The sequence below is a fragment of the Nymphaea colorata genome, chromosome 2 (assembly GCF_008831285.2).
Source record: "Nymphaea colorata isolate Beijing-Zhang1983 chromosome 2, ASM883128v2, whole genome shotgun sequence".
Classification (NCBI taxonomy): domain Eukaryota; kingdom Viridiplantae; phylum Streptophyta; class Magnoliopsida; order Nymphaeales; family Nymphaeaceae; genus Nymphaea; species Nymphaea colorata.
Window position 1 is genome coordinate 25,277,897 of NC_045139.1, and position 71,393 is coordinate 25,349,289.

A 71,393-nucleotide genomic window follows, 5' to 3' on the forward strand; every position below is an offset into this window, starting at 1 on the left:
AGTAACTTGAACTGGAGGAAGTCACTTTCTAGTTATGTCTTTACTTTTGTAGGGGGGTTGTATCATGGCAATTCAAGTTGTAGAAGTGTATTGTTCTTTTCATTATAGAGACACAATATATTGCAACAACTGAAGCTTGTAAAGAGTAATTGTAGATGAAGAATTTTTTTTATGATATCATCTTATTCAGAAGACCTATGTATTGCATTGTGAAAGCTGAAGTGCTATACACTTAACAAAGAATTCAGTTTTCCACTCAACAACCAAACACATTGATGTCAGATATCATTAAATTCCTAATGTACTTGAGCAAAAACTAATGCAGTTAGAGAATATACATACAAAAAAAAAAATCATGTGGACATGATGACGAAGTCTTTACCTAAGGAGATGCATGACGAGTATAGAGACCTAGTTGGGGTAACTGCCTTTAAGGTAATGCACTAAGTTTGTTTATTTTGTAAATGTGATCTCTCACCTGAAGCTGAAGAGAGAGTTTGTTTAGTTGAGTCCAACCTCAAAAGAGGACCTAACCATCACTTTTGGTGAGGGCTCATAAAAAATATGATGGCACGAACAGTTGCCCCCTCTCACTTGACTTTTTTAAACCAAAAGAGGGGAAGTTCCTTCTTGCTTTCTCATGAGAAAATGAAAATGGGCAATGGTTGTGGCAACGTAAGGAGGAAGAAGGTAGGAAGAGAGCAGCAAGGAGGAGAAGAATGTAGCATTGTTGTGTGGGTTTTTTTAACAATTCAGGAAGAAAGAAAGGAAACAATGAAGAAAGAGAGAATGAAGGTAGCCTTCACCAAGTGATCGCTTTCTTATTTTTCTTGAAGTCCTTTCTTCCATTTGTATAAGAGAGTACTATCCATCTTTTCTGGTTTTTTTTTTAAAGGAGAGGTACTGCTGTTGGTATATTTGGTCTCCTTTGATATATATAAAGTCTCCTTCACTGTAGTTTTTTACTTCATTATTGAGGGTTTTCTCAAACAAACTTGGAATGCTTATTTTTTTTTCTTTATTCCTGCAATATGTTGTTTTGTGAATAGTTTTGAACTTGGTATGAATAGTTTTGTGCAGTCCCTCTTATAAAACTAGCTTATTTTGGCTGTTATATTGATGCTAAAGGTTGTTGTTACGTGCGTAAATATTGAATATATATATATATATATATATATATATATATATATATATATATATATATATAAAATTGATGTTAAAGAACTATTATGGCAGCATTAATGTTGAAATAAACTGGTTTTAGTCTCCTTAAGTATGTTTTTGCAGTGATATTCTATTCTTCACATGAATATATCTATTTTGTGAGCGATTTTGTAAATTGTAAAGATTTGTGAGTTGGAACAGCCATAATAGACTTATTCTTAATTATATATTACCAGCCTTTAATAAGGTGAGGCCATTTATTTTTTTAAATTAATAGTAAAATAAATACGAATGTGAGAGACTTTTGAATAGTTTGGCATGTTACTATCTCTCATTTTCTTCTAATACTAAATATTACATGCAAGCATATTAGATATACAGTGTGTGTTTTTTTTATAAGTGAACATTAATTGTATGTGTGCAGGCATGTTAAATCAGTGTCTATTACATGCATGAAAGATTAATTGCTGAATTTGGAAGATAGTATTCTTTGTTGATGGGAGTTCTAGAGAAAGGGAAAAGAAAGATAAAAGAACATATACAACTTTTAAAGAAGGTTTCTTCTTTTCCTTCCCTGTTATTCTTTTGCTGCTCTCTTTGTATTAAAGTTTGTCCATCTTTTTGTATGCTTGAGGGTTTTGATTGTACGTGTTATTGGAAAATGTCAAAAGGAAAATAAAGAAAAGAGAACTCGAGAATAGAAGGAACTAGATATAGCAAACTACCTTGACTAAGCCAGCATGAAATAGCAGAGCCTTCTCTGCCCATTCATGAAAGAGGAAAAGAGGAAAGAAGAAAAGAAGGAAACACAAATGACAAGAAGACAAAAGGGAGATAGAAGAAGATATGTACTTGTTCTTCTGCAAAAGTCATTGTAGTTGACTTGTGTTGTAGTTAAAAAGTTGTAGCTATCATTTTTTCTAATGAGGTTAGCAGGAAAGAAAAAACACCCTCTTTGCTTAAGTCATTCTTTGTTTGTAGGGGTCTGCTTACTGTTTTGACCAACTTTTTTTGTTTCTTCACATCGTTGTGGTGCCACCAGTGGCTGGAATCTCACTCGTTGCTCTTGTTCCTCTAAGAAATCCTTAAAAATCTCCAAGAAATCTCTATAAAAGCATTTCTCTTGCTATTCATGGATAAGAGGGATCAAGGCTTCTGTCTGTTGGCTCTCCAGCATTGGTCAATGGATGGAATCATCCCAATCCCCTCTACAATATAGTAAGCCCTCAAAATTCAAAGGAGAAAATGAAGAAAAATGGAAACATAATGTTTTTTATAAAGAGGAGAGAAAAAGCAAAGTAAAAATGTTGGCAGTCATTTTATTACATTTTACTTATCAAAATATCAAAGAGGTTTGCAAGCCTTTTTCAGCAAAAGTTATTTATTTCGGCAAGCTGTTTTTAGTAAAATATATGGACAAACTTATGATACCCAAAGGGGCATAGCACAACTTGGTGGCAAGGAAGCACGGACAAAAGGGAAGGTTTGAATCATGTGGTTTCCATGACATTCCAATGTGTTAGTCCTTTAGACTGCAAATGGTAGGTACACTCTACTGTAGTTGATGGGTGGCCCATTTTCCACCCCGGGCTCAAAGCGACCTTGGACCATGGGGGTGAGGGAGAAGGAGGGGAGGTTTTGGCCACTCATGCTAGTGGCATAAACAGAATTCTGACTTCTAAGCTTAAAACTTTGGCCCATCTCCTCATTAGCCATTGAATTTGCCTAAGAGGCATGGTGTAGCTGGTTGGGATAATGAGTTGGTAAAAGTCTAGTCACTAGTTTGATTCCCATAGGCATAATTCCCCTTGACTACAAATGGTAAAGTGCATGGCATTCTAATTGACATGTTGTACTATTCTTGCCCCAGTCTTGAAATGATCCTTGACCCTCGAGGCAAGGGGAAGGGAGGAGTCTTGACTTCCCTAGCATCATCCTTCGTTAAACATATATGCCTCAAATATTATTTTGCGACCTTCCAACTTTGTTAATTTTTAATAAGAGATTCTAACAAAATTTTAGTTATTTTCCCCTATTAGACTGTTCAAAGTTCAAGATTAAGGTTGACAAATATTAAAAAATTACCTTTGATTGCAATGTTAATTTTTTTTTTGCTTAAATTCTTGGTACTCTATATTATTTGGTTGTCTTTGTTTTGCAATTTCTACACTAAGTGAAAAATGAGGAAGAAAAGAAAACTCATGAGAACATCTAATGGCTTCAACTATCGTGTTAGTAATATGGATGATAATTAGAGTATTTGAGGACAATCAAACTGCGAAAGTGATTTATGACATTTCATTGAAATATGACATTGCATATGAGACACACATCCAATTATGAGCAACATAATCCTTACAAAATGAAGGAGTGAGATGGCATAGTGGCGAATCTCAACAAAATGTTGTTGATGGCTAAAGAACTAGCTGCAATAGGACATGTGAAATCAAACAGAATGTAAATTTTTCCTGTCTTGAATAGTTCGTTTGCATTTTGGAGGATGGTTCCCACAACTTTAAGGATAATTTTTAAGAGTTTAAATCTGACTAAGCTCTACCTGGGTTTGCTATTGAGCTAGAATGTCTAACTAAGGACAAAATGTTAGAGCTTATGTTAGTTCAAGATAAACCATCTAGTAGCCTTGTTATTCTTGTGCATAAACAATTTAAAAGGAAAAATAATAATGGCAGCTTTAAATGCAAGAACCCAAGTTTTTGTAGCTTGAAGGGAAATAACGTGGTAAAATGATAAAGGGTTGGAAAACTAAAACATGTACATAATACAAAATAATTGTAGGGAAAAACATTAAAACAATGGGAACAACAATAGTTGGAGAAACAACAAGAGTAGACCCAATCAACAACAATATAATAAGGAAGTGGCATGGTACATGTTTGCAAATAGTGAGCTAACTTGATAGTGCGTAAACTATGGAGCTACCAATCGCATCACACCATAGATGTTACAATACAAATTAACAAAATTAAATTTTGGGCAACAAAAATTATGAAAGAGAAATCATTCATATTATGATGTGTTGGGAATTGGGGCTATACAGAAGCAATGGGAGTGGCACCAATATGCTACTCATTGATGTGTTCTTGTTCCTTGTATAACAAGGATTTGGCCATTTTTTTCCTGCCTTCATTGAGAAAGGATTTAAAGTCTAGTTTATCATGAGAAAAGTTGCCACAGGAAGGATGAGTAGGTATCATTTAAGGTTAAATATGTAAAGACTATAGAATGCTTAAACTTCTTAAATGGATAAAGCTTAAGATCTTGCTAAATAGATGAAAATTTTTGGTATGAAGGACTAGGACATGTAAGTATAAAGCAAATAAAGAAATTATGACATAAAGGAATAATACACTATTATGAACAATGGAAAAAAAAAACCTCTTCTATCTATTGAACAATGGTAAAAAAACCTCTTCCCTTCAATTGTGATTTGAGTCATTGATTTATTGAAAATTATCTATACAAATATTTGTAGACCATTCATGATCTAAACTCACAGTGGCATGTTATATTTCATTACTTTTACTCATGAATTCTAAAATCTTGGCTATTTGTATTTGATTAGACATAAATTTATAACATTAGAATGTTAAATAATATAAAAATAAGGTTGAAAGACAACTTGGTATATTTTATAAAGTAATAAGGATCTTATAGAATTGGTAAACATATTTGGAATGAATTTATAAAATATTTTAAAGGACTAGGACTATATATGTAGAAAATAGTGTCTAGATCACCATAATAAAGCGATGTCACTGAGAAGTGTAACTGAACCTTCTCTTAGATGGTGTTGATAGGAGCACAGTTGCCCAAAGTTTTTTAGCAAAACGTTGTACTAACTAGCACATATACTCTAAATTGGGTACTTCGTAAGGCAATCGAAGTCAATGTGCTTATTAAGATTGCCTCATCTTGAACATCAAGGTTTCTATCAAGCATGATTCTTAAGATATTCAATTTTCTCACATATGGTTGGGGCCTAGATCAACCATGCTCTTATTTTAGGAGCTAGTTTCGTTGATCTTGATAGAAAATGTTACTTGTTCTCCTACATATCTAAAAATTATTAGTTTCTTGAAACAAATAAATGAAGGCTAGGGATCTAGTCTTACATTGGTTTTTATTCAAACATATATTTCTCTCATGCACTTTAAAAACCAATTAATGTAACAACAAATTGTCTTGAATTCATGCCACATAGTGGAGATATCCAATTCAATTTGCTTTTTCTATTTATGATCTCTTTCAAAAGTTCCACATGGTCATGAGAAACAGCCTCCAACACCTTCTAATACACTGCTTAAACTTCATTCTTTACCACCATTTCAAAGCCTCATTAATTGATATAAGAAGATCAATTTTTTATGAACTTGGCTCTCAAAAATCTGAAACTTGCTTTGCAAATTAGCATGAGAGAAAAAAAGTCCATGATTTGACAAAGTTAACATCTATTATCCATGGATACACAGAATTTTTGGAGTCTATTCATAGCACATGTTTTTCCACGCAATATAGGAAGTCCATTTGGCTCTCAAAATATATTCTTTTCATGTCTCACTTTCTTCCACTTATTTGGACTTTCCTTCACTTAGATACAAACAAATATTTTTGCCTTCTGTTGTTGGATTGCCCTTATATCCCCAGGCCAAGTAGTTTGCACTCACTTAAAAATGGTGTTGTTCACTACATGGTAGACTCAAAGGTGAAAATAACATTCAACAATAATGGAGGTGGGCATGAGGACTTGTTTTGGTAAACAAAGCATCCTAGCTAGCAAATATTTAAGTGTTGTACTTTTAGAATGAAGTAAAGAAATTCCCCACTCCAATTTTGGGAGATTTACTAACATTATTCACACATCAGTAAATCTATAGCTTTTGGGTGTTTCCTTATCTTCTACATAGTGAGATGAATCATCTCTTCTTCGTCCACATGAAAATCTTTTAGGACCATAATTTTTTACGCTTACCTACATGTCCAAAATTGTGTCCTCATAAGTACTTTTCATTTCACAAACTTTGTCCACGCAGAAACTTTTTTGAAGTTTAATCAAACAAGGAAGGTCATGTTGGCCTTGGAGAATGTTAAATCTTGTGTAGCCTCTCTTTCCTCTTCAAATGGATACATGGGGAAGTCCAATTCACAAGAAGGATCATATGATCCTCCTTCTAATTACTCTTTCAAAGCATTCTATAGTCTTTTCAAATTTTGAGATGCCACTATCTGGGATCCTAAACTGAGGACGTCCTATTAGGCATACCATGCTTGAGAAGTTTAACAACTTTCTCTTCCGACTAGCTAGAAATTTGAAAAATTTTAATTATTGGGATCCAACACTCTTTCTTACCCATCTTTCCCTCAAATAGATGGATACCTAAATAGGTGATAGGAAGGTCAGAATCTCTAACTCAACATTCTATGGAAATTGCACATTTTCTCATAAAAAATCCCAAAAGAGATAACAATAGACTCTCTAGGTTAACCATGGTATCAGTTTCCTCTTCAACCTCAACTAAGAAATGTGATGTAGTCCATGGCTAATGGTCAACCTTGCAAAAGAGGATAATTTCATGGTGCAAAAGAGCATCTTAGCAAATAGACTATGAAGCAAAGATTCTTTCAGATTTTAATCTTACACATAAACCTTTAAACTGCATGATGTTTTAGAACAAGGCAGATAGTAAGAAAGTGTGTAGGTGAGACATATGATCATATTGTGTACCTGCTGACCATGAAACAAATCTTCCTCTCTTCCATAAAACACTACAATAAAGGAATGGGTAGACATGCAAGTGTATATTTTCAAAGCCGCTTTGTCATTAAAGCCAAATCCATGGTACATCGGAACCATGGTCATGGATCCCAATCCAATACTATTAGACATTTTTTTTTTCAAATAGAGTTCCCTAGTGTATAAAGGAATGAAAAGGTGTTGTGGAACATCATATCTTAGTGCATGTATTTGATTTATCCAAAGCTATAAGAGGGGCGTTGATTTTTTAGGCAAAATTCCGTTGGTTCTCCAATATTTTTTGAAAATGCACTAACTGGATCCACTGGGCTTTAAAGCCTTATCCCTTATTATTGCTAATGCTGGAGATATCCCTTCCTATTTTCTCATTGTGATCACTAAAGAGAAGCCAAGAACTCTCTGATCCATAACTGCATGGCCTAGACTAAATTATAAACAGAAAGCCTCAAAATTGTCATTCTCAAACAATTTTCTTGTAAAATTCCTTACACATGTCATGAATTTGCTCAGGTATGTTATTTTTGTTTCTTTTTTTTTCTTTTTTTCTTTTTTTGCTTCAAGGGTGTTTACTTCTTTGTAAGAGGTTGACCCCACTCCTACCTGAGCGTATTATAATTAACATCACTTATATTGCCTTCTTTAAAGTTTTCTTGAATCTGGTCTAGTGCCTAATATTTGAATAAAAGGATGAGTCTTTTTTCTTCACACTGCTTTTGTTTTTGTTAGTTAAAATCAGTTTTCAAATTGGATCGGCTAAGCTGCCAATTTGATCAGTTGAATATGTTCCTAAATTGAAAAATATAAAAAAGAAAAAATTATAAAACACCATTCCATGTTTGAGCGATTTACAAAGTATTGTTCTCCATTTGAAAAATAACAACATGATACTTGGTTAACAAAATAAGTCACAAATGACTGCTTCAGTTACTGTTTTTGATGGAAAACATTATTGGTCCAAAAAATGTAGCAAAATGTCCTTCAACTATTTTCTAAACTACCAAAAGGCCTTTTCCCTAATCCCAAACTAGAGAGGTCTTTTTTTCTCTTTTACCTTCTTAGGGCGATCTTTTTCCTCTCTCATTTTCCAACTACCATCTTTGGTCAATCTTGTATTTCTCTCTCTCTCTCTCTCTCTCTCTCTCTCTCTCTCTCTCCCTCTTCTTCACTTTTAGGTAACCTCTGGTACTTCACTTCTCTTTGTCCATGCTCTGCTCAAATAGGTTTGGAGGTATCGGGATGGTCCTTCCTTTCTACTCATATTGATGGAGGTTTTCGATTTTTAGGGTTTATGGTAGTAGTCTCATGAATTTTGGGCTCAACGATGCATTTAAACTTTTTTTTTTGTATATCTTTTGCAAGTTCTACCTGTTAAATTTGCATGTGAATTTCTAATGGTTCCAGACGTGAGTTTGCCATTAAGCTGCCCATATTCTCGTTGGATAGTTCTAAATTTTCTGCCTCTGGCTTTAGGGATAATCTATTGTACCCTTTATTTACTTCTGGCTTTTGTTTTACCAAAGTTTTTGCAATTTGATGAGCTACCAAGCCTTCAAGTTGGTGGACATTTCTTTTTTCCTTTGATGTTGTCTCAATGAAAGCAAAATTAAGTGTTGCTTGATCTCATTATAGAAGATGGGATTCAATTGGTTGGCCCACACATTCCTCCAATGTCACTTTAAAATCAAAATCTATTCAACCTTCTTTTGTTTTTTTGGCTATGATGACAGTTTCTTTTTCTTGATCTAGCTCTTTGATGCAGTACTACGATGTCATATCCACCATTGCTATTGTCAAGTCCAAATGTATGTGAATCCTCCTTTTTATAGATGGCCAGACTTTCTTTTCTTCATTTTCAATAAACGACTTCTACTTCCATTCATTCTCAACTTGCTTCGACCCTCGCATCTTTGTATGTTGAGTGAGCAAGAGAAGTATTTCATCCTATTGCCTGACAAAAGGGTTGAAACTCCCAACCTTTCCCTTATTCTCCCAAGCTAATAGGCATGTATTCAATGCCTTAAGTAAGGGCTCTCACTATGCTTCAACTTGAAAATTGGTGTCTGTTTTTACAACATAGGAAATTGGCACCCGAGATATTCAAAACAAAGATTAGCCCCTACAGTCCCAGCCCCATCCCCGCCCATTGCACCAATCCCCTCAAAAATCCTCACCTCTTTGTATTTTTTTATTGTTGTCATATTCAAAACCTCTCCAAAAGAACAACCTCCAAAGCAAATGTATGTATCAAACTGAACAAATAAAGCCGTTTTGTCTATTGTTTCATGGCTACTATCAATTCACATTCTCATTCTAAACTTTCTTTCTAATTTAGAATAAGGGCAAATTTGTCAACCTCATAATTTAACTCTAGCAGCTAAACAAATAGAGAGTGTTTGGTGGACACCCTCAAAAAGCTTGGTTTTGTAAAAACCAAGTTGTGTCAAAACCTAGTTTTGTAAACTTAGTTTAAATGTTAGGATGAAAAGTGAAAAACTTGGTTCCCAAAAAACATTTGGGGGGAAGCCGAAAGGTATGAGAGAGGGGGAGAGATGGGGGCAGAACTTGATGTAAGCCTGTTTGAGAATTACCCACGAACGATGAGGACCTATTTGTTCACCATCGAAAACGAGCGGTGATTTGACAGCGGATGGAAGGTAAGGCAGTAATTTGAAATTTTTTATAAGAAAACATAATTTTTGAGCCTTGAGTCATGACTGCTGCGATCATCCATTGGACAGCAGCCACCCACCGATACGTACGAGGAAGAGGAGACCAAAGGGGAAAGGAAAAGCAAAGGCAGAGCCCGTGAAAGGTCGCCATGGAGAGCGGAGGGACGAGGGACGGAGGCGGAGGAGGAGAAGACGACGAGTTCTCGGTCATGGTGCTGGCATCCGACCTAACGGTGGATGCACGATCCTTTCTGGAGCGGGTGAACGAGACACATCAGGAGGACGAGTGGTTCGACTGCCGCACCTCCCTCCTCGACGAGGACTTTTCCGACCTCGAGCAGCTGCAGGCTCTGCGTGTCGAGGGCCTGGACAAGCAAGGCCGCCCCATCCTCAGGATCGTCGGCAAGTACTTCCCGGGTAACTTCATCCCCATCTTAACCCCTTCCTGACTCGATTCTCTTTGTCCCTTTTTGGTGGATTGTTTCAAATACGTTGATTGAGAAGATGACTTGAGAAGATCGAACGATTCTTCCTTTTTAGTTTATGAATTGATCCTTCATCCTTCTGAATCTCGCTGTAATTAGTGTACCATTGAAGCACCATTAGTTGCTGATAACCATTTTTGAGGATAGGTCTCGCACCGATGATGAAGCGTTAATGTTAATCAGATTTTCTTGAGGCTGTTCCATGCTTTCAATCCCGAAGGGGGAAGTTCTCACAGCCCTGTTGATTTAAGGCCGTAACCTAGCTTCGTGATTCTTTCTATTCTACAATTTTTAGTATGGTTTACGGGCTCTGGTTGCGAATCTCCGACGAGACGTTAAACCAAGTTTCTAAATCAGGTTTCTGAAGAGGCTCTAGAGCTATGATTCACGTGTTATTCCTGGGCGAGCTCCTTTTTGTTATTTACATTTGAGAAAACTAGTGAAAGATATGTATTGTGAGAGATGTGTTGAGTGAGGCAAGTGTGTTTTAAGCGGTGTGTGGAGCCATGGACTTAAGTCAGAGGGACGCATATTAGTCAGCTAGCCTAAAGATGCCCATTTGTTAAGAAAATGAGATCAACATTCTAACGTGGGAAAATGTGTCAATATTTGAGTTTTTTATGAAGGTATATCTAGTAAGACTGTTACATAGACCTTGAGTATAAGATCAGCGAAGCTTGTAAGTGAAGAACATTGATTGCTGCTTAAGATCAAAATTGAATAGCTTTATAGCAATCATTTGATGTTCATCAGTGCAACTTTTGATGTTCAAGTGATGTGAACAAAGCAAATGCCAAGGTTTCCAGGTAATGATGGTAGCTTTGTGTAGATTGATAAAAAATGCTGGCAAGAAATGTCAAAGCCCCAATACAAAAGCACTTATGAGAAGAGATCACACAATATACATGACGCTGAAAAAGAGAAGCAAATGATGGTGGCCGCCAAACAAGAAGTAATTTTAATAGGGCACCCTAAACCACTTTGCTCAAGGTTGCAAAGTAAAGATAGATGAAGCAAATTATGCCAAAATGAACAACTCGCACTATGGGTAATTGAGTAGAATGTAAAAATTATTTTCTATACTTAATGGAGGGTAAAGACTCACACAATGGGGCACAAAAATTTGTCAGCGTGCTTCCGACTATTGAGAAGAGAGGGTCAATTTATCATACGATTGGTTAATTGATTTTGGTAATGATATGTAACTAAACAAGTTCATTAATATGAAGAAATATGAAGGTAATTGTGTTGTTGATACTGCCAACAACATAAACCTCGTGTTGTATGTCCTATATGTCAATACGGAAAGGCACATAGACAATGATTCAATAGAGTCAAAAGGTTCAGAGAGCATTGGCTGAGCTTCCCAAAGCATTTTATGAGTTTGTACATATAATGTCCTTGGGAAGGTACATCGTGCATAAGCAAGTCACGCACACACATTGATTCTCTTATTTATTGGTTAGTATTTGGATTGCTATACTCTGTTAGGTTTGATAAAATAGTTTATGAGTAGAAACGTTGTTAAATTTTCATTTATGTAAAATTTTAAGTATATGCTTAATATCTACATCAGCTGGGTCCAGATTTTTCTTTACATGGCATTAGTGCTTATCTAATTACGATATCAACATCTAGTGTATCGACTGATTATTGACGATAGCTAGATGAAAAATATTTAGATTTAAATTAGATAGGCTCTGTTACCATGTGAAGATGAATATAAGATCTAGCTAATGTTGATTTCATAGTAATACTAATGTTAAGCATGTCCCTAAAAATTTACACAGCCAAAATTCAACAATGTTTCATCCCCATCTAACAATTTTAGATTCACATTTAATAAAGAGTTGCCATCTGAATATTACTAATTATTAGTAGCAAGAGAAAGATATGCAATTTACCTCCTTAGGCAATAACTGGAGCTTACCAAACTTTAATTATGTCAACTTGTGGTGATCCATAATGGGTAGTGTTTAAGCACGATCCCAACTAGCTCAGAGATCAGAAGTGAATTAACTCACGAGCAAAGGAGAGAGAAAACAACATATGCTGTGATGCAAAATTTGCATGAGCTGAAAGCAGCATACATACTATCCTTTAGTGTCACGATTCACTCATTTTCTCATTACTCCTGTCATAGCACATATTTTCTCTTCCTTCTATCATATATGCATGATACAACAGGATCTGCTTTTATTTATATTTTATAGTTTATGGTAACCACAGAAAGAAAAAAGAAAAATACTTTTATTTATTTATTTCTTTGAGTGGACTCCATGTGAAGGTTATTGATTCTAATAGAGTTCCCAAATTAGAAGTCTGCAGATTCCTTTTAAGTTTTCAACTTTTCATCAGCGCTAGAGACCTCCTTATAGTCAATGGTGACTCTACAATGTCCCTAATTGGCAACTCTTAGTCAGAATGTTGACTTGTGAGATAAACTTATGAATTCCTGCATTGACCTGGATGGATTATGAACTCAGTTACAAAATCTGGTGCTTTTGAACAAATAATCGAGGAGAATACACATATAAGGTATGTGAGGTAACATAGTGTTTAACTATTTATCCATTTATGGGTGCAAGTAGATTTCAGCATGTGTCACTCTGATACTCTTAGAAGAGTGTATCACCCTTGGTCCCTTGCTGACATGGCTAGGCACAAGTGGGGGTGTGAGACATGGTTTGGACGTATTTTGTACTTTTTGGTCTATTTTGGTACTTTTTGGTTAGTAATTTATATTCTATGAATACAAATATGAATATATGTATTTGTTTGCTTAATATCTTAATGTCAATATATATATATGTATGTATGTATATATATACTGTTTTCCATGCCTAAGTTTTTAAAAATTCTCTATACTTGTGTCTACACCCGCACCCATGTTACATAGATTTGACCAACATGGAATGACAAAGATGAAAGAGTAACCATGTAATAGAAGCCTGTAGATATGATGCATGCAAAGAACATGCCACCTCCATTTTGGGCTGAGTGCATCACAACTGCTCACCAAGGAAGCCAAAATTTAAATTTAAATTCCTAATCATGTGCTTAACAATATAAAGGTATTGTGGTTTGCTTCCGAGTACTCAAATTTATTTGTTGATTTCCAGTCTCTTGAGACATTATCGTTGATGAGACATCATCTTGGTGCTTAGAAATAGCCACCTGCCTCAAGACTTAAATTCTTGATATAGATGTTCCAAAAGGATGCAATTTGATGCTACTAATCATGATAAAAGAGAAATTGAGGCAGTAATTTGATAACTAGAAGCAGCTCAACAGAAAGTGCTACCTGACATTCCTAAGCACAAACCATGGCAAGGGCAACTAGTAGATCCTTAGAAGATAAGAGTTAGTCCTCTTCGGCATTGAAGCTCAACATAAGAACATTCAATTACAACTCCAAAACCAGAAGAAGTGCCTGCAATATTAAGGAGATTATCTCAAATTAGAAATTGAATCTCAAGTTTTCATATGCCACTTGCACAATTATATGTTATTGTGCCAACTTCTTTTGAAGAAGCAAAAAGGCAAAAGTTGGTGGGTCAGTCTTATGCATTGTTGATTGTAGTTTGTACGGCTGGAGAGAATTAAGGGGTTTAAAGCTTCACTTAATGCCCAAGATCAGCGCAGATTCAGATTTTTCTTCAAAGGCAACCTTGGGAAAGAGGGTACCCGAACAAGCACTCTAAAAATGCAATACCCATCAATTTTGTAGTCCATTGTTTAAAGATGCAACATGAGGGTAATATTGACCCCAGAGAGAGAGGGGGAGAGAGAGAGCTGCTTGGAGTGGTTGCTGACGATGGATAAAATAGAGTATAGTGACAATATCATTCTTGGGCTTTATCTGCAAGATTTTTCTCAATAATTTTTGTGGAAATTTATTTTTCCCGAGAAAATCTTGGGAGTTTAAAAAAAAAATGAAAAGTTACAAAATTAGGTAAAAGATAAAGGGGAAGAAAGCAAGACAGTTCAGTCTTGAACTCCTGATACAGGAATTATTATAAAGAATACTGCACACTGCACAGAAAGTGATCCTGATCTGATATCTAGACTCGACCTTTCGAAAGTCAGCCACGGCTACTCAGTCATGTGAACAGATTTTAATTTAAATTTTTTCTCTATATTGATTATTTTGCAATGCATTGAGGTTATCCAGATTTTTTTGTTTGTTACCTATTTTTTCTTCCTTGCTTTCTCTTCCTTCTTTTTTATTTTCTTTTTCCTTTTTTTTCCCCACATTATTGCTGTTTTGCCCTCCCACACTACTGTCATTCTTCAAGTTTCTTCTCTCAGGTTGCTGCTACTGCTGCCTTGTGCATGCATGCATGTAGGAAAGCAAGGCCGTCCTCATGCTGCTCACTACCCTTTGCTGTTGCAGGCAGTTGCGTCATGCAATGAGCCCTGCTCATGCAGCAGTGTTTCCTATTTGCTGTTTAAAAGAGGCTCGTGTTTGCCCTAATTGATTGTTAAAAGATGGGTACAGCACTGCCCTTTAGTTTTTATTTTAGTTTTATATCCATGCCATTTTAAGTGTCCGTGTGTATGAAAACAAATTTTATTCCCAGATCATTTTATTTCAGGATTAACTAGACCATTCAAATGTCATTTTATTCTCAGTTATTCTCTTGCTCCTATATAATTCACTTAGTTTCTTTCATTTTCGAATATGTTTCTTTTGTATTGGGTTCACTTTGTGGACTTCAGCTCCAGTCATCAGTGCAGAGCGGCTGAAGAAGTATGTATTCCACAAGATCCACACTGAATTGCCTGAAGGGCCATTTTGTATTGTTTACTTGCACAGCTGTGTTCAGAAAGAGGACAACTCTCCAGGGATGACCATTCTGAGGTGCATCTACGAAGATATTCCCGCTGCTTACAAGAGTAGGCTTGAGGTTGTATACTTTGTGCATCCTGGGATACGATCAAGGCTTGTTCTGGCTACCCTTGGCCGGTTCTTCTTGAGTGAAGGGTAATCCCTCTTTCATGTTCATACTGGAATGCTATTGATTTGCAGCCGACTTAGTTTCCATTATCCTTTCCTAAGGTACTTAGTCTAATCATAAGATGCTCCATAGGTTGGCTTTTTCAAGAGACTGAATAGGGTGTTAATCTTCAGAACATCAATGCCAAGATATTCACATACATATGTGCACACTCATATATGCGCACATATACACGAATATCATGGAATGTACTAGAATCACGTTGCTGATAGTGCTGTTAGTCCAAACATCTGATAAAATGATTGGGTTTAGTTATTTTGATGTGAAATTGAATTTTTTTCTCCGCTACATGATTTATTGGTAATTTATAACCTGATCCAGTAGAAGCATTGATTTTTCTCATTAGATGATGTTATTTGTAGATGGGTGTTTGGTTTCGAGTTCCTTTACAACCTGGACCAGGTGCCAAAGTCTTGTAGATCTAATACATGTTGATAGACAATCTGTGAGGTGGCACCTGTAATGGTTAGATCAGCAGAATACTTAGGGCAACTAAAATCAATGAAATTAGCATATACTACGATATCATTGTTGCCGAATATAAGCAGTGTGTGTACGTGAACAGAAAAATATGTCTCTGAGAAATTGTTAGCTACTTTGCAGTTTGTACTGGAAAATCAAGTATGTTAGCCGTCTTCAGTATCTTTGGGATGATATCAAGAAGGGGCAGGTTGAAATTCCAGACTTTGTAAAACAACATGACGATGTTCTTGAGAATAGACCATTGACAGATTACGGAATAGAGCCCGACATTCTTCCTGTAAATGAGGGGCCAATGGTGGGCTATTCGTTCATGAGGCATGAGGACAGATGGGCTTCTAGGGCATATTCTTGACGACACATCAAATGATGGTGATCCGTACTATATGTCCCTGTTCTACTTACTGCTAATTAGTATATCGTAGAATGACGTATGTAAATAATGTGTGCTGACCTGTGGGTTCTTGTTGCATAGTCCTCTTCATTAGAAGCCTTTGTTTGGCTTCCCTTGGAATTAAGAAGTTTTTGTTTGGCTTTATGGCTGTCTCATTGGATAACTTACCCACAGCACTGCATGTATATTTTCTTAAATTATTCTGCAATCGAGAGAGAGAGAGAGAACTGCATGGTTATCTATCTGTGTTGTGTGTGTGTGTGTGTGTGTGTGATGGGGAAGGGTCAGGGGAGAGGAGAGATACCTTGAGGAGGCCAATGCCTATCCCTTGCCCTAGGTGTTCAGGGTTGTTTCGGGAGAACTTAGAGGTGCGGTACATCCATCAACTAGAGTATTGTACATCTATTGTTCCTATCTATCATTCATAGTTCTGAAGGATATAATTTATAAGAATCAAATTGATGCCAAGACTTTTACAGGACGAACTACCCATGGAGCCAATACACCAATACAACTGTGATAAGTAGATACAAAATATAAATAGCAAGTGTAGCTAGTTTTCATGCTATGTGAAATCTAGTTTTTAGTTCAAGCCAGACATATATTTGAACCTTTTTCCCTAATTCCAAAGGGAAATAAACCTTCAAATTCCCTCGAGAAAGCCAGTGGCAGTTTCCATGTTTTCACCTCTAGTTGAGGGCTATTTAGCAAGTTCATCTCCAGGCAAGGCTGTCACGAACTCACGACGGAGAATCAAAGATGTGGAGGTGACTCAAAATTTGTGGAAAGTTTTTTATTCTTCGTAATCTGTAAACTTATCTTTTATCTTCCTAAGTATTTAAAATTAGTGAGGAAATGTTGAATTTTAACTTATTAAGTCTGTACCTTAATGACAACAAAGGCAACAATAAAATTGCTTTTTCCTTATTATGTAGCTGTTGTAAGCCACTAAGCATGATTAAGAAAGCGAAAAACTCCGTATTAAGACTTAATAAGTAAGGGTGTAAATATCAATGCTAATTTAGAGGAACAAAAAATGACAATGGCAAGGATGGTCCTTTCATTTGCATCTGTTTCTCCTTGTCCAAACATATCGGCATTTGATCAACGAAATGTCATCAAATTCTATTCCTATGGATGTAAAGCAAATAGAAAGCTTCTTATCAATTTGATTTCCTTGGCTGTTAAACTTTTGGGGGCTGGAGGCAAGTTGGCTCTCTCTCTTTCATCTCTATAAAACCGTAGCCTAAGAATGACCAATAAAACAAGAAGTTGTGTTTGTGTGAAAACTTGAAAATGTAAATATCAAGGCTAATTTAAGTTTTTCCAAAACTTAATTTTCCATAATAAAAATGTAAGAAAATTTCAGGTTCGTTAGCATAAGCAAATGCTTCATGCGAAATTATTCGTTATTTGTCAACTATCATCAGTCAGCAGATAGAGCATCAGGCCCATTAAAAGAGCATTTATTGAATTGTTCCATTTGCATTTTTATTTTTTGTGATTTTCCAAGGAGACATATTTTCCTTATGACATCTATCAGGAAATGTAATGTTTTGAATTAAGATCTACACTTGCCACAAAATTTATAAAGTAAAACTAAGTAAATATACATTTCTTAAGATATTAGTTGAATTGATAAAAATGTAATTTAGTAATGCCATGCTAATAAGAAGATCCTATCCAATGTTCTGTCGTTTATCATATTAAGGTAACGTTTGATGGGATGGAAATTCACTGTAGTCAAATTTTTAAAATTTTTCGAGTTTATCAAACATGGAAAAAAAAATTTTACCGTTGGGGCTGGAAACAGAAATAAATTTCCAAAAAAAAATTTTCAGAAAAAATTTTCTGGTTTTTTTTTTTTTTACCGTTACCCCTGGTGCCTCCCTCCTTCTTCCCTCGCTCCCTTCTTCCTGAGCTTCCCTTCTTCTTCCTCCTACACTTCCTTCTTCCTCTTTCTCCCTTCTTCCTCCTAGCCTTCCTTCTTCCTCCTTCTCCTTCATTCTTCCTCCTTTTCCCTTCTTCCTCCGCGTCACTTCTTCCTCCTTCCTTCTTCCTCCGCCTCCCTTCTTCCTCCTTCCTTCTTCCTCTGCCGCCTCCCTTCTTCTTCCTCTGTTGCCTCCCTTCTTCCTCCCTCCTTCTTCCTCTGCCTTCCTCTCTCCCTTCTTCCTACGACCCTTGCTCCCTTCTTCCTTCCTTACTCCTTTCTTCCTTCGCCTCCCTTTTTCCTCCGCCTCTCTTTTTCCTCCTTCATCCTTCCATTCTTTCTCGCTCTCTTTTTCCCCTAAACTTGAAAATTTATTTCTTTTTCGTCAAACTAAGAAATAAATTTTTAGAAATTTATTTTTTAGTTTGATGAAAAAAAAAATATATTTCCAAGTTTATGAAAAAAAAGAAGCGAGGAAGGAAATTTATTTCTTAGTCATTACACACACATTTAATATCAAAATGAACATCGAATTTTTTTCATTCAATTTTTTCAAAAAATATATTTTCAAAAATATATTTTTAATTGCATATTTTCAACCACCAAACGTTACTAGGAAATTTCATTTCCACTTTTATTTGAATAGTTTTCACGAAGAACGATGCTTTTATTAAGAAATCACATTCCCTTTTATAATTATAAGCAAAAGACGGACCTTAAAATAGGGGAAAAAACAATAAATAACAGTACTGCAATTAAAATTCTGACACCATTCAATCACTTCAAAGTTTTGGTTGACCCAAGAAGAGAGGGACAAAACCGAAGCATATTGTGACTGATCCATATCCATGTTAAAAACCGATAGGCTTTCAGCTTACTCTCACACGCGTGTTTTTGGACCCAAACGAAACCTGTCCTGGCATGAAGATGGTGATTCCCCAGAGGCAAAGCCACCCTTCTTTATAATATTTTATTTCTTTAATTTAAAGAATATATATATATATAAAAGAAAAAATACCATGAATTACAATATAAAAATGAACACTTTTTTGAGCATGTGGGAGTCATTGCCTACACCAACCTATACCTCTAAGTTTAGGACTGTTTGAAGACTTCGGTGGTTCTACAATACACCATTTAACTCGAGTGTTGCACATGTCATTGTTTGTGGTTCAAATGAGTAGCACCCATAAAAACAAACCGAAGTTGCATCATCTACACGACATCAGTTATATCATACCCCACAAAATATCCTAAATGGAGATGAAATGAAGTATGTTTTGCCATGCAGTCTTGCAGGTCTGATTTTGCTTCTTCATATGGTTCTGATATCTTGAGAGCTAAATTGGAGCCACATCCACTACAGTTTGTGAAGTATAATACATTCGCCTAACGCAAAATTTCGTGGGACTCTTTCCTTAATATAATCCTACTCCTCAGCTCTATCAAGGTGAACCATGTTTGGTTATATGCCTATTTACATAAAATATTCTTTTAAATCTGAGTGGTCCTTGATGAATATTTCAAGTTGAATCGTTGTGGTTAGATGTCCCCTTCAAGAGTGGTTTGTTTGTCATGAATGAGCAAAGTTTAGAGGTTCTTAAAGCATCACTCGATCCATTAATCATTTCTTAACAATGAGTGCAAACGATTGAGATATGAAGTGGGAGAAGGTATAAAATAAATGATTTTTATGAAGGAAAAGCACTAGGTCGAACCATTAAGATGGAAATCAGAAAGCATCTGATAAGAACGTCGTATTCTTTGAACACATATTATTATTATTATACACATATTTCAGGGCATATGTTGCAATTATATCCAGCATTTACTACTATATTTAAGCACAACATGATCAATTTAAGTTTCTCGAAATAATGATATAATATTTTTAAAGCTTGTATTTTGTGAACGTGAGGTTGGTGCAATAGGCAAAAATAATAAGCGGCTAATTTTTGTTCCTAATTTTTTGGAATGCTAATTTCTTATGCTACAAAAAAAAAAAAAAAGACTATTAACATGCAAGACCCTTATGTATCAAAAGCAGGTCATACATATATTTTATATATTTTAGAGAGATAAGAGATTAGGTGAAAAGTTTTGACCGTCTTTTTAAACTGTAAAATGAAATAAAATATTGATAAACGGTTACAATTCAGTTGTCTAAATAATTTATGCAACCTAAAGATTTTAGTTAAGATTCATTAAACGAGTTTTATTTTTTAAGGCGTAGGTTTTGATTCCACCATTATCGGACCCACATTTCTCCTTCTCTCACGCGTACCGACTGGACCTCTGAGGCTCCGACGGCCGTGTTGGCTCACCCTTAGAAAAGTTGGTGTGCCCTCGTCGCCTCGCGCTCTCTGTCCCCGCTGCCCTTCTTCGTCGTCGCCCTTCTTCCGAGTCTCCTCCTCCGTCGCATCCTCTTAACGCACTTGGATTATATCTGTTTTATATTGGATTTCGATCTTGATTTTCGCGCGTCGGTCGCCCTTCTTCATTTTCTACTGGAGGCGAGGAAACCCAATTTTTGGGGAGTTTCTTGCCCTCCAAGATTGCTGGAATCGTGGATGTTGGTTGTTCGCCGAGCAGAGTTCTGATGATTCTGCCGATGTGGGCACTGGCTTCTTTCTCTTGCGCCGGATAGGAGGTCTGGTTGAAGGAAACAGTGAAGCGAAACGGGAGGACGAGGTAATTATTGATTTCTGCTGTTTCTTATACTTGGGCGTGGTTGCTTGATAGACCGAATTTTATTAGTTCCTTTTGTTCTATTGGACGTTGCAATCGAGTTATACGATTATTCTTTCTGTATACCTGTCTTACTCCTTTGCCTTTTAGCGCGTTTCCATGTTTGGCTATTTGGATGTGTACTTTCCTTGGTAGTTTGTACCTAGACTTGTGCGTTTCGGGGGTCTTCTCGATAGTTGGTGGTTACGTGAAAGTTTGAGGTAGAAAATTTGAAAAAATTGTTGCTAGTAGCAACTACTCTACCACGCTTTTCCTTCCCATTGATGTGCTAGCATCGCCTAATTCTTAGTAGGCTATGGTGATCTTATGAGGCTTTGCATTTTTTTAACATTCTTCTCTACAAAATTTAATCATATTCTTGCTAGAAGTGATGGAAAGGGGAGTTGAACGACAAAAAGATATAAAATAAAAAAGGTAATTAATTAAATGGTGTTTGTAATGATGAGAAAGAAACAACAAATATATTGCTCGATGCTGTAATTATAGAAAAGCAGGATTTGGCGGGAAATAGAAACTAGTGTTCAGATTTCTGATTGCAAAAAAGTCAGAAATAAGCTTATAGGATCTAGGCTTGAACATGAATCATGTGCAACTGCTAGGAACTAAGATACTTGGGTCAATGGAAGTGGGAAACAGAAGGACGACTCAAAGTCTTTTATCTGTTAACGATATGTTCGAATTCTGTGAACCCTGTGGGATGTTCTATTGATTCTTCACCATGGAGACGTCTTAGCAATTTCACCACCTTTCAGATAAGTGGATATGACGTCCTTATATCCATTGATTCCTTAACTTTGAGCTTTGCGATGTCGCAGTCAACCCTTCTATTTGATTGTGAAAACTTGTTTCTTTGAATTTTTGATTGAGAATTAGAAAGGTTTGACAGAAGGATATAAGAGCACTAATCTTATCCTGATGTTGACTGGTATGATTCAATATGAATGACATATCTAGTTGTAGGGAAGAAAATAAAATCTTGCACCGTCCTCTAATGGGCAGTCCATTTCCACATCAATAAAGCATTAACTTTGTGTATCATTTGTAACCAAGGTAGTCTATAAAAATGGACTAAATGGCATCTTCTCCTGTTGCTTTTGTGGTTGACTGACAAAAAAAAAAAAAGAAGAAGACTGAAGTCTCTGCTCATGTTCATGATGATGCCAACATGAGTCATCTTTTCGCAAGCATAGCTTGTTTTAACTTTTATGAACTGTTGGAACTGTATACCAAGCCGAGTTTCTATTTCATTCTATTTTGTTTTGGGATTACTTTTACTCTTTTTCCTGTACACACACACACACACACACACACATATATATATATAGATGGAGAGAGAGAGAGAGAGAGAGAAAACAGCCTGATTGACTCCTTAACAGTTCATCTAATAAACCTGATTGAGAAGACATTTGTATAATAAGTAATGGGTGCATACAATGTTATCCGTATCGTACGATACGGACGCGTATCGTACGATACGGACGCGTATAGGTCAAGAAAACCTATACGATACGTGTTTGAAACACGATACGCGTCCGTATCGTACGTGTATCCCCCGTATCGTGCGATACGGGGGTTGTATCGTACGATACGGGTGATACACCCCCGTATCGTACGATACGGGAGAAAACACATATTTCTTTATTTTTTAAAAGTTTAAACACTCCTCCCCCTCTCTCTTCTTGTATTTAAAGACTCCAATAGACGTAGGAGGGAGAGATTTTGCCCATTTTCATCAAAAATAACCAAGGATTCCTGAATTTGGGAGATATTATCGTTGAATCAGGAAAGATGATAACTATATGTTTTGAACTTGTAAAATTGTGATGTAATCTAAGTCCTAAAACTCCAAGTCCTAAGACTAAGTCCTAAGATTCTATAAAATTTTCAAGTTTAAAATCGTGATGGATGCTTATATGTTATTCTTGAAGATTTGATTTCTTATTTTTAAATGTATCGTTGATACACATGAATGTTCCTTATGTATGATGATCTTTTTTATATTTGAATACATTTTTCTTAATTTCTGATTTTTTGTTCATCTTTTCAGATTTTTAATGATTTTTCTCTATTTTTTATGATTTTTAAATATTTTTTAAAATTAAAAAATTAATTTTATGATACGCTACGTTTGCGATACTTTACGATACGGCATATAGGTTGGTCCGACCGATACGCGATACGCTACGCCTTTTATAACATTGGGTGCATATGTCGAGTTGAAATTTGTGAGCTTGGTAAAATGATTTTTTAACTTCTCCAAGTCTATATTGTTGTTGAAAATAAGACATTTATTTAAAAAAACTTTTTATCATTAATTTGTGACTGCTATTTGTGAAGATTTAACTGAAATTTCATCTAGAGATTAGGAAAAATGGTTAAAGTAATTTCTTATGCGGTTGGAGAACAGGAAAAGCCTATTTTGTATCAACAAAATCAGAAACTCTGGGCCTTCATTTGGAATTAAAAGTAATACCATTAAGAGATTCTTTTAAGAAGAGTGATTTTGCATAAAAAAATAAGAAAAGTATCATGTTTAACAACATAAGCAAATGCGTCATGTGACACCTTTTATTATTTATCAGCGATCAGTAATCAGCAAACAGAGCAGCAATCGGATTAACAAGGAAACTCTGTGGGACTATTTATGTGCATTTTAATTGTTTGGGTTTTCCCCAGCAAACATATTTTTCTATGAGGGGCTACATTTTCCATAAAAACTATCAACTAAGTACTTGAAACTTGCTTTTGTTACCTATAAGACTAAAAAAAGGCCAAATAAAATGATAAAGATCCAATTTATTAATGCAATGTGATGCAAAGGTACAATTTTTTTGTTTATTGGGTTAGCAGAAAATTTTTATTTAATTTTTATTTGGCGCTTGGCAATTTGCATGAACAAAGAGGCTTTCATTAAAAAAATCCTTTTTTATAAATTATAAGCAAAAGATAGACCCTAAAATAACAAAGTCAAAAATTAATAGTATTAAAATATTAATGCCCTCCAACATCTTGAGTGGTGCCCAATAAATGATTGCTCAAATACTTGAAAGGTTTCGGTTAACCCAAGAGGATAGGGATTAAGCTAGAATCTTATGGTGACTGAGCCATATACATGCTAAGAGCCGATCCATTTCCATCAATGAGGAATGAGGATGTGGGAACATAATCAAATGGGTTCACAAGTAGCTTGGAAATGTGCTTTTTTTCATGCTTTATGATGTTTGGTGCAATTCCAGATTCAATGGGTCTTGAACCTAACCCCTAGAAAACAATAAGAGGGCAGTTGTCAATTTGCAAGATTTGCTTCTCTATTGGAGGTTGTAAACTGCATATTGCATCTCATACTGGAAACGTTAAATGGTAATAAATTGAAACATACAGGAAAATGCACATCTTAAAGAATCATACTGCGAAGAAAATAGTGTTTTAGATGCATGTCTTGGTGAAATAGGTTCGTTTCTTTTCTCATTTCAGGTAGGGTTAAGCCTTGTGAAGGTATGCCTCTTATAGAAGGGTCATGTCAAGATTGTGCACCTCATCTGTAAGCAAACATGCCATACCTGGCTAAACGTGATACCGCTCTTATGGTTGTGCATGCATCTATGCATGTACAACTATGCTGTCTCTTTTGTTTTTTTATCATGGATGTTTTATTTTTTCCAAATTTGCTTTTGTTAAGGCTCAATTGCCTTAATTATCTTTTTTGTATCTTGGCCCTTTTAGGCATGTTTATTACCACTGTTTTCCAGTATAGGTTGTAACGCATGAACTATGCTTACATGTGTGTATATGATATATACTAGTTTGCTTTCTGCACTTAGCAATGATTGTATGACCTAACTGCTGCTGATCCTTTTCCTTTCTTCTTGCTTACAGATAAGATAATCGGACATCATGAAGTTCAATGCCTTTTCCATTCCTTCCAAACCATCTGCCGAAATCAGGAGACCCTCCACTTTCTGTGATGAGCCTGCTGAGATAGCTGAAGGACTTCAATACGTGACAGAGTTTGATGGCTCTGCTCCCTTAGTAGAACCCAAATCAATAACAATCCCTAGGCAAGAGAATACATGGCGTCCTGAGAGAAGGATGAAGGACATCAACCTTGCCGGTGTCCAGTTTGATACTAAGGTTGAAAAAGATCTCAAAACAGATACAGGGTATGGGCTAAACCTTAGGAACAGGGTTAATGATAGTAAGCAACAAGAAGAAACGACTTCGATTGCTAGGAAGTCTGTTATAGAGAGCCTCTGGGATCAAAAGTACAAAGAAGATGTGGTAAATTTGCCAGATGAGGATGGTCCAGAGAAGTATAAGGATGTCCCGGTTGAGAGCTTTGCATTGGCCGTGCTCTCTAGCTATGGATGGTCAAAAGGCAAGGGGATCGGAAGAAACGCAACGGAGGATGTGCCGATTTACAAGCATCCGAGGCGAATAGGAGGATTTGGAGTCACGGTCGACCTAGAGAACCAGAGACAGATGAGGCACGGAGTTTAGATGCAGAGTGAGATTGGTGGGTCGCAATGGTGAAGTGAAGAATTCTATCTGGTAGGAGTTACGGATCAGAAGGGCGAAGGAGATAAGCAGGACCAAATTGTGTTAAAGAAGCAAGGACTCATGGCAAGAAAAAAAATTGTACAAAACAGAACTAGTTTAATTAGATTTTGCCATCTTTATGACAAATCACGTGAAGTTTCTTAAATTTGTATGTGTCTGGGGTGTTACTAAAAACCTCAAAACTGAAAACCTCTACCGATGTGGGGGTGCTGTTGAGTGTGCAAAACCATGGGTCCGTTGCCTTGCCCTCGGGATAACGACCCACTTTGTGCTACATGTATGTAGGTTGTGCACCAATGGGGTCGAACCTTCGACCACCTTCTGAGTTACACCACAATCCTGAGAAGCTACTAGATTATGGAAGAAATTATATGTTTATCACATAGGTTGATGTTTTCCTTTTACTTGTTTTTTCTTCTGCACATTTTTTTGCTTGCAATAAACCTCTATACTAGCCCACAAACCTTGCATGACTCATACATGTCATATGGACCTATATTTTGCAAATAGATGTACACGAGTTCCCTCTCTAATTCTCATATGAGGAAATCATTTGGAGGAAATCATATGAGGAAACAAGCGGACACTTGTATCATTCCCAGGTGGTGCGTCGCGCCGGAATATTCGTAATTTTAACGTTGGAACAACGAAAGCACGATATATATAAAATATCGTCGATACTTTTGGCAAGCCTCCCTTTGAGCGGAGGGACAGCCGGACCGGCAAAGGAGCAAAAAAGAAAACGGAAGAAAAAGACGTTACGCGTTAAAAATCGAAAAGGAAAAGGAGGGGGGGGCGGGAGGGTTCTGGTTCTAACTTGACGGAATAAACGGAGTCTTTTTTGGATCCCCTTGGCGCCTTTCCCAGCGTCGTAGTTTCTCCCCCAACTTCTCTGCTTCGACGCCCAGACCGAGAGAGAGTGGGACAGAGAGATGGCGCGCCAATGCAGCAGGCTCCTCCGGTTAGGGTTTACTTCCATGTCTTGCCTCTTTGAAAGAGGAAATGGAGGAGGAGCCCCATTTCGCGCCACCGCCCATAAATGGAGCTGCCGGCGCTTCACCGCCGCTCCTCCTCCTCCTCCTCGTCGGTCCGCGGATAGGCGCACTCGCGTCACCATGGTAAGGTCTCTTTCTCTCTCCCTCTCTCTCTCGTTTGTGATTGATAGCATCTGGGATGCTTTTCTCCGCCGCGTTCTTTTTGTAATAGGTTTCGGTTTTCTATACTCGGCTTATGTTGTCGTCGATGATTGTTTGTACAGCTTGTTAGCTGGTCGGTTTTGGTTAAATTTTATCAATGAGCAGACTAGGATTTGGTGATTGAACGATCGGAGTATTTTTCTGTTGGAGGAATGAAATTCTCGGCTCTATTCGAGACGGCAGTAGTTTCTCTGATATTAAATTTGATTTCCGTACGAGCTTCAGAGCTTGCGTTGTTAAGTTAATGGTTCGATATACTTTTGTACTCTGATGTGTTAATGGATGCATTACGCTGTTCTCCTAGTTGTTGGTCTGATTGATTCAAATCAATATAAGGCAACAGGATTTGCTTGTTATTTCATCTTCGCATTCGTAAATCAGCATTCGACTTTTTCAAAATTTCTGCCTGTAGAAGGCACATAACGGCAAATAGCTCATATATTTACTATTTATCGTAGTTAACAACGGTTTTAGGTCATCCCTGAAGGAAGCTGATTGAAAACACTCACTTGAACAGGAGCTTTTGTCTCGTCTTTTGAGGCATAAGACGACTCTTATGACATGATAAGGTGTTACCCTACAGTTTACTGCGGTGTTGGACCACCGGGCAAGCAAACCCTGGAAAAGTTACCAGGGTTGTGTTGTTGTTGGACTGAACTACTAAATTGGACTTCCTACTACATGTCAATCAATAAAATATAAGCTCCATTATAAGCATGTATGTGGCGCACAAGTTAAAATGTCGGACCAGCTAATGCCAGGTTCTTCTTCTGGCTGTTTGATGTGTTATGGAAGGCAAACACCTGGTTACTGCTCGATTCGCGCAATGCAAACAAAACCAGTTCACCTCTTGCTCAAGATGGTACCAGGCTACTAGGCATTGACAATTGCAAAAAACAATGTGCTATTTCGTATTTACTAAGTAATAGCAAAATGCAAATTACTCTCTCTCTTTTTCGCTGTCTCTCCCTTTGTCTCCAACTCATTAACAACAAATTATATCAAATTACTCATTATGAATCTAATGTCATTATTCACGGTTCATAAATGCATTAAGCAAATTTGGAAGTAATTACTAATTAATGAAAAATTACTCGTTATGGATCTAATATCCTCTCTCTCTCTGTTATGCAAACTTGCTATTTCATGTTTACTAATTAGTAGCAAATTACTCATTATTGGTCTAATGTAATCATTCACATTTTGTAAATGCATTAAGGAAACTCGTAAACAACAATTATGACATGGGAAGAAGTCAAATAAGATGTCTATATTTCTAAAGTTTTAACTAGGATAAATATTCTATTACGTAAGCTAGTAATGCACACTGACATGGCTTAATTTTTCTTTCCTATTCTTTAGATAAAATTACATTTGTTGAAAATTGGCTGTCTAATTCTGAATGAAAAGTAGGTGCATTGACTGTATCCTGCATTCTGTCCTGCCATGTTGCTACTGGTTGGTTGCTGTTATAGTCTGTCCAACATAGTTTATGAATTCTTTGATCTATTTCTTTGCCTTGGGCCTGAAAGAGATTTTTATAAGCTCAAATAATTAGTTCAAATTTTGGACAACGTGAATATTCTTGTCATTTCTGTTTTCTTCTAAATTTTATTCTTTTCTTCTTTATAGGTAGTTAAAAACATTAGTGTTGTGAATGTTGGGATCTTTGTCATTATTATTATATTTTGATTTGTAAAACAGTACTTAATGGCGTTTTACCTGTTGATTTGTTGGTCTCTTTAGTGGTGATCTTTCCTTTGTTATCTTGCATACCGAAATCCATATATACCATGTTGTCTTTCAAATTTGTTATGTTAGTTTTATGTTTTTTCAATAGTCTCCTATCTAATCTGATTAGACTGCAAATTTATACACTAGGGAAGGATATTGACTGGAACCATGTTGGGTGTTGTGATTGCTGGAGGTGCATATGTAAGTACAGCAGATGAAGCAACATTCAGGTAGATTGTCTAATCTTTGCTAAAAATACCCATCGTAGATCATAATTTTGTGTTCTAAACTTCTAATTGACTTGAAAAAAAATTAATGAAAAAATTTCTGCATTTAAATTCGGAATTCTGCAGTTACGCCTTTTGTTTATTTATGAAAATATGTACCACTTAATTCACATAAGATGTTAGTTCGTCTAAGTCAACAACAAGGTACTCTTGCTTGTCTCATACTTGAATGTTCTTGAAGGCATCTCCAAACTGCGAAGCCAAAAAAAAAAAAAAAGAGAGATGGTAATATTATTCCTACCAAGTTCTGAATCTTTTATTTCTTGTCTGCCGGTGGTTCTATAGGTCCCTTATTAGGGCATTATCAAGAACGTGGTCTCTTCATATGGCTTTTCTTTCATACATGTAATAAGTGATGATCTTTCAACAAGCTTCTCTCTTTGTTGTCACAATGATGCACAAAACCATCATTGCCATCACTCTTCATAAGAGAGTTGGATGGGAAGAAAACATGAGGTATGTTATCAAGATATCAGAGGTCTGACACCGCATTGTAAACCCTAAAACTTAAAAGACTAATTGGGACTAGTTAACTGACATAAGTAAATAAATACATATATTATGTGGAAATAAATAAAAAAACATATATGTATGCAAAGAATGCACTACATATCTATAGGTCAATACATAGTTGGCTGACCAACCATTAGGCTGATTAATTGACTAGTTTGACCAACTAATAATTGGTTTGGGACATGGGTCATGGGTGGGTTGATGGCCTACTTAGTCAGGCCAGTTGACGACTAGTCAAGATTTTGACAACTAAGAGCATGAGATACATTCCTTAAGATATTGCTGCTTTTAGTGAGACGAGTGTCATTTATAGCTACCTAGTCATTGTCATTGTAATTTCTCTCGTCTTTGAGTAAATGTTGAACTGTCACCCCCTAACCTTTGGCATCTCTCTCTCTCTCTCTCTCTCACACACACACACACACACCAGGAGGATATGTCTTTTAACAAATATGTGCAGAGGAATATATAAATATGGGTATGTGTGTGTGTGTGTACACTGTTATTGGATGGCATACCAAACGAAGAAATTTATCACAAGGTAATTACTAGACATTTAGTTAGTATCATTGATAAAAAAAAATCGATTATTTTATATTTGAAATTTACTAGATTAAGGATTGAATTATGACCACGTAAAGGGAAAGTCTGTCGCTTGGTCTATGGAAATAAACCCTTGTAATTTGTAATACTATTTACTATTTAGATTTTAGTGACTAAATCTCTCTTACATAATGGGTCTTTCTTCAATTCATTTTTTCCTCTCAATAAAACACAGAAACTGTTGAAAATAGAGGTGGCCTCTAGCCTAATCTTCACTCTCTCTCTCTCTCTCACACACACACACACGTCTGTCATCATATGTGCATCTTTCATCTTCTATTGCTCCTCTCTCTACGTAAACCAACAGTATACTCCCTCTCTTTCTTTTTCATGTGCATCCTTATGTCTGTCCTTCTTCTCTTTCTTTGGTCACATCACATGTGCCTTTCAGCTCTCTCCTATTTCTCCATTAAGGTTATTGTCTGTTTCTCATCCATGAAAATATTCAAAATGCCTTCTCCATCAAAGGTCTCTAACTTAATGTCGTGAAATTTCTTCAGGGTCCTCTATGAATTTGGTGATTGTGTTTGCTGAATGAGATATAACTCCTTTCACAACTAAGTACAAGCCATCAAATTGACCGTGTTCACTACTTTGGTAGGTGGGATCTTCTTGATTTATGTACTTCTTTATTCAAAATTTTATTTATGAAACAAAGATCTTAAAGTATACTGCCCATAACTTTCATGCTTTTATCCGTAAGATGAAAATCCCCTACATTGAATGGTATTGAGAAATTTTCCTTTAGCTTGGTGATTATGGTTGTTGAAGTATTGTAGGTATCAGCTTTTGAATATATGTTATTTTCAGATCAAAATCTAGCTATTAAATATAATTTCAATGTTCATTCTCTAGATAAGTTGACCTACATATCTTATGGCGATGCACATGCATGAGTTTTTTTCTACATGTGCTGTCGTGTATGACTATCTTGCCATTGGCACCAGTCTTTTCTCATGAATCTAATCTCATAGATGAGGTTAAACTCTTCAAACCTATATCATATGTTGCTCAAAAGAAGTTGTTGAGTACGCTGTGTGGGTTTAATCTTAGTAAAGTCATTCAATATGATCTCTTACGGAATTTGACCAATTTTTCTGATGATTTTTTATGCAGATAGATTTGAATAATTTGCATCCATCCATACACCTAGATTTCCAAAACCGGCCAGAGGATGGCCAAGGCAAAGGATGGTCGATATATATATATATATATAGCAGTAGATATTTCCCCAACAAATGTAAGCACCCAGAAAAACTTACTTCAACATGTTTTTGACTTAAGACACATATATGTATTCATTGTCCCTTGTTGTAAACTACAATAAAACATTCTGATGTTATATTAGTTGGTCAATTTTTTTGGTTGTTTGATAAGGAAAAAAAAACTCTAAGCATGTATGAAGTTTAATAATTTTTTTCTTATTAAGTTCATTTTAAATAGTGTCCTGTTTAGATTAAGAAAAAAACTGCATGCAAAGCCACAGAGAAGAAGTGCTTCAACCTACTTGGGGATCTCTCTCTGGCTCTTTCTTTCTGTCTTTCTGTCCGTCACAGACACACACACACACACACACACACATGTTGTATCAAGTATGTATATGGCATCATGGTTCTTGGGTGTTTTATCAGCAAGGTTTTCTCAGATATTGATTGGAGATTTTTTTTTTCTACCTCAAAACTCTGTAAATCAAGGAATTAAATACATCCATAAAATATTACAAAGAATTACAATTTTTTTAGTTTTTATTATTTTTCTTACAAAAACACTGATAACATTTCAAAAATAGTTCTTAAAAATGTTAAAAAATGATAAATTATTTTTAAAATATGTATTATTAAAAATATCCCGCATAGCATATTATTGCGTTATTTTGATGGAAAGTTGAAATTGGCAATATTTCAAAAATATGGTGACAAATTCTCGTTCTTTTTATTTTATTCTCTTTTCTGCATACGCCTTTATAGAGAGGAAGAAGAGTGTGACGTGCTGACACAGCAGGGTCTGTAATAAAGAGATATGTATGGTAGTATGTTTGTCACATAAAATGCATATTTTTAAAAAGAAAAACGTGTATAATACCCGAGAAATAAGTCAGGCGTATAAAACAGCAATTAGACGTCTTTTTAAAAAACACCATAAAATAAAAAACGTGAAAAAAACGAATATTATACGCGTTTTTTTGTGTTCTTGCTTATTTTTATTAATATTTTTTTTAATAATTGTTAGGATTTATTAAATGTTTTAATTTTTTTTAAAAATTGTCGAGATTTTTCCAAGATATACAACTTTGCCATATTATACCCGAGAAATTCCTCGTATAATACCCATACACGATATATGTGACAACAGTATGTAGGACAGATTTGTGCTCACCTATTCCATACAACCTATCATAGATTTTCGTATCATCGAAATTATTGTAAGAATCTTCATCATGACGAGAGCATTTTGACTAATATCAAATTTATAGTAATATTGGCAAGTTGATCCTTATGATATACATTTTTCTCTTAATGCTTGAATACACATTTTTCTCTTAATGCTTGAATATTGTACCTCATTGGGTTTATTGTTTGTGCAGTGGATGGCTCTTTGATGCAACAAAGCTTGTGAATCCTCTCTTTGCGTTGTTAGATCCCGAGACTGCTCATCGTTTGGCAATATCAGCTGCAGCACGTGGGTTCATCCCAAGGGAAAAGAGGCCTGACCCATCAATATTGGAAGTGGAGGTCTGGGGGCAAAAATTTTCAAATCCGCTTGGCCTTGCTGCAGGATACGATAAAAATGCTGAGGCTGTGGAGAGTTTGTTAGGACTTGGCTTCAGTTTCATTGAAGTTGGTTCTGTGACACCCATTCCACAAGAGGGTACTCAAAAGCCTTGCATATTCAGAATACCACTAGAGAGGTATGCCTGTAGGTTCTGCTTTTTTAAATTTTCCCAAAATGAAATCTATTCTGAACTGTGGATATTTTTTTATCTTGCACTGATTCCACCTTCATAGCTTTCAGTCTTGTAGGTTAAACTTTAGTAGTTTTAAAGTGCTGACGAAAGTAGGATTGGATTGCATCTTTTTAGATGTTCCAATCACTCATCTGGATTGCACTTGAAATTTCCTCTGCTCAGGTTTTTGGAAGCAATACAATGTGCTGGGAATAACAAATTGTCTTATTTACTTTTTTCCTATAAAAGTTGATCCCAGTAATACCTAAACATGGAATCATATTGCACCAATAAAAATCTTCAAATGATTTCTTCTGCTTCTACCTGCTGGTGCACTCTGTGTATTTTTTTTTTATTACAATGATATTCGAGCATGCCTACTAGGCATGGATTTCTTCAGTAGTTTTCTTGGAGTCAGCATCAGGTTGTCTACCTATGTTACATGACATCAACATAGAGGGAATGCATATCTCTGGAAGATTCGGTCCTAAAAATGTCAGAACAGGACAGACAACCTGCTAAAGATGTGACTATAGGGCATATGAGACCTTATGTTGACTTATCATGTCATCACGACTCCAAAAAGGACATGAGAAGGTATTGCATGGAGCTTGTCTTTTGCACAAACATGAACGTGAAATGCTACATCTTTTGATTCTTTGTCATGCATAAGTCATTTTGTTGTATCTAATATTGTTGTTTATACTCTGGATGACGAGATGCAGCTTTCACATTCTGCATGTTCATTTGTTACATCCGCTTATCAGGCACTAAATTTCTCTGCTAAATTACATGATGCTTTTCTTATTTTTCTTTGAATGTAATTTAGTTATTTTAAGCAAAGATAATTCCTTATTCTGGTGAATTAACTTATTAGATGCTTCTTTTGTGTCAGAGCTATCATTGGCCGAGATTGTGTTAACAGTGAGGGTCTTGTAGCGGTTGTTGAACGCTTGGCTGGTCAATATGGCAAGATCAAATTTAAAAGGAAATCTGATGGTCCAGAACATGGAGGAACAGCGGGACATGGCATTGTTGGTGTAAACATTGGCAAGAATACGACGAGTGAAGATGCAGCTGCTGATTACCTTCAAGGATTTCATACTTTGTGTCATATTGCTGATTATTTGGTATTTGAGAGCTACTTTCCAATTATATAACATGAACTGTGGCCAGACTAGCAAATTTGCTGCTTTTGTGATCTACCTTTTATTGTTCTGTCCTGATGTCCAGCATGATCTTATCAAAAGAATAAATGATCAAATGCATGTTGGTGGCAGCAGAAATTTATTCAGTAGGTTGATGTTTGTTAGTTTGTTCAATAGCCAATGTCAATTGTTTCTGGAACGGATAGAAATCTGGCACCAATAACGTGGAACTAGAAATCTGTATTCATGCAGGAAGATAGAGAGAGAGAATGAGACAGGGAGAGGCTGAGGAGAAGAGGCCGTGACCAGTTGGTCTACATGGCCCATATTTATAATACACTCTATCAGTTACGATTGCTGAATCCTAAGAGACTCTTCAATTGCAGAATCCTGGGAGACTTCTCACGTATCACAAGGATATACAATACCACAATACAGTGTATATCCACAATACAGTTTACAAGAACGTAGAATACAAGGACATAAAACGTTGTGCAACATTGTTTAACGTGCTGGATTTTGGATCCAGATGGAAGATCCAAAAATTTTATACTTCAACGAATGTCAATTAGGCACTATGCATGGACATGGGAGCATGTAATTAATGAGTCTCTAGGCACTTGTCCTGGATACAACCGACAGTACAAAGCCCATTAAGTAGCTGCTAGTCCACCTAAAGAATAAAATAGACGAATAAGTGGCCTATGTCCTTGTCAAGCAGTTTGCCCCAAAACTATCAACCCAGGCCCATCGTTGCTCGGATCATCTAGCTGTTCACCTGTTACTGAACTCTTACTGATGGAGGCTAAGTTTTAGGCAAGAAATTGTAGGTCCATGCTTCACAGAATGTTGAATTCATTCCCAAGTTCATGATTCATACTGTTTATTTTTAGTCAACTTTCCGAAGGCATGCCATGAAGTTTGTTCTTCAAAATAATTGACAATGAACATACATCCCAAAGATGACAGACTTCCTTGGAGTTGCATTTATGTGTACTTGGGTGTTTGCACATGTTTGTGGATGTGTTCGAGTTAGTGATTTCACTGCCTTTTTTTACATCTCATCAGAATTTCTTTCTTTTCTTCATGCTTATTGATTATGCAGTCCTAGTAGTGGCATTATAAAATGGCCAGGTGTATATACTAATGTAGGCTGGGCATGGACAATGTACTAATAACTAGTATCCAGAATATAGATTGACTTGTTTCTTATTATTATTTTTTTATTCCTATATTTTATGAGATCATAAGTTGTTTCCTCACGTTTGAGTCTTAGACTGGTTAGATGGCTAGTTGATTCTGTCATGTCAGAAGATTGCACACTGTAAACAGCTACTATACTCTTTTGATGGTAAACCATCGACCTGGAATGCTTATTCGACCTAGAATGGTTATGAAGTATTAATAATCAAATACCTATAAGTACATAGTACGTTCTTTGCTCCACTAACATGGTTTTTACGAGAAGAAAGGAAACATAGAAACGTGTTTGGACTTTTAACGGAACTAGTTTTCCATCATAGTCTGGATCACGTACCTTTTATGCCTTTTTTCATGGTCAAGGTAGCATGCTAATCATGTCTAGCATAGTTACCTCAACTTCATGTTTCTTGTGTGACAACTCTGCAGGTTATAAATGTTTCACCTCCAAATACCCCAGGCTTACGTAAACTTGAGGGAAGGAAACAACTTAAAGACCTCGTTAGAAAGGTTTACAGAATATGTAGATGATACAACTGGATTTAATTCAGAATAACATTTTTTGAGGTTGAAAAACTTATATCCTTCAGCTTTTACCTTTTTAAGATCCAATCTGCTCGTGATGAAATGCTATGGGGTGAGAGAGGGCCTCCTCCATTACTTGTAAAGATTTCCCCTGATCTGTCTAGACAGGACCTTGAAGACATTGCTGCAGTATGTTTCTCTTAACACCGTGCATCTTTTATCAAATAAACTGCTGGCTTGTCAATCTAATATGCACTGAATCACTGATATCGTCCACTCTTCCAGGTTGCTCTAACTTTGCGGCTCGATGGACTGGTAAGGCTTCATCCAATTTTTCGTTTGCTAGGATATTGTGTTCATTTTTCCCATTGCTGTTTTTTCTGGTATACTTCTTAAGTATTTGCAAATGCAGATTATATCAAACACAACCACTTCGAGGCCAGAACCTGTAAATAAATACCCTGTGTCTAAGGAGTCTGGTGGATTGAGTGGAAAGCCTCTATTTAGTTTGTCTACCGACATTCTTAAGGAGATGTACATCCTAACCCAGGTATGTTTCTATCATACTGACATTTGAGCTGCCACCTCTTGGGGAAACACAACCTTATGTTTCAAGTTTCTCATCTTCCACCAGGGGAAAATCACTCTTGTTGGCTGTGGAGGGGTCAGCAGGTATTTGCCGCATTTGATTCTTGAATTTGCAACAGTTGCTGATTCTGTTCTTGAAGATCTTATGGACTTATTACTGATATACTGTACTTGCTTTAGTGGTGAGGATGCATATAGAAAGATTCGGGCGGGAGCAACCCTTGTTCAAATCTATACAGCATTTTCATACGAGGGACCTGCTTTGGTGCCACGAATAAAGGTATTGGTTGCTGGCTCCTGCAATTTGGCATGATCTCGTAGGTTTGCAATTTAGATCACGTTATTAGTAACGCTGTAGCTTGACTTATATTGAACTGATGCACGAACAACACTAAGCACTGTTGGGAACAGCATAAGCAACAGTTCTTCACGAAAGAAAATGATTGAGCTCACCAGTCTTTGTTTCATCTGCAGGCTGAGCTGGCAAGATGCCTGGAGGGAGATGGTTTTAAATCAGTCCACGAAGCTGTTGGTGCGGACTGTAGATAGCTGTGGGTGGAAGCTGATTGTTTCTTCTTTTACCTTGAGGAAAACACAACATTGCTGCTCCAGTTGGAGTTTCTTCCATCTTTGCAGCCATCGGTATGACTATATAAGTGAGTTGCTTTCCCTGTTTCGAGGAATTTTGATTCGGAAATCTTCTAACGGATAGGATGATCCTGCAAATGGGTATCCAGAACAGTTGATTCTGGAAAATTCTCTTTTTACCAAAAAGGAAAAGTCATTATAGGGTTTTCCCTACCTTGTCCATTTATTGATCATAAAGAGAAGTTGTATATTGATCTTGTATTCTTTATCCCTGTTCATAAGTCCATGAACAAATGCATGGATTAGTGCGCTAATGATTGTTTATATGAGCGACATAAACAATCAATTTTTTATTATTCCCCATTCGATGTTTGTGATCTGAGAATGAAATTTGCTTATTTTGTTAGAGGGAAAATACTGTCTCGTTTTTTGTTTGGGCGCACTTGAAACTGAAATGCTTCCTAAGGATCATGTCCAGAATGATCCCAGGATTGATTATACCCCTAAGTTAGGTTGGTTATGAAGCGCCACCCGCTGCAGTTAAGCCTGCACATCGGGCTTGGGTGTACTCGGTTCCTGGTTGGATGGGGCTCGATTCGGTCTGATTAATTTTTTATATTATTCTTATTTAATAATAATATATATATTATTTAAAATATATTTTATATTCAAATTTTTTATTTTATATTTTAAAAAATATTTTTTTTATTTTAACCAAGCTGGGCTAGGGTTTAGGGCATTGGTTTCCGATGCCCAGGCCTAGCTGCAGCCAAGTTTTGCCCTTCGGATAAGCAAATTCAAACCCAGTTTTGAGAGTAGGATCAAGTTCAAAACTGAACCTAGTTAAATAGGATTTGATGTAGTCAAATTTGGTAAGTTTTGATCCAATCGGAACTATTTACATTATTTACAATATGGAAGGCTAAAAAATTTTGTCAAGTAGAGCCTAATGCACAATTTGCATGTCCTCAATGCCAGTTTGTATTCTTAAATGCACATAGCATCAATTACAAATGAAACGAGAAAGGGCATGACAAAATATCGTTAATATGAGACCCGTAAGAGTTAACCATTGTCTGTCTGCAGTATGTTGGAATGATGTTTAAATATTTCCTCTTATTGCTTCAAGGTGTTATTCAGACATGTTATATTCACAGCAAGGATCAGTTGGTAGATTTATTTACCAAGGCCTTGGGGAGAGAAGCATTTACCTGGGTGCCATCAATTTGCACACTCCAGTTGGAGGGGGAGTGTTAAGTTCCCGCATTGGTCTCATCCAATACGGGAGGAGGATGTCCACTTTGATGTTCATATCCTAATGTGATCTCCTCGTTTAATCTTGGAAGGCTCTATCACCAATCCATCGTGATCTTTATTCTTTTCTCTTGGAATACAAGGTACAGTTGGAAAGGTTGAAGTCTCAATATATGATGTTGCCTTATAAAGCTTTTTCCACTCGACCATTTTGTAACCAAGCTTAATATGTAAAGAGGATAGCATAGGAAAAGCAAAATTGAAAAATGTAAAACATCCATGTGAGAGAGAGCATAGTTGTACATGCATAGATGCACGCACATCAGATTTAGCTAGATATGACTGTGCATAAAAAATGAGGTGCAGGATCTTCATACGACCCATACACAAAGTAAATTCGGATCCTATGTTCAAAACTGAACTCTTATACAAATTTAACATGATGGTTCAGATTGTTCATAGCAGGTGAAGAAGTGACTGATCAGGGTTACCAATGGAGATGCATGTAAGCAAGTGTGCAATTTGTTGACTAAATTTTACTGGTGACTTTTTTACATATTCTAGTTCTTACGTAGTAGGAGGAGCACCAAGATTGGATACTATGTACAACGGACTTATGTGCATTAAAATACAATGAATAATACAACGAACATGCACGAAAGTGGTGGAGACGGGTTTTATTTGATTGAGGGGTACAAGCTCAAGTTTAATGTTATGTATTTTTTTAGTCATCGAATGAAAATTGAATGGTGACTCTAGTTTTTTAGAATCACTCAGCCATGTTTTTCTTTCAACCATCCATCTCCATCATATGAATTTGAGTAACTTTAGATAGCTATAGAGAGAGAGGGAGACCACGACTTATGGGGGATCAAGGGAGCCAACAAATTAATATGGACATGAAGCAAAAAATAGAAAACATGAAAGCTCATTTGCTGGATTTTCACCCAAATGCTGCGACTCAGTCTGTAAAAAAATTAAAATCTGGAATATAGGTTTCGACCCTTTTCCCCGGATCTGGTAAGGAAAACAAAATCCCCCAAATTCCCTTCCCAAAGTAAGTGGCCGTCATTTCGTGTCCAAGCGAGGAATATTCTGCATGTTTATCCCTAGGTATGGCTCTCATGAACTCTCGATAAGAAGCAAAGGCCTCCACCGCACCAAATTTAATATAGACAAAAATTTATTTTATGAAAAATGGATTTCTTTATTCTATTGGCCGTTGACATATTTATTATGGCCGTTTAAAAATTTGCCTGCATAGACCCACATAAATGGGTTTATTTATATATTAATATTTTCGTCACTATCTAAGTTACGTAGTACTTTAATAAGGTTGCTATATTTGTGTTTAATGGTGGAACTCCTTCAAATTAAAACAGAAAAACATATAATTTTTTAAAAAATTTAATTTAAAAAATATAAAAAATTTGTAAAATTAGATTTTAGCCCTTGTTAATTTTGAAATTATTGTTCAATCCTTATAACGAAAAATTCATAGTTCCACCCCTGCTTGTGTTGTGCCACCGACACAACAAAATGAGTACTTAGACAAGCCTAAGTACTTTTTAGATCTAAGCTAATCGAAACTTCTTACTTAATTAATTTAGCTTGTTTGTAACATAGTTTTCATTTTGTTTTTGTGAGTTATTAGTCATTGCTATATGCTACTTGTTTATTTTGATGATATTTTCATTTTTGATGATGCACGTTGGAATCTGAATTTACATGTAAACATTAAAATATTTTCTATCTTGTAAAAATGAGTTTGAACTATGAACCCGTTTTTTACTCCAACTTTTAGCAATATCCGGATAATCGCTTCCTGTTATCGAACTTTGAGTTTGACATCACTAAGTTTGAATCCAATTAAGCAATATCCGGTTAATCGAAATCCGATACGTTGACAAGCGGCCGCAGCGGCGATGACGGCGAAGGTGGTGGCGGCGACTGAACATGGCGCCATGAAGGGAAGACGTGGAGGCCTCGTCGCCTGGCAGGGTTGGTACGAGTGCAACTCCCCAGCTCTTCCATTTCGTCCTTTCCCGTGCCATTCCTGCCAGCATCACAATCACGCCGTCGACGACGACCAGCGACGGCCATTAAGCCCATTAGTCTTCGTCATCTCCTCTCTGGAAGAATAGAACCCAGAGTTGATAACAGGATACAGGGAAAGAAAGAAGAGAAGGAAAGAAATCGGCAAATAGGAAAAGAAAATCCAAGGTTCTTCTAATAACCTCCAATGTAAGCGAAAGTTTCTCCTTTTCATCGGCAGCATTTTGTGGTAACCTTCCTTTTTGCTTTGTGAGGATTGGCTCGTCTGTCAGAGTGACGGAAATTGGGATGACGGCGTTGGTTTCATGGCGTGGAAATGGAGCCTAAACATTTCTTGAATCTGCCATTGTTTCATTCTGCCTTCCATCTTCGAGAAGTTGGTGACTTTGTTCTGCATGAAGCTGCAAAAGAGGGAGAGGTTGGTTGAAAGTCAGACACTCTTCTGCTGCTGCGCGAAATCGGGCTGAGGGTATGAGCAAGTTGGGGAGCGGCAGACTGCTTGGTTGAAGCTCTGCGGTAACTGCCAATGGTGGATATTTCCAGGAATATCACCCCCGAGAGGGACCTCGGGCAGGTACAAGCATGCCCTGTTGTTTGTTCTTTTTTGTTTTTCCCCCATTACTTGGGGCTCGTTATTGCTGCTGTGGTCCATTTTGCTGTTCATTCTTCACCGAGGAAGACGATTACCAGTGCAAGGTTGCTGTATGATCATCTCCTGATATTGACCTCATCGTCGTTCAGGCCTCGACCTGACCTTATTGCGAAAAAGGAACAAGCCAATGAGGCCAGCATCTTTATAGCAAGAGGCATTCAAAGAGAGCCTTACTCTCTGAAACCATGAAACCTGTTGTGGCTGCTTCTTTCTTCTCCGTTCTCTTATCTTCTTCACCATATGCACTAAGGTGTATCATTCGTACAATAGATGTTCAAAGGGTGTCCTTGCGAGTTGGTGGCCTGTGCACAGTAGACTAATTAATTCAATGGCAAAAGGCAAAGAGAAAGCCAATTTCAGTTGCAGTAATGCATTATTCTGAAAAATGTCAAAAATGGATCTGCAAGTTGTGATAGCCACCACATTTATCTTGATTCTTTCATCAGAGGAAGATTTTTATGTTTTTAAACTTTTAAATGTTGGAAGATTCTTTTGGTAAAACAAGTTGGCATATTCCGTCTTTTGTCTATGATTGCTGGATTATGCACCAGGATCTAGATCTTTCATTTCCTTAACAATAAGATGAATCTTGGAGCTCCTAACCTGCATAAAGTGGCAGGTTTTTTAGTAATCATAAGAAAATTTGATCATGATCACTGCTTTGGTCTGTGGACTAACATTGTTCTTTTTAGTTGTAACTGTCTCTCATAAAGATTTTACTGCAGTTAGCTATTGAAAGGTTTCTTTTCAACAGTACAAGATCAACGCTTATGTTCTTGATCACTATTTGCTATTAACATTTATTTCAGGCCATTACCACTCTTAAGAGAGGAGCTTACTTGCTTAAGTATGGTCGGAGAGGGAAACCCAAGTTCTGCCCATTCAGGCTGGCTAGAGTAAGTTTTGTTAAATCTTTAGGTTCAGCTGCTGCCTTATTTTTTATGTGCTTGGATCCAAATTAACCATGAAGTGGGTAGTGACTTCTAACAAACATTGTGAAATCAGAAATTTCTAGCTGAGGGGTACTCTAAGTTTAATTTCAAACCTTAAGGAGCACTCGTATGTAAAAAACTGAAAATTAATGAAGTTTTTATCTGTAAACAGCAGCTAGGTGTTTGGCTGACACCCAAAACCTGGTCTTGCTTCCAAAACCAGGTTTTTTGGCATGTCTGGAGTGTCATCAAAATTAGGCATGAGAAAAATCCTGTTTTGACAAAACCTGGTTTTGTAAAAATGAGTGAAAAGCCTCGCCTTCTTTAGGTTATTCAAAAAAGCAGATTTTGGATTTGCCACCCAAACAAATAAACTAGGTTTGTAAAACTCATTAAAAATTCATAAAACCAAGTTCATAACAAATTAGATAAGGGTGTCATCCAAACACCTTCTTAATCTTCTGCAATATCTCATTTTAAACTTAACAGTTGCTATATTTTGCTACTTAGAAGCTTCAGCCTCTCTGAAAGAGCATGACACCTTATGCGAAGAGGATTCAGATTCTAAGTGTGTGTGCTTGCTTCAAGAGAAGCACAGTGTTCAAAAACCCAACGACCGGGAAAACCAAGAAAAAATATCATGACCAGGCCAAGTCATGCAAGTCTTGGCCGAATGAAAAGTAGGTTTAACGAATCAACTATGGATATGAACTAAGTGTGCATATTGCGTATACAAATGTGCTTATAAGTTGCAACAATACCACGTCATATCAAATTTTTAGTGCAGTATATAAAGCGCGCAAACACACACATATAGCATAATTGTAGTAAACATGTATCTAATATTTGCATATACATTATTATATATGTTGTATTATATCACTTCTATAATGAATTAGAAGCATTTTGTTGTACATACGAAAATATAATTTATGCAAAAAATGAAGTTATCAAACGCAGGCCGAGTGGACTGAGTTGACCTGGCGAATCACGAGTCAATTGATTCTCAGTCTAGTCCCGAGTCACTGAGTTTTAAAACCTAACCTTGAGAGAAGTATACTCACAAAAAGAAAATTCTTTTTACCTTTTAATAGATCATGAGATCTCCAATGTTTAAACGTTTGAGTTCCACTGCTATTTTCCCTATCATTAAGCCACACTCTTGTTAGTAGCTTGTCGGGTTTCATGAGATGAACACTCATAGCTTTAGTGAGTCTTTTAAACCATGTGACTTGGAAGTGGTGATAGTTGTGGTATGTGCCAGAATCCGGTTTTTATTTTAGTTTTGCTTGTTGGTAGAGTTGTACAACTAGCGAGTTGAGCTCGAGCTCGGCCAGCTTGAACTCGACTTGAGCTTGACTCGAGATTTATGAGATGAGCAAGATCTGGACTTGCTTAACCGTGTCTAAGTTCGAGCTCAACTTGTTTAAGCTTGTGTCTCTTAATATATATTTTATGATTTCCAAGTGACTAATGTATGATGAACTTTCCTATTTTCCAATGAAACAAAGTCAAATTTTTTACATTTTTATTTAAATCATTTTAAGTTTTTTTGAAATTTCAAAAATAATTTCTAGTGTTAAACGAGTCTAATTGAGTTCATCCAATTCAAAAACTTGAGTTATCGCTTAAGCTCAAACCCGAGTCTTTTAACTTACGAGTTGAACTCGAGTAGAGTTTAACTGAGCAAGTTCGAGCCGAGCTCAAGTTGACTCGACTGGTTGAACATCCCTACTTGTTGGTAGTCCATTTTTTAATATTGGATCCTTTTTTCATAGTTGGCAAACTCGCAGGGTTGACTCAGGAATCACCCAAGTCAGCTCGAATAGTCAAAAATCCAGCCACGAGTCAACGTTGGCCCCGCTCACCCCTGACTCAGCCTGACTCGGCCTCACTTGCCCTTGACTCAGCCCGACTTGGCCTGATCGCTCATGACTCACTCCGATTCAGCGAGTCCGTGTCATGAGTTTACCAACTATGCTTTTTCAAACATGAATTTTAAGAAATCACTTTTGAGTGTAAGGCTTGTAAACCGATCCCTATAGAGGAATTGAAGGCAGAATCTAAATACCCATCCTGCTTGGTACTCTTCAAATCTCTTGCAAGAGATAATTGCATCTACAACACATTTTAGTTCTAATATTGATGCCAGGCCATCTGGCCTTGTGTGGGCAACTGCACACACAAACCCACCTAAAATGCTTATTTATATATATTAAAAATAATATTTCATATATATTTAATTAGTCGCACAAGTGTATAATTGAAGTATTGGTACTCCTTAACCAATAATTTCTGACTCAGCCAATGTCCTTCCAATCTCTGATACGCCAACAACTAGGAGTTTCGATTCTAGTATTTGCAGAAACAGGAATCAAGTTCCTTCATCGGCGCACAACTTTTCTCCCACATTAGTTATTTATATGTGATTGCGTTATAGTATGGCTGCCAATGTATTGCACCATATGCATTTTGCACAGGATGAATCTGCTTTGATATGGTACTCTGGAAAAAAGGAGAAACGCCTTCAACTAAGCCTCGTCTCCAAAATCATCCCAGGACAACGTACTGTAAGTATCTCCATGCCCTTGAGCTTATATGCACCCATTGGCAACAACAATATTACGTACCATGTGTAGCTGCCGGAACACACGCTTGCACACACACACACACACATGCACATACATGCTTCGTGATATTCCGGACACACACACACACACACACATACTTGGTGATATTCCGGAACACACAGACACACACATGCTTGGTGATATTATAGTGGTTGTCCATGAAGAGCTTTGTGATGACAAATTTGGCTTTTTGCTATAAGTTTCGGCTTGCTACAGATCTTTTCATGTTACCTTTGTATTTGTGTGTATGTGTGTTTTCACCCATGAAGCAAATTTAACTTTAACACTTGTGATAACCAAATACTTCATGTATTTCTCTCCCAATCAACTTTCTCTGTATATATGTATATATATAAATAATAAATTTAATTAATAAAAAATACTTAAAATTTTCAGGCCATATTGGCCAACATTGCTATAGCATATGGCCAATATGATGTATTGGAGATTCCAAGACTGATATTGATAACAATACTGGTAAGTATATGTTGGGAATTGGATTAGGATCTGCCAAGGATGGAAAAAAAGGTTCTGATTTGTTTTCTCAGATTCAAATTTGATTTTTTTTTTTCTAAATTCAAAGTTTTAAACAGGTAGAGGGAGTAGTTTCAGAAACTATTCCCTCATTTTTCTAAGGATGGTGATTATTACAGAACCATAGAAGAAGGGTAGATATATGAGTTTTGACACATTGAAATAGTAAAAGTCAGTCCTTGTTTGCGGTAAAGTAATCTGAAAAAGAATGTGCATTGTCTGTTTTTTGTCAAATAGAATTGTAGACGGATACATCTAATCCGATTTGGATTTGACATATGACCGAATTGCTTCGAATAAGTACTTGGATATTGAGAAAGATTAACATCTAATTAAGAAATCAGATCAGAGTCATATTAAAAACTAACATCTAATCAAATTCAGATTTTGATTTAAATAAATATTCAATCGGATTCAGATCGAATTTAATTTTAAAATCCTATATCCACTGTTCATACACTTTGAAAGTTGGTTTTCTAACACATTCTAATGCAGTTCAAATTCAGTTTAAAATGTAGATTCATATTTGGATGTGAATTTAAAAATCGGATTCAGATTGTAAATTTTAGATCCGAATTCAAGTACAGTTGTATTTGAATCTGAATACGTGAAAAACTGAAAAAAGGGAAACATGAAAAGCATACTTCTTTATTTGAGTTGCTGATGATATTCAAGATGTAAAGAAAATTCAAAACTGGGAATCGCATATTTAAATTTTAAAGTATACCATTTCCTCCTTCTTTATTCATTTTATTCTTCCCTCCAGGCGATCTATGATTCTATCGTACCTCACCTTTCTCGTTTTTCCTTCTGCCTTTGTACCCCTCTCGTGCTTCTATTTCGTTCATCATCGTAATCGTATGTGACTGTTCAGCTGGTTTTCTCTGTTAATCGTTGGCCATCTTTGTTTTCTCCAAGCTGACTCTACTTTTCCTCATCTTTCTCCTTTTTCTTCCTTCTCTTTATATTCTCCCATGTTCTGTTTCGTTCGTCATCCGTATGGTCCGCACCTGTCAACTTGTTCAGCAGGTTTTCTTGGCAGAATTGGAGATGTCAGGCACAATCTTTGTCTTATGGGATTCTTTAGGTGGACACAAGGGCCGCCATCGTGTAGTTTACGATCAAGGATTGTGGATAAGAGGAGAGGATTGTTGTTTACGTCAAGACATTGTTACAGGAATGTTCTGTCCATAAGTGGTACAACGATCGCATCATGAACCTCTCGCAAGTTTGAACTCTCAGGGCCTAGGAATCTAACTCTATATGATAAAACTGAAACGTAGACGTCAAAATCATTCTTTAGGTTATTTGTTTTTGTGCAGGCAATATTTCAGAGGTATCCGCAACCAGAGAAGGAATGCCAATCCTTTTCTTTGATATACAATGACCGGTCGCTCGATCTGGTATGCTACCAATCACAGTCAATCGTCTAGCTTTTTCTTCCTCTTATGAGTTTGTGTTGAACACATGTTGGCTTTTCCTTTTGTAATTATGTTGCAAATTTACTATCAGAAACCATTTATTGTTTTGTTGGTTTATTTTATCTTCACTTTATGATCCTTTGCCTGGTCTCAGATCTGCAAGGATAAACATGAAACTGAGGTGTGGTTTACTGGTCTTAAAGCATTGGTTTCGCGGGGCTGCCACCACAAATGGAGTATTTTGGATGCAAGAAGCGACGCAGCTATGTCAGATACATGTAGCCCGCGAGCATTAACTCGAGGTTCTTCATTCGTCTCCCCATTGTGTATTGCAAATAGCTTACATAAGGTGTGGATGGCTAATTTTTTTCCTTTGCGATTTTTAGTTTTTCTTTCCTGCTATAAACTTCTTTGGATGCAGTTAATGTTTATGCGTGCTTAAACAGGATGGAGACGATCGCCGACCTCCTACACTGCATGGAAGCTCATCTAAGAATAGCGAAGATAAGGCATCTTCTTATGTTGGTAGCCCACCTAAGCATAGCGAAGTTAAGTCATCTTCTCATGTTTTATCGCCCAAAGCATTTCCGCCTAGAAACTTTATTGGTGGTTCTGCTCAGTCTTTGTCGTCAGGCATCTCAGATGGTGTAAATGAACAAATGAAAAGCTCTGCAACTGAGACAGTTAGAGTTAGTATGTCAAGTGTTGTGAGCTCATCAAGCCAAGGTTCTGGTCATGAAGATGCTGATGCAATTAGGGATGTTTTCATTTGGGGTGAAGATACAGGAGAAGGGGCTCTGGGTGGCGGAATTCACAGGGCTGGTACTTGTGCTGGTGTCAAAATTGACTCTCTTTTACCAAAAGCTGTGGAATTAACAGCATTGTTTGATATTCGGAGTATAGCTTGCGGTGGAAAACATGCCGCCTTGGTCACCAGGGAAGGGGAGCTCTTCTCTTGGGGGGAGGACTCTGGTGGCCGACTTGGGCATGGTGTAAATGTTGATGTTTCACATCCAAAGCTTGTAAATTCTCTCAGCGGCGTGAATGTTGCAGTCGTTGCTTGTGGTGAATATCATACGTGTGCTGTAACTTTGTCTGGAGAACTTTATACATGGGGTGATGGTGCCTATCATTCTGGACTCCTCGGACATGGTGATGAAGTGAGCAAATGGATCCCCAAAAGGGTAAATTTTCCTTTGGGGGCCTTGCCTGTCTCTTCTGTTTCCTGTGGCCCTTGGCATACAGCTGTCGTGACTTCAGCTGGGCAGTTGTTTACTTTTGGTGATGGAACTTTTGGTGTTCTTGGACATGGAGACTGCAGAAGTGTGACTAGACCGAGAGAAGTGGAGACTTTGAGGGGTCTGCGCACGATATGTGCTGCCTGCGGTGTGTGGCATACGGCTGCGGTCGTAGATGTCATGTGTGGGACTCCTAATTCAAATGGTTCTTCTGGCAGGCTGTTTACATGGGGTGACGGTTACAAAGGTATGCTTGGACACGGTGATAATGAATCTAGACTTGTCCCTGCTAGTGTGGTAGCACTGGCAGAGTTCAACTTTAGCCAAGTAGCTTGTGGCCATCGCTTAACAGTCGCTCTCGCAGCCTCAGGTCATGTTTACACTATGGGCAGCACAGTTTATGGTCAACTGGGGAATGTCCAATCCGATGGGAAGATCCCTGCTCGTGTTGAGGGAAAACTACAGAACGGTTTTGTTGAAGAAATTTCCTGTGGTGCTTATCATGTTACAGCATTGACATCAAGAACGGAAGTATATACTTGGGGGAAAGGAGCAAATGGACAGCTGGGCCATGGGGACACAAGAGATAGGAATGCCCCATGTTTGGTTGAAGCCTTAAAAGATAAGCAGGTCAAAAGTGTTGTCTGTGGCTCTAATTTTACAGCAGCTATTTGTTTGCACAAACAGGTTTCTAGCATTGATCAATCCATGTGCTCTGGCTGCCATCTCCCATTTAATTTCAAAAGGAAGCGCCATAACTGCTACAATTGTGGGCTTCTATTCTGTAATGCATGCGCTGCAAAGAAATCAGTTAAAGCTTCCATGGCCCCAAACTGTAACAAACCGTATCGTGTCTGTGGGAGTTGCTTCAATAAGCTGAAGAAAAATCTAGATAAATTTTCTGGTTCTCATGCAACAATTAGTAGGACAGGAAGCACATATCTCATCTACAGTGGTTCAGTTGAGAAGGATGATATATTTGGGTTGAGATCTGAGGACCAGATGAGATTATCTTCTGCTGAATCCCTCACGCACGTTGAAGGAACATACTCGTCGAATGGAAAGAAGAAATTGGACTTAAACAGCACCCGAGTATCACCTGTTCCTCACTGTGGCAGTCAATGGGGTGGTTTTACTTCTTCAGGATCATTTAATCCAGTGTTTGGATCTGCACAGCCCTTTTTCTCAGATTGGGTTCCTGGGTCCAGAGTTGTTTCAGGAGAAACATCTATTTCTAGACTGCCCAGCCCCCTACGTTCTACAACACAAACAACTAGTCTGGTTCGGTCTTCTTCACCTAAAATAGGTGCATGTGATGCCAGGACAGATAATAGCTTGACCCACGAGGTTCTTCAGTTAAGAGTACAGGTAATTTCTTGAACCTTCAATACCTTCCTTGTCTCATTTAGGGAGTGAAAAAAAAAAAGATTAATGTTTTTGCTAAGGACGTGGACGTATGCTAGCAAGCAATAGTAGCAGTAATTGTTACGGATTCCTCTCATTCCCATGCCTATCAATACTTATGGCATAGGCCCTGATTACATGGCCAACTATATTCTTCAATTTTGACGGCTGATGCTTTACCTGCAGGCACTTGATAGTGTGCACTCCAATGTGTTTACTGTATCGGAGCCTCTTGCTCCTGTCCATTTCAATGATATTTACCAATGGTGAAGGCTAATAGAATTTTCTTGATCTTATGATGGTGCCTTTAAAGGTCCCCTCTGTAACCAATCAAGTGAAAGATTTTCATGCATCACCTAGAGATTCATGAGATGATCTCAATTAGAAAACATTGAATGCTTTCTGAGTGCACAGTTAGTTTATGGATTTATTAATTGCATACCATAAAACTCGAAAGGGAAAAGTTGGCTCATGGAGCACCAAATTCTGCTAGAGGAAATGATATTTTCTTAATAAACCAGAATCTTGCACCTTATACAATGAGAATTGGAACCCATATAGTCAAATGATCAGGGATTCTTTCTTATCGAATCCTACTGTTCTGAAGATGCATAGCTGCAGATAGCATGCCTGGTGAATCACGTGGAGCACCAGGGTCCTTTGGTGGGGTTTCTGAAAAAGCAAAGAAAGTGCCTAGAGAATTGACACTTGCTTCGTGGCATTTCATAAGCTTAATATGAGTTTTGTCTTTTTCTTCACACCTAAAATTGGGTTGTCAAGATTTTTGATCCCACATATTCAATAAAATGACGTAATGCTATGTATCTCTACATATCTTAGAGCAATATATGCTTGTCTTGTACCCGTGAACTTGTTTGCACTTGTATACCAAGTAAAAGATGTAAATGGGCATGATCTTTTGATTGGCAGTGTAGGGATCAAGTATGCTTGTTACAGTTTCAAAATATGTAAAGAAAGTCCTGCAGTACTTCTGTATGGTTTGGACAAGGTGTGGTTAAGAGCTGTTGCAAAACCATCTTCCTCTGTTGGACATCCAGTAGTGTCTATTTTCAAGAGCTCTTTTTTCTTGAGTAGAAACTTCTTGGAACTCTGAAGCTGTGGATTAGATGAGAACTACATCATCCAAGGATTACTACATTGTTTCCTATGATGATAAACCTCTTATGGATTAGCTAATGGATGTTTCTTTTTAATAATGTGCAGGTGGAACATCTCACCCAAAAAGCCGAGCTTCTGGAAGTTGAGCTTGAAAAGGCTTCAAAACAATTTAACGAAGCTATGACTATTGCCAGGGAAGAAAGAGCCAAATGTAAGGCTGCTAAGGAAGTCATTGAAGCTCTTTCCATTCAGGTAAATTGACGCATTTTTTAAAATTTCAACTCTTTTTTAATAGCAAAGTTGTGTACACTGCAGGCAATTGCTTATTAAATTTTTCATGTGATGGGATGATTATTTAATAACAAAGAATCCAAAATTAACATGAGACAAGTTTTTATTAACCTCATTGATAATATTTGTTTGCATTTATTTGAAGTTTGTTGTGCTTGCATTATGATGAATCCATGTCCTTGTGGCATTTTACTTTTATTACTGTATTTATTCAGCATAACTAATAGGAAGAAACCTATTACTGGGATCCTCAAAGAACTATAAACTTGCCTCTCCTCGCATCACTGGCCCTTTTTGCATGAAAGACATGCATTGTGCAATTGAAATGAGTAAAGGTGTCTCTTAAGAACTTGACAAATTACTGGCCAGCCTGCAATCCGTCGAGGTTAAATGGTTTAAAAGAATTAAGAGCTTTTGCCTTTTGTATGTTGAAAGAGCTTGGTTGAAGATGCATAATCTGCACCCATAGGGTCTTCAACTCACAAGGCCCAAGCATTATGCTAACAACTTGACTGGGTACTTTCCCTGCCAAAAAATTTACATGAGGCAAAAATTGCAGTTTGTGACATTGGCAGAAAGAAACAATATAGACTGATAGAATACAAGGTACCAAGAATGCACTTCCTAAGATGTGAACTGCTTTCAGAAATTTTGACTCTGTCCCTGAGATGGAAACTGTTTCTTTGGAAGCTTTGACTCTTGAATGAGTACAATATTCTCTATCTGTTCCTACTTCATTGTCAATCCATAGACATGAAAGCGATCAACTAGAACAAATGGATTGTAGGATTTTAGGATCTGCTGGATCAAATATCTTCCCCGGAGTCTCTAGATGTCTCTGTATTAGATCCTATCTCATTATGCTCATTAACAGAAATGGCTAGATACTGATGATTAGGATGTTCATAATGATCCTAAGAGGGTCAGGCTGGTTATTATACTTATGCATCTATACCACATGTTTTTGTACCACACCAAGGACGTGTCGTTCTTTTCCTTGATAAAAAAATCTTTGTTGTACTTGTTCAAAATGTGCAGTAAAGTTTCACTAAATTGACCAGCTGGTAATGTAATGTTTGGATGTTGAACAGTTTAAAGCAATGGATAAAAGGCTCCTCACTGGAGATGCCGATTTGACTACGCCTGGTTTATTAATTAGCAAAGGAAGTTCAACTTTGACCGATGCCTTTGTCTTACATGCTGAAGAATTGAGCAGTGTAAGTACTCACTGTGTTGCTGATCGGAGTCTGACCATTATAAATAAGCCACCAGTTGCTCATGTTTCATCTTATAATACCATCCAGAGGGAAAATCATATCAGAGTAGGCAATTCAGGAGCTTCCACAAGAAATATTGTACAATCAAATCAAAGCCATGAACATGATGGAGAATGGGTTGAGCAAGATGAGCCAGGGGTATATATAACCCTTACTTCCTTGCATGGTGGCACTAACAATCTCAAGCGTGTCCGCTTCAGGTACAGGTCATTACTTTGTCAGTGTCAAATTGTAGGTTTAGTTGAAGACTAACTCAAAATATAAATGCAGTCGGAAGCAATTCAGCAAGGAGCGAGCAACACAATGGTGGGCTGAAAATCAGACAAGAGTATGCAAACAGTACAATGTGCACATGGTTGATAAATGTGGGATTTTTGTGGGCCATGATGCTGCTTCTTCTTGATCTTGTAATCCAGATGGTTTAACTGAAATGGAGCCTCCAGTTGTTCTCAAAGATGTTGCTGCAGATCCTGCTCCCATCTTCTATACTAGAGAAAGAGGATAGTCCTCCATTGTTCATTCTCATGGATTTAAAATTTTAACTACAGATGGTTCTCCCATCTTCTAAACAAAGGATATGAGAGAGAGAGAGAGAGAGAGAGAGAGAGAGAGAGAGAGAGAGAGAGAGTTGTGAGATAAAGAACTTGGTTGATCTACAGTTTAAATGGGACATGTAATTGACAAGCATATGTGCCTAAGGTAATTCTCTCTCTCTCTCTCTCATGCACACTATAACTTTGTTGGTTCCATCTTTTCTGATTGTGTATAATAAAATCTGAAGCACTGAGCATCTTGTTTCAACTTTCAGGAGGATGCTTGGAATCTGGTAGTTGTATTGGACTTCCACATGCTTCATGTATAGGTACACTTTTTCTCTTTGATATGAATGCCTATTTATTTTTTTCCTGATTTTTGACCATTACTGATTTTCTTGTAAGATAATCACAAAATGGTAATGGTGTTGCAGATGATAAAATGATTTTGTTGACTGAGTTGGAACTTTTGTTTCCTTTCAAGTCCTGAGTTTGATGCCCCTGCAGATCTAATAAACTTCTTCAGTGGTTTCAGTAAGTATTGTTCCAAAAAGCACAATCAAAGTATAAGTGCTGAAACGACTTCATGCAACCTACTTTGCCTAATAAGTCATGGTGCTCTACAAGGTAAACTTGAGGAGATGAAATGTGTGTACAGATATGTTTTTCCTCCAAATAGGCCTATGCATGTGATATCTCATGTGAATTACGGTGAATTGCTGAGTCAAATAAGTAAAACAACTCATGCTGCCTAAAATTTTCTTTTCAAATTTAAATTTATTGATGGCACTTACTATTTTTTTAAAAAAGGAAATTTAGTGTGAGCAAGACGTGATCAATCTATTGTGAGTGAATGGTGACTCTGTCTGTCTAGAGTCACCAGTGCTCATTGATGAGGGTTAGTGCTCATTGATGAGGGTTTCTGATCCATTGTGATAGACGGTTAGACGGTTGAAAGAAAAAACAAAGAAAAATAGCATAATATATATATATATATATATATATCCAAGGCTCTACACGAGCAATTGGATGGCTCTGATGGATTGTCTCTAGGACAGCATGAACTCTAGCTGCGGGGTTATATATATATATAAAGAAAAACAAGAAAAAAAAGGTGTAAGCTAATACTAGATGATCAGTCATTTTTTTGTCATGTTTTTCTCTCAACCATCCAACAGAATGGATTAGACGGCCTCATCAATGTGCATATTGATGAGGCCGTCTGATCCATTCTGCTAGATGGTTGAGAGAAAAATAAGACAAAAAGATGATTGATCATGTAGTATTAGCTTACACCTTTTTTTTTATGAATTGAATGGTTGTCATGAATAAGCTGAGATTCACTCATATATATATATATATATATATATATATATATATATATATATATATATATATATATAGGTATGTAGGTAGGCAGGCTGGTGAAATGAGTTGTGATTGTAGTGGACATCATTTTGATGGATGGCACTTAGTTTTCTATATATACTTGTGTGTATTCTCCAAGGCACCTACTGACAAAATTATTTACTTTTATTTCATCCGGTCATACAGATATAAGACTAAATGAATTTTTTAGCTGTAAACAAGTTTTTGATAATGTAATTCTAACCTTACGATGTGGATCTTAAAATATCGAAGATAAATGGCCCACAATGTCTCAAATTTTAAGACTAGAAAATTATTATTATTATTATTATTTTTTTGTAAAAACTAAAAATAATAGCAAAATAATGTCGCTCTGTCGTCGACCTTTTCCTTTCCCTTTTTAACATATATAGTACAACAAATACAGCTTGCCCTTGTGAATACGGTAGGTTGTTTGGTGGATAAATGTACTTAGAGAATGATTAATTTTATTAAAGTAAAAATTATCCTACCCATCAATTGCCAACACCGGGTTTCATGTGGTTGTACCATTGGCTCTAGTTATTTCTAGAAGCACTTTATCATTACCTTTCTCTCTCACTCTCTTTCTTTTTATATATATATATATATATATATATATATATATTTGTTTTTCTCCCAATCATTCTGCCTTAGTTAGATGGTTGAAATGACCAAAGTCATCATTCGTTGAAGCATATCAATGATTGGGAGAGAAACAATGAGAAAAAGAAAGAAGTGAATTAATACTGGATATAAAAAATGTTCATTACTTTTTTTTTTTCTTATTTTTCTTTTAACCGTCATTCATGTTTGATCGGACAGCATGACTTTGAAAAGCTATAGTCGTTATACACACATTTAGAAACCATCCATTGTGAAAGATGTATTTGTGATGGCGCTTGACTATAATTTTTAATGACAGAATATGTTTTTTTTACGACGGTTCAAAATCAAAAGTTAACTATCCTACCACAAAGGTTTTTAATCTTATACCTTCAAATACAAAGGTAGCCTGCTGATTTGAATTCTTTTGTATATATAAAAAAATTAAAATTAGTCGGTTTTCTTTAGGCTTTATGGCTGGATGGTTGTCTTTTTAATTTTGTGTCACTAAAAAGCATCTCAAAACGTGTAAACAATTGGTCATTGTAAACCATTAATATATATATATATATGGTAGGGGTTGTACTGTAGCATTTATTTGTTGGAATGACATCTGATTTGGCCGGTATGATCTTTAAATCGAATGTACTTTTTTGTTTTTTTTTTAATTTTTTTTTACCTCATTCCCTCTATCCCTCATCCACAAGCACGGGCAGCCGTCCATAGGCCTGCTCGGCCTCCGTTGGGATGACAGAGGCCTGTTGGGCTTAGCATCAAGGAAAGGCACTGGCGGCCGTCTTCCTCTCCTCAAATCCACTAGGTCCACCATTGTTTAACAAAAGATGAGTAGATTATTCACCCATCTCTGCCAAGACTCCACCGGTGAGGTGGTGGCAGAGATGGGTGAAATAATTCACCCATCTTCTTCCTCCCTCCCACCTGTGTTAAACCAAGGACGTCGCTGGTAAGGGGCGGAGGGAGGGGTGCTCGCTTAAGCCGTAGCCTCATCTCAGCTAATTGAAAAAAAAATATATATTAAAAAATTAAAAATTTTAAATTGCATAATGTATTTTTTGGATTCGTGTTTAGTTTGGCCCTAATCGAATAAGTTCGTTGGAACGTTTAGTCGGCCCTTGAAAAAAATCTTCGTTTCGTCCCTGTTGCCTGTGGTATCGCCTAATGCTGGTGGGTCTGTCAGTCTTCGATAGAGGACTGGTGGGCCCATTGGCATCGGGGGATGCCGCCACCGGCATCCCTGGTTTAGCACAGGTAGGAGGGAAGAAGAGGGAAGGGAGGAATCGATAGAGGGAGGGAGGCATTGGGGAGAGATCGGACAACTCAGTTTAGCTGCACACAAGCCGAGAAACTCGAGCTAGAACTTGAGCTCAGCTCGAGTGTAAAGTGTTGAGCTCGAGTTCGACTCAATTAACTCATTTATATTAAGTTGTCTCGGTTATTTTGACTTATTTAGCCCATCAACTCTTTCAACTAACTCAACTATGATTAATTGGTTTCATGTAGTCAAGCTAAGCTGAGTTCTTAGTTTAAAAGAATCGAGTTCTTACAACTTGAACTACTAGACTTGTGTAACATTTCAAATATAAATATAAACTCAAGCTCAGATCATTTTCTTTTTTTTTCCCTAGTGAGTTTGAGTTGAGCCCGAATTGAACCTGTCGATGTAAAAGAAACCTGCCATTCATGTTCCATTAATTACTTGCTTGTCTTCGTCGACAGCCCCGGGCCCATCTATAAAACCAACCATGCTAATAGTGGCAGTCATCCCCGAGGGTACCTTTCAGAGTATGAGAACACTAACCATCTCCACATGGACCCTATACGAAGAAGGGACGTTGGCTCACATTCCATAATAATGCGGGAAAACATTGGAGGAGAAGAAATTTTGAAAGTGAATTTTCATTATCCTTTGATGGAGAGTGTATACCAATTAAACTGGTTGGCTGGGATATGATCTACACCGAAATTTTTAGGTAGAAAACAAGTTTTAGACCATGTAATTCTAACATAGATATGGGTACCTTAGTATCCCCAGAAATCTACGTCCTCTAGTGTGCTAAATGCTTAAGCCTTGAAAAATTTATGATTTTAGTCAAAATGGCATCTTATATATATATATATATATATATATATATATATATATATATATATATCACAATGTTAAAAAAAAAGGAGAAAATCAGAAAAACGTCAAAAAACAACAATGTTTTAAAAAAATGGAAAATAAGTTTATCCCATTTTTTTTCTTTTTGTCTTTCTTACTTTAATATCATAGTGGATTCAAACTTAAATTTTAAAGTAAATTATTTATCATCATTAAAACATTGTTTTCATCATCTTATCTAGTTTTTTGAATGCCATCTTACTAGTTTTTTCACGTATTTAAAATTTACTTAATTTTTAGTTCTTTTTTAAAATTTTCTAGAAAACTGCAGAGATTGTCCGAGAAGAGTAATTTTCCTACAAAATAACTGAAAGAAACCTTACCTTAAAAAATCCAAGAATATTTGGGACTGATATTGCCAACAAAAAAAGCCAAAAAGGGGGAAGAGAGAGAGAGAGAGAGAGAATAGGTGGGGGCGGTTGGGATTGGATTACTTTTTTCTGCCTTGATCTAAGAACCTAAGCATGTATACATAGGTCTAAGGATTCTGGACAGGTTTCAAAAAACCTTGGGCCTTTATAAGGCTGCCTGTAATATCAAGATGAACAATCAACGGGATAACACCATCCAAGATTCGAACTAATGGCTACGTACCACTCGCCCATATCGGTTGTGCTAATCATCGAGCGAGATGTCAGCCCTTGATAAAAAATAAATTGCAAGAAAATAAATTTTTACACCAAAAGTAGAATGAACATACACGCACACACAAGCTGGCCGCCGGCCGTATGCGGTATGCACTTTTTTCGGCTTGCAAAGTTCTTGACTGAATCTCTTCAAGTTGTAGCTTCGGTTATAGCCTACCATCTTTTCCACTAAATATATGTAGGAATTAATTGGCTGTTGTACCTCTGTAAACATGATCTAAGGTTTTCAACCTGACATCCTCTACATTTCCCTCTTGAATTGGTTTTCTATAGTTGATTATGTGCAAAGTTTATAACCCGTCAGTTGTCTAGGAATGGATTGAGGTAATGATGGATCTTCATTCATTTTTGTTCGCGAAGAAATGGTACTGAGTATTCTACATGATGAATTATAAGCTCATTTCCGACACCTTGGAAACAGATGGTCATTGGCGGCTTCCTGTGAGCAGAGTTGAACAGACGAAGATGACGATCAGCATTTTTTTTTTTCTGTTAATATGAGAGAAACTATGGCCATATCAAACACATCTATCGTTCAGCTGTTTTGGGGAGGTTGATTTAAGCTCAATGGCTAAGAGGATAAATGGTGGCAGTGTCGTGTCCAGAGCTTGTCAAGAAAATGGCTGCGATTTAGCATAACCATTAGATGCTTCATTAATTGTATCTTTTCGATCTTTCAATTATATAAAACTCATTATATTGCAAAGTATAATATTAGCATGGACCGCAATTCAGGAAACAAAATCACTGGGTATACGTCGATTCAGGATGTATCACTGAGTGAACATATAGATTAGTAGCTGTTTTGCTATATTATGATTGTTATGATAATGAAAGTGCATGCTACAGCCTACCATCGTGCATTCAAGAATACCAAGCAGGTTCTCTCTTTTCTCTTTTTTGACGTCAGATCGCCATGTAAACAAAGTACTCTTGTAAGTACTCTGTTCAAATACCAGATCTCCTCACCACAGAGGCACACAACTGGTAGTACGCTGTTGCTGAAGAAATTCATAAGAAGCCGCTGTCGACCAGAACTTCCTCTTGTCTCTTGGCCGTATACTGCAATGCATGTTTGAATGACGAACGCAAAGAAGTAAAGATCACCATTTCTAATCAATTCTCAGTCCTTGATGACTGTAATTGCGCCTTCTCAGACATTACCAACTTCATGAAAACATAGATTTACAGGAGAGAAAGCAACTAAGATCATACATTATGCTCTGTCATTACCCATTAATGAAGCAAACAGTGAAGGGCCGTCGCAGCGACGGAGATGGCAGCAGCCCCGTCGGGATCAAGTCTGTTAGTCTCCTTCCGCTTCCTTCCGCCGAGAATCCTCGCAATCTTCACCTGCGTCTTCGCTATGATCTCTACCCGCCTGATCTCCAGCTCCCTGTTCCGGGCCTCTGCCTCCGCCCGCGCGCGCTCCACCTCCCTCATCGCCTCCATCTTCACCGTCTCGGTCCTCATCATCGCGTCCGCCAGGCACCGGATGCTCCTCGCCAGCGCCCAACTGCTCTTCCCCTTCGCCTTCCTTCTCCTCGCTCCCTGTTCACCATCTGCCACCGGCGGGTCCTTCTCGGCGCTAGGACCGGGCTCGAGCAGCAAGAGCGGCGGCCGCGGCCTCGCCGGCGGCGACCGACAGCAGAGAAGCGAGTCGAGGCGGTGAAACAGGGGCCAGGAGACGTTGGCATTGTTGCATTCGTAGCGGTAGCGCTTCTTCATGGATTCAATCTTGTTCTTGCACTGCGTCAGCGTTTTCGGCGGCTTCGTGGAGTTGGCCCGAGACGATACCCGGCGGGCAACGTCCTCCCAGTCCTCGGCCTTGAGCTTCGCACGGTTCCGCATGACCCACTTGGCCTCGTAGGCATCCAGCAGGTTCGCCACGGCTCCCTCGCTCCATTCGTCTCTCTTGGGACGATCCCTCTCCATTGAACCAACCAAGCTGGGAATGAACATGGCGGCAGTTCCTTCGCCTTCCTGCATTTTGTTGGTTCTCTGCGGTGAAATGGGGATGAATCACGGAAAAGGGGACGAGGGAGGAGAGGCCAAAAGGGGAGGAACCACTAGCGTGTAAATGGCCAGCAGCAATGGTGGGCAATCAGTCAAGCCGCGCAATCATCGACCACAACTCAGAAATTTTTTCTTCTCTACTACTTTGTGCTTGCTAGCGTGGAGTGGAAGACACTGTGGTCGGTCACTTTGTGGTGCGAACCTGGTGACCACTACCCACCTCAGACTAACCACTCAACTCCCTCGCTTTCTTCCCCTCTTATTCGCCTCTGCTTAGCTCAGCACATGGTTATGGCGTCACGGTTGAAAGCATTTTTGGCTCGGTGGCCCTCCAACACTAGCGTTGGCCACTAGAGAAGTCGCCGTTTGACTGCAGTTAATGTTTCAAGAGCTGTACATTACAATTAGGCTTCACATGAGCCGAGTCAAGCTCCAGCTCGAATTCGAGTCTATGTCTATAGAATCAGCTCGAGCTCAATTTGACTATACAGCATTGAGCTCGAGCTCGCTTAAGTTCGAGCTTGCTTAACTCGGTGTAACTTGTTTCCGTTAACCTGTTTCATTCTTCTTAACTAGTTTAACTCGTTAAATAATTTAATTACGATGAACTGGTTTTACATAGTTGAGTGGAGCCGAGTTTGAACAAGTCTAGTTCTTACGACTGGAACTTGACTTGTTTAACATTTTAGTATAAATTTAAACTCGAGCTCGAGTCAAGTTTTTTCAAGTGAGTTCGAGTCGAGCCCGAGTTGGCTCGACTCATGCAGCCCTAATTGCAAAATTTATTCTTTAGCTTCTGATCTTTGCTGTACATTGGAAATTTGAAAGTGTTGCATCAAGAGCATGGCTCTCCAAATGGATGGTAATTATGCAAATTAAAAAATGCTGTTGCCTTCAACGAATATATCTTCAGTAGTGGTTAATTTCTTGAGAATTGTTGCAAAAATACGATCATTCATCTCAACTATTCTTTGATTTGCAATTCCTGTTTGTCTATCTTGTATTAATGGACACTCCGACCTCATTCCACGTGCTTTCATCTTGGTAGTTATTGTATCGATCTGATCTACTTGGGTTCCTTTGTACGACTCTTACAGGAAATTTTGTTGTTTGCTGGTCCAAAATTCTTGCTGAACTTGTTCTCCAACTACAGCAGCATTATAGGGAAGCATTAAGTACATGCAACATTGACTGCAGTAAAATTATAAACTGTTGGCATGAAAAAGCTTTCTGTTTCCTGTAACCGAAAGCAATATAGAGTAGCTCAACTTCTAAGTTAATGACAAAAAGATTGTCCTTAAAAGTCACAACTAGAGGAACAACAGAAAATCAAGGAGAGTCCAACAGCATGGTAGATGATTAAAGCTCTGAATGCTTATACAGAAAGAATGCCAAGATATGGTTAAAAAAGTATACAAAATAACCAGGGAAATAGGTACAAAATAATTTATGTTCTAGACCAGTAGATGCAAATATATTGACTCCACGAATATTCTCCACGGCTGATATGATTATTTACTATCGGTCAACAGAATCTATAGGGATCGTTGATAAGTATTAAGGAGGTATTGTAAGAATTTGAAAGAAATGCAGGGTTGAGTATACGGCGGGGAATCGGGCCGGCCCAAGGCTCAACAAAGCTTGGCTCGGGCTGGCCTGAAGTCCTCGTTAGCGGCCCAAGCCCACCCCATTGAGTCATTGGGGCCGGGCCCGACCGCCAACTTTGTGAGCATCGGGTACCACGTTTGATGTCCACTCATATTTGAAACTCTTAATCTTTCATATTTTAATATCTGAAAAAACCTTCTGGTGATGTGTCAAGAGTTTCTAAATGAGCCATCAGCGATACATGAAGAGAGTTTCTAAGGGAGTCATTGATGATGTGGTGAGAGTTTCTAAGTGAGCCGCTGCTGGCGTCATATGCCATGTGTGTGTGTATATATATACATATATATATATATATATATATATATATATATATATATATATATGTATAAAGGGAGAGAGAGAGAGAGTGAGAGAGAGAGAGAACAAAATAAAAACTGTGAAGATATATATATATATATACTATATCAGGCCTCGGTTGGCTTGACAAAGTTTTTTAATTGGGCCAGGTACCCAACTAGTCCATTGCCCACCCTTAGTTAAGTATACTTGCTAAAAAAATAAGTATTTTTAACCTTCCAGTCAAAATATTTTCTTCTTTGAGAGAAGGCAGTTGCCAACACGCTACCTGGGCCTACCTCTATTCTAGAGGAAGATAAAGGTGGCTCACTTTGAGGTTCTAAATGAGAAAGTTTTAAATAAGATTAAAAGCTGGATAGGAACACTACTTTCTCTTTCAAGAAGAGTTTGTTTGCTAAATTTTTTTGTAAATCAATTAGTGAATTAGTGGATGGTGAAGTTCGGGTCCAAGATTTTGGAGTGATCCAGAAGGTGGAAGAAAATGCCATTTGATTGGGTGGTCATCTTTGTGTGGCATTGTGGAGGAGGACAGATCGGAATAGTGAATATTTTCACCATAAACAAAATCCACTTGATTTATCCTGGTCTAAAAATCTTTAATTCAGAAGTAAGTTGGATCAAGTTAGTGAAGTATCTAAAAAAGAGTAGTATGTGGACCTGTGCACAAAACATGATTAAGACGTGGCTTTGGAAAGGTATTATTTGGGGTTGAATGGAAGTCAGTCATCTTATTAGATGGCATTTTTGGGAAATGGCAAGAAGCTTCAATTCTAGTAGGGAATGGAGATTTTGTTATTTTAGTCAAATGAAAGAAATAGGAGTGCGATTAGAGGTTTAATAGATGAAAAGATTGAGGAAAGGGTGGTATCATCCAGAGAAGGGCCATTGGTTCATACATGTTTCCCATGGATCCATCATCATATTGTAGAGAGGACAATGACAGGCTGGTGTGGGGAGTATGGAAGTGGTAAGGTTGAAGTGGAAAGGCATTTATGAGAAGATAAGAAAAGTAGGAAGCGTGGAATGTTGGAAAAAGCTTATTTGGGACAATCATGCCATACTTTGCACAAAGTAGGGTTGTTTTTCAGCTTTTGAAGAGAAGTTGCCAAATTTTGACAAGATTACAAATAGTATTTCTCTTGCAAATAGGTGCTTGTTATGTAAAGAACAGGAGGAGTCTGTTTCACATTTATTTGTTAAATTCAAGATGGTGGGAAGGGTATGAAGATTTCTAGTAGATAGGCCTAGTGTTTGCCTAAAGCCATGAGACACTGTTTGGTGAAGCAGTTTCCTAGTGGAACAAGAGACCTTTCGTGGAAAGTTGGGGGAGAAGACTTTGGTGCATGGTGTTTCCTTTAACTACATGGAATACTTGGAATCAGAGGAGTTGAGGTGAAGAGAAAGGAGCTAGAAAGATGTATTTGGGATGCCTGTGAAGCCTGCATTTTGCTTAAGCCTCCACCATTAGTGTTCCCCTGTTCATCGATAATGGCGTCAGTATCTCAGCTCAATGGAATGCTGTTGCATGTCCTATGTCCATCAAATTGGATAAGGGAAATTATCTCCTACGGTAGCGTCAGATTCAATCTGTCATGCCGTCACAAGACCTCATGAAGTTTGTAGACGGATCAATCATGTCTCCACCTAAGACTATATTACCAAGAGAATAGTTTACAAGAAGAAAATCCAAAATATGAAGAGCCGAATCAGTTAGACCAACTTGCCCTTAGCTGGATCAACGCCACTGTCTCCAATCAAGTCCTTGGGCAGATTCTTAATGTTGAAACGGCCAGGGAAGCTTGAGTTGAACTCGAGCATACTATGGCTCTCAGTCACCATTGAGAGTTATGGTTTTGAAGAAGGAAATAAACTTCATCAAAAAGAGTCAATGGACAGGGTATCATATCTTGGAAAAGTGGAAACTCTCTCAAACCCTGCTACTAATTCTGATCTAGTACAAATTACTTTGAATGGTCTTCCAAGTGAGGATGAAAGTTTTGTGACTTCCATCACCACGAATGCAACCATAATGACTCTCACCTTCACTAGTTTATATGACTTGTTGTTACATCGAGGAAAGAGAATACAAATTCTAAAATCCAAGGCACCAGACACAACTGAGAATGCCCAGGTTGCCTTTGTAGCCTTCAAAGGTCGTGGAAGAGGATGATTGAGAGGAGCTCATGGACGGTTCCAACAAAATCAGGGACGTTCTTTTCAGCGAAATCAAGGACGCTCAAATCAGAATTCTGGCGATTCTAAGAGCGATGCAAATAACAAAAATAAAAAATTTGTGGTCGTGTGCCAGTATTGTGGCCGAAAGGGTCACACCATAAGAAACTGTTGGGATATCCCTCAGGTGTTTTCAGCTATGACTATGGATGAAATTAAGGACGAGTATGGGTATCCTGAGATGGGAGCAACCAATCACATCACCATGGATGGGACTCAGCTGTCTGACAAGCAAGCATACCAAGGTAGAGAAGGTATTTTGGTAGGCAATGGTAAATCTATTCCTATCTCTCAAGTCGGATCATGAAGTATTAAAACATAAAATTCTCATTATTCATTTGAATCGAGTTCTTCATGTACCAAATATTACAAAAAAAATTTGCTTTCTGTTGGACCATTCACCAAGGATCATAACTGGCCATTCGAGTTCATGCCTTCTGGATTTTATGTTAAGGACCTTCGGACAGAAGTAAGGGTGCTTCAATGAGTGAGAACCCAAGTGGGAGTCTATCAACTTAATCCAAGTGTTATCACCCCAAATTTTTTCAAAAAGACGACATTTTATTTATCCAAACGCCAACCCTAGACCCAAAACAACTTTCATATCCATACATACCTAAGTCTAATGCACGACTATTCGATCCAAAACGAATCTTTAGACCCATGTCTGAACCCAAACACAAAATTCAAATTCAAAACTCAACTTCAACGCGAGATTCAAATCCAAAATCCAACTCTGAGATCTGAATTAGATCCAAAACAAAAGTCTAGATCCAAATCAAACATTTCAAACTTAAAATCCAATGCTGAGATCAAAATGACAAAATTTGATGCTATTGAGCACCGCACGCGCGCGTACAAACATTCCCTTTGTTTTATGTCTCGTCCTCGCATCAAAATTGTGTTTTTGAGCTTAAACCACTGAATAGAATGCGTCGGCGACCAATTAAACCCAATCCAGATCTAAAATGAGCCCAGAATCATTCAAAATAGAGTCAGCTCCGTTTGCAACAAAAACCATTTTTACCCCTTTAAATATATATTTTAAATATGATTTTTTATGTTTTTTTATTATTATTCATTAAACGGCCCTTTGGGAGGCGAGACCCGCCCCTTATTGGTCCGAACGAGACAATAAGGGGGGCATTTCGCCCCCCCTTTTTGAAAAATCGGTGCGGCAATGCGTGACAACATGTGGCGCATTGCTGTGCGATAGGCGCTGCACACATGTCCTTGCGAGCGCAGCAAGCTGGGGCAGGGCCTGCGCTCGGCGTAGGCCCTATTTTGGGTCAAAAACTGTCCCTTGGGGGGGGAGGGGTTTGGCCTTGTTGGATGGGCAATAGTCTTTCCCACACACCAAATGGGTATTTGAAGGGCTAATAACTAATCCCACTTGGTCAAAGCTTATTTAAAAAAAAAAAAGTATTCAAAAATACTTGAAATTCGTATAAATTTTTTTTAAATTAAAAAAATTTCAAATTTTGTGTTTTTACTCCAAAACTTCTTATAAATACCTTAACAATCTTCTCTCTTGAACATGAGCTAACCCTTAAGAAACTTCTAGTGCTTTTTCACTTGATGATTTAAAGTTTTTCTTAACTCTCTCTCTCCATTTCTCCCTTCCTTTTCTCTTCTTTTTCTCCAAGTTCCAACTCTTCAAGGGAGCAAGCCTCCATTGAGGAAGCTTTGGAATCATCCGAAGTGGGAGATTCATCTTCCTAATATCATCTATATTTGAGGTATATAGTTCTCATCTTATTTATTTTCATTTCATCTTGCCACCTCCACATGGCCATGTAAGAAAGCTCTAAGAATTTCTTATCGAAGTCGAGAGCTACTCTTGAGTGCACCGAAAGTATGAGCAAGGCGAAATAAATTTCATTTTTTTATTTATTTTCAAAAATATGTTTGTTATGTTGCTTTACTGATCAATTATGATTGAGATGACGTTTATGCATGATGTATTAATTTTTCTTGATTAATGAGCAAATGCACAGCAAGAATGAGTTGTTGGGTTGGGATCTTTTCATTGTTATGTTGATTTTTGAGGTTGAGATTTGTCCAACCCTAGAAACCTTTTCACGAATATGTACATGTTAAAATGCATCTTCATATAATTCTCACGTTTAGTTTCTCTCTTAATTACCCAACTAGGAGCCCCAATAAGTGTTTTATTACGTTGTTTGATTTTCTTCTATACTCAATGGTAGAAGAAATGTAGTCTCTTATAACAAACAATATGATTTTATATTCATGTATAAAATATTTGGAAGCATGTTTTTGGAAAGATTTTCAAAAGCAAACACCCTCTCTAATGAGGCCTTGAAGACTTAGTCTAGGCTCTTCTATGAGCCCAAGTTACTCTCCGGCCTACATAAAAAAAATTGAAGTCGGATATTTTGAAGTTATTTATTGATTTCAACTCTCATGAAAGCATATATGTATATACATATTATATACATATACATGCACATGACAATCTCTCCTTGTATTTCTCTTTTTATGATTTAATATATTCTTTTACAAATCCTCATGCACTTATATATGAATATATATCCGTGTATCTCTCTCTCTCTCTCTCTCTAGAGCCTCCTTTTCTCTAAAAGTCTCTTTTTGTTTAAAAACTATCTTCCTCTCTTTTTCCAAAATCTTCTTCTGCCTCTGCATTTGAATTAATATATTCTTTTCACAAGCTCTCTCTCTCATATATATATATATATATATATATAAGTACATATAACCATACGTATCTCTCTATTTTTTCTTTTATTTTGTGATTTTAAGATCTCTTTTTCTCTTTCTTTTTTCTTATTCCTCTCAGATTAAAGTATCATCTTTTTTCCATTCTTTTGGATATTTTTTTTCAAGATTTAAAGTTTTAATTTCTCATTTGCCAACTTCACTAATACGAAAACTCACTCAAGTAATGACCCAATATTGGAATCACACTTAATGGTTTACTCATTGCATTTTCAAAAGCTTTTATCTTTTCACCAAAAATATTTATAACAATTATGAACTGAGAAACTTAGATGCATGTGATGGTAGGAGTACTTTTAGATGAATGTTATGGTAGAAATGAATGATTACTCCTAATCATGTAGAGTCAATGCATCAATACATTCACATTCACTTCTAAAATGATGATCACAAGCACTCCTCTAAAAGAACTTAAGAAGAGATGAGGCTCTAGTTAGGTAGCAACCGAATTAAAGCAAAGTCCCAAACCTACTTAATTTCTTAAGAGAATACTAAATTGGTTTCAAAAGACAATGTTCAAAAATTTTCAAACAATATTTGTAAAGATTTCATAATTCAAGATTTTTCAAATCAAAACATTTTATACTCTAAAATCATTCTTCAAAATTTTTTTCAAAAATTTGAAACATTAAATCTTTAATTTTCTCAAACACCACACCACATTTAGAATGAATTTAAGCCAAAACAAAATGCATCAATGATAAACTTAGACTTGGATTGGTTACTTTCGGTAAATGCGTGAAGAATGGTCAATCCTTGTACCAATGAGTGGGCCCATTTCTCTTTCATTTCAAAACAAAACCTCATTTTTTTGGAGCACTCCAAAAATATTTTGGTTTTTGGAGTGCTCCAAAAAAATGAGGTTTTGTTTTGAAATGAAAGAAAAAGGGACTCGCCCATCGGTATGAGGATTAATTGTTTCTAGCGCATTTATCGGAGAGTAACCAATCTAAGGGCTATGTTTATCCTTGATGCATTTAGTTTTGGCTTAAACATCTTTTTATTTTAAATGTAGTGTAGTGTTTGAGAAAATGTTGAAGATTTGATAAGAAAGTTTTAAAGAATTATTTGAGAGTATAAAACGCTTTGATTTGAGAAATCTTGAATTGAGAAATCTTTACAAATATTGTTTGGAAACATTTAAAGATCACATTTTGAAGTCCATTTGGTGTTCTCTTAAGAATTTAATTAGGTTTCAGATTTTGCTTTAATTCGGTTACCACCTAACTAGAGCTCTATCTTATCTTGCTAAGTTCTTTTAGAGATATGTTTGTCTTCATTTATGATGTTAAGTGAATGTGAATGTATGAATACATTGGCCTTACATGATTAGAAGCGAATCATTCATTCCTACCATAACATTGATATAAGTTTATCATTTTATAATTGTCATAAATATTTTTGATGAAATTTTTTTTTTAAAAATAGAATGATGTTGTAGACCATAAAACATGATTCTAATATTGGGTCAGTACTTGAGTTTTGGTCTTGGTGAAGTCGGCAGAAAAGATTTTAAGAGAAAAATATTCAAAAAAATGGAAAAGAGAAAAGACTTTAATCTCAGAGCATTGGAGAGAAAGAGGGAGGGAGAGAGAAATTTTGAAAATCACAAAAGCAAATGATTTAAAAGAGAAAGAGATACATATACATATATATACTTATATATACATATATATGTATATATACATATATATGTATATATACATATGTATACATATATAAAAGCTTTATGAAAAGGAAGTATCAAATCGAATGGAAAGAGAGAAGAAGATTTTAGAAAAAGAGAGATAGAGACAGATTTTAGAGAAAAAGAAATTTTTAGATAAAGGGAGACTCTAGAGAGAGAGAGAGAGAGAAATACATGTACATATATATATATTCGTATGTACGTGTACGAGAATTTGTAAAAGAATGTGTTAAATCATAAAAAGAGAAGGACAAGAAAGATAGTCCTGTGCATGTATATGTATATACATATATGTCTTCATGAGAGTCAAGATCAAGAAATGACTTGAAAATGTTCGACTTCAATTTTTCTATGTAGGTCAGGGAGGAACTTGGACTCATGCATGAGCCTAGACTTTGTCTCCAAGGCCTTATTAAAGAGTGCTTAAAGAGTGCGACAGGCGCTATGCACGCATCCTTGTGCATGCAGCGTGTCGGGTAGGGCCTGTGCATGGCACAAGCCCTATTTTGGGTGAAAATTTGCTCTCTGAGGGGCAGTTTTGGTCATGTTGGGTGGGAAATAGCCCTGTCCACACCCCAAATCGATATTTGCAGAGCTAATGGCCAATCCCACTTAGTCAAAGCCTATTTTTTTTAAAGAGTTAAAAATTATTCAAAAATACTCGAAATTCGCATGAAAATCTTATTAAATTAAAAAACATTGAATTTTGATTTTTGTCTTCAAAACTCCTGATAAATACCCTCACAATCTTTCCTCTTGGGCCTGGGCTAACCCTTGGAGAACTTATAGTTCTTTGTTACTTAAAAATTTAGGGTTTTCCTTAGCTTTCTCTTTTTATTTCTCTTTTCTTTACTTCTTCTTTTCCAACCTTGGAAGCAAGCATCTCCAAGTTCATATTCTCCAAGGAAGCACGAGGGGATCTCTTAATAAGATATCTTCATCATTTTGAAGCTTCATCTAAGGCAACCCTAAGATCATTCAAAGGAGGAGACTCAATTCTAATGTCATGTTCGCTACGCGATAGCTGCAGTGCCTTGCTATTGTGAAATTAAAAAAAAAAAAAATCAAATTTTGAGTTTTGACTCCAAAACTCTCTATAAAAATCCCCATTATCCTCCCTCTTGGGCATGAGATAGCCATTGGAGAAACTCTAGTGCATTCTCACTTGTAGACTTAGATTTTTTTGCTTCACTCTCTCTCTCCGTCTTCCTCTTCCTTTTTCTATTCTTCTCCAACTTGAAGCAAACCTCATCAAGCTACAACTCTCTGGGAGGCATCTTCATCATCATCTTGGAGCTTCACTCAAGGGGATCTAGGATTATTTCAAGCAAGGTTGTTCATTTTCTTTAAGTCATTTTCATTAGAGGTATGTAATCATCATCTCTCTCCTTTCTTTCCCTTATTTTCTCCATTCTTCATCTCCCCATGACCATACAAGATAACACTAAAATCTCTATTTTAGAGTCAAGAGGCTATTCTTAAGTGCATTGGGAGCATGAGAAGGTGAAATGATATTTGACAATTATAAAACAAAAACCTTAGATGTATGTGATGATATGAATGGTTTTAGATGAATGTTATGGTAGAAATGAATTATTCCCTTCTAATCATATAAAACCAATGCATTTATGCATTCACACTCACTTAACATCATCACAAGCACATCTAAAAGAACTTTAGCAAGATGATATTGAAATATAGCTAGGTAGCAACCGAATTAGAGCAAATCCTCAAACCTACTTAAAGTCTTAAGAGAATACTAAATCCACTTAAAAAATGATTTCCTAAGCTTTTCAAATGGTATTTGTAAAGATTTTTCAATTCAAAATTTTCTCAAACCAAAATGTTTGACATTCTTAAGTGATTCTTCAAAAAACTTCTTCAAAAATTTGAAACATCAAATCTTCAATTATTTTCTCAAACACAACACCGCATTTAGAATAGAAAAGATGTTTAAGCCAAAACGAAATGCATCAATAACAAACATAGCCCTTGGAATTGATTACCTCTGGTAAAGGAACCGGAAACGGTCGATCCTCATACCGACGGGCGAGTCCCTTTTTTCTATCATTTTCAAAATAAAATCTCAATTTTCTGGAGCACTACAAAAACCAATTTTTTTTTTTGGTATGCAAACAATTGCCTACTCTTTGCTTGATTCTAGCAGTCGAGACAAAATGAATAAAAAAGTGAGAAATGTATTTTTGTGGGTTATAATGAAATCAAAAAATTGTCGACTATATAAACCATCATGTTATGATGAAACATGTGGAAAAGAAGAATAGGAAAAGACTATGCAAAAAGAGATCACTACAATTAAGAGAAATGATACATGACAACTTACATACTTGCCACTAGGAAAGGAACCTACAAGTGTGAAATGAGTTTACAAAGTGAAGTATAATGTCAATGGAGATGAGTAGAAATATAAGGCCATACTAGTCGTCAGAGGGTATGTACAAAAATATAACATTGATTATTTTGAAACTTTTTCTTCAGTTGCTCGTTTTGAGACTATTAGACTAGTAATGACACTAGCAGCTCACTTAAAATGAAAGGTATTTCAATTTGATGTCAAATATATTTTTTGAATGATACTTTAGAAGAAGATGTATATGTACATCAACTACAGGGCTTTGTCATAAGTAGATAAGAGAAGAAAATGTATAAGTTGAAGGTCATCATTTATGGTCTCAAGCAAGCACCGAGAACATGGTATGTGAAGCTTGACATATATCTTCACAAAAATGAGTTTCGACGTTGTGAGAGTGAACCCACATTTACTTGAAAAATGAAGCTATTGACATGCTTATGGTATGTGTTTATGTAGATGATATTATCTACATGGGATCAAGTGATGTGCTCATTCGAAAATTCAAGGACAATATGATAAGTGAATTCAAAATGCCAGACTTTGGTTTGTTGTATTTCTTCCTTATTCTTCAAGTTGTCCAATCAAATAATGACATTTTTATCTCAAAAAAAAATGCAATTAACCTACTCAAGAGGTATAATATGTTAGATTAGAAGTCATTCTTTACTCCCATGCATTTAGGTGAAAAGTTGACTTTGTCTGATGGAATTGCCAAGGTGAATGAAACATTGTTTAGAAGGCTAGTTGGTGGCTTGTTATGTTTGACTCATACATGACTAGATATTTTATTTGCTGTCAGCTTGGTATGCAGATTCATGCACAATCCATCATTGCACCATCTAGAGGCAGCAAAACACATTTTGTGTTACATCCGCGAAACTGTTGAATATAGAATTTGGTATAAATCAAATGTTTGTTTTAACTTACTTGGTTAACTAACAGTGATAGATATGAGATGTAGATTATTGAAGGAGCACAAGCGGCCATGTTTTTACATATGGATCAGGTGCTATATCATAGTGTTCAAAGAAGAAAAGTACCACAACATTATCATATTTAAAAGCTGAGTATATTGCTGCATCTGTAGCTACTTGTCAAGCAATTTGGATGCGTCAAGTTTTGGAAGATCGTAGTCAAAGTCAAACACAAAGAACGCCAATCCTTTTTGTTAACACGGCAATTATGGCAATAACAAAAAAACCGATTTACCATGGACTGACAAAACATATTGAACTTGGTCACCATTTGATTCATGATATTGTTGGTAAAGGTCAATAGTATTGCTCAATCAATGAGCACGTTATAGATGGGTTTAGTAAAGCACTTTCATACCTAAAATTGGTGTAGTTTCGGTCTCACCTTGGTGTCTCAAACTTCGCATTAAGGAGGAGTGATAAAAGTTAATGCAAAGAAGTGTGCAGCTGTTTTGGTATTAATATAGAAGGTGAAATGTCCACCTTTTTGGTTCTCCAACAACTCTATATTCAAAGAATCATGTACATGACAAGTGTCTCTTCAACTTGTCCTTATTTAATTTTCAGTTTTTGTTTTTCTTTAATGCATATGTCAATTATGGTCATAGTGGAATCACCAACAGTAATGTGATTTATTTCTGTCAGTTTTTTGTGTAATGTATATATATATATATATG

At 36.9% G+C, this 71,393-nt stretch overlaps 5 protein-coding genes across 8 annotated transcripts; 4 read left to right on the forward strand and 1 right to left on the reverse strand.

Moving 5' to 3' along the window:
* Positions 1–9,642: 9,642 nt before the first annotated feature.
* Positions 9,643–16,224, forward strand: LOC116247724 (uncharacterized). Its single transcript, XM_031619997.2, has 3 exons — positions 9,643–10,023; positions 14,814–15,078; positions 15,716–16,224. Exons 1-3 carry the CDS (start codon positions 9,756–9,758, stop codon positions 15,945–15,947), a joined length of 765 nt encoding a protein of 254 aa, XP_031475857.1. The 5' UTR covers positions 9,643–9,755; the 3' UTR covers positions 15,948–16,224.
* A 3,949-nt stretch (positions 16,225–20,173) lies between these two features.
* Positions 20,174–25,625, forward strand: LOC116248002 (protein MOS2-like). Its single transcript, XM_031620535.2, has 2 exons — positions 20,174–20,607; positions 24,541–25,625. Exon 2 carries the CDS (start codon positions 24,559–24,561, stop codon positions 25,159–25,161), a length of 603 nt encoding a protein of 200 aa, XP_031476395.1. The 5' UTR covers positions 20,174–20,607; positions 24,541–24,558; the 3' UTR covers positions 25,162–25,625.
* A 378-nt stretch (positions 25,626–26,003) lies between these two features.
* Positions 26,004–36,908, forward strand: LOC116248001 (dihydroorotate dehydrogenase (quinone), mitochondrial-like). Of its 2 annotated transcripts, none has more exons than XM_031620533.2 (11): positions 26,004–26,339; positions 28,299–28,381; positions 32,139–32,462; positions 33,394–33,628; positions 35,276–35,356; positions 35,453–35,560; positions 35,657–35,686; positions 35,784–35,921; positions 36,006–36,043; positions 36,140–36,239; positions 36,434–36,908. In XM_031620533.2, exons 1-11 carry the CDS (start codon positions 26,154–26,156, stop codon positions 36,506–36,508), a joined length of 1,398 nt encoding a protein of 465 aa, XP_031476393.1. In that variant the 5' UTR covers positions 26,004–26,153; the 3' UTR covers positions 36,509–36,908. The 2 variants fall into 2 exon arrangements, with proteins under 2 accessions (XP_031476393.1, XP_031476394.1); XM_031620534.2 differs by having other exon boundaries at positions 26,206–26,344.
* An 8,587-nt stretch (positions 36,909–45,495) lies between these two features.
* Positions 45,496–51,982, forward strand: LOC116246811 (PH, RCC1 and FYVE domains-containing protein 1-like). 3 transcript variants are annotated; one of them, XM_031618682.2, is made up of 7 exons: positions 45,496–46,007; positions 46,180–46,374; positions 46,472–48,631; positions 49,892–50,038; positions 51,169–51,294; positions 51,382–51,554; positions 51,625–51,982. In XM_031618682.2, exons 2-7 carry the CDS (start codon positions 46,291–46,293, stop codon positions 51,755–51,757), a joined length of 2,823 nt encoding a protein of 940 aa, XP_031474542.1. In that variant the 5' UTR covers positions 45,496–46,007; positions 46,180–46,290; the 3' UTR covers positions 51,758–51,982. The 3 variants fall into 3 exon arrangements, with proteins under 3 accessions (XP_031474542.1, XP_049931728.1, XP_049931729.1); XM_050075771.1 differs by having other exon boundaries at positions 51,169–51,554; XM_050075772.1 differs by lacking the exon at positions 45,496–46,007 and having other exon boundaries at positions 46,079–46,374; positions 51,169–51,554.
* Positions 51,983–57,804: 5,822 nt separating this feature from the next.
* LOC116248611 (trihelix transcription factor ENAP1-like) lies at positions 57,805–58,851 on the reverse strand. Its single transcript, XM_031621503.2, has one exon. It carries the CDS (start codon positions 58,695–58,697, stop codon positions 57,945–57,947), a length of 753 nt encoding a protein of 250 aa, XP_031477363.1. The 5' UTR covers positions 58,698–58,851; the 3' UTR covers positions 57,805–57,944.
* Positions 58,852–71,393: the final 12,542 nt, after the last annotated feature.

What these genes read in the sequence shown, in the direction of transcription:
- LOC116248611 (XM_031621503.2), bottom strand. Translation starts at nt 58,697, where the DNA reads ATGCAGGAAGGCGAAGGAACTGCCGCCATGTTCATTCCCAGCTTGGTT.
- LOC116248002 (XM_031620535.2), top strand. Translation starts at nt 24,559, where the DNA reads ATGAAGTTCAATGCCTTTTCCATTCCTTCCAAACCATCTGCCGAAATC.
- LOC116247724 (XM_031619997.2), top strand. Translation starts at nt 9,756, where the DNA reads ATGGAGAGCGGAGGGACGAGGGACGGAGGCGGAGGAGGAGAAGACGAC. An exon ending in CGTCGGCAAGTACTTCCCGG is followed by an intron (nt 10,024 to 14,813) that starts GTAACTTCATCC and finishes TGTGGACTTCAG; the next exon opens with CTCCAGTCATCAGTGCAGAG. An exon ending in CGGTTCTTCTTGAGTGAAGG is followed by an intron (nt 15,079 to 15,715) that starts GTAATCCCTCTT and finishes GCTACTTTGCAG; the next exon opens with TTTGTACTGGAAAATCAAGT.
- LOC116246811 (XM_050075771.1), top strand. Translation starts at nt 46,291, where the DNA reads ATGTCAGATACATGTAGCCCGCGAGCATTAACTCGAGGTTCTTCATTC. An exon ending in TTCTTCAGTTAAGAGTACAG is followed by an intron (nt 48,632 to 49,891) that starts GTAATTTCTTGA and finishes AATAATGTGCAG; the next exon opens with GTGGAACATCTCACCCAAAA. An exon ending in TTGAAGCTCTTTCCATTCAG is followed by an intron (nt 50,039 to 51,168) that starts GTAAATTGACGC and finishes GATGTTGAACAG; the next exon opens with TTTAAAGCAATGGATAAAAG.
- LOC116248001 (XM_031620533.2), top strand. Translation starts at nt 26,154, where the DNA reads ATGGCGCGCCAATGCAGCAGGCTCCTCCGGTTAGGGTTTACTTCCATG. An exon ending in TTCAGAATACCACTAGAGAG is followed by an intron (nt 32,463 to 33,393) that starts GTATGCCTGTAG and finishes CTTTTGTGTCAG; the next exon opens with AGCTATCATTGGCCGAGATT. An exon ending in TTAAAGACCTCGTTAGAAAG is followed by an intron (nt 35,357 to 35,452) that starts GTTTACAGAATA and finishes TACCTTTTTAAG; the next exon opens with ATCCAATCTGCTCGTGATGA.